Source organism: Mercenaria mercenaria, unplaced genomic scaffold (genome assembly GCF_021730395.1).
Source record: "Mercenaria mercenaria strain notata unplaced genomic scaffold, MADL_Memer_1 contig_2994, whole genome shotgun sequence".
NCBI classification, from domain to species: Eukaryota; Metazoa; Mollusca; class Bivalvia; order Venerida; family Veneridae; genus Mercenaria; species Mercenaria mercenaria.
The window spans coordinates 1-67173 of record NW_026461091.1 but is presented as its reverse complement, the minus strand read 5'-3'; the positions used below and the strand labels follow the sequence as shown (position 1 = coordinate 67173).

Here is a 67173-nt window from a genome sequence, read left to right as displayed (position 1 = left end):
CAATGACAAATGCAATTTTGTATGGCTTGAACAAGGTGATATTTCTACAAACAATTTACTATATAGCCATACAGGAAAAATAAGCCCCGCTCCCTTAGCGACCATGTTTTTATCGAAATGAAACTGCTTAAGCAATTTTGACAAAAGTCACCTACAGATCTGTTCTACACAATATTGTTGAAATCCTGCTTATAGCTTCTCATGGCAACCAAAGTTATGCATGAATTTCAATTCCTCGGGCAAGTTTGAAATGTAACCACCCAATGATCATTCCTTTGAAGTTTGGTGTAAAGCTGTCCAGTGGTTTTGATGATTTTGCTAGCAATTGTTGACAGATACATGACGGACGACGCATAACTCGAGGCGGACGACGGACATTGAGGGGTCTAAAAAGCTCACTATGAGCCTTTGGCTCAGGTGAGCTGAAAATATTGATTGTTTAATCTACATCTTCAGAGATACGAAGCTCTCTCTCAGCATTGTTAAAAATGTGTGTTGAGTGGCTTGCAAGGGAAATGATTCAAAAACGGATTAACGAAGAGTTAAAGTTCTTATACACTGCAATTCTTACCTAAACACCCTATGCAGTGTTCGAAGAATGCTAAGAATAGTTTATGTTTTTCATAGAAACAAAAAGATAAATCAGGAACTTGTTTTGAATGTTACAGTGTATGGTTTTGAGCACCGCAATTCTTATTGCCATCCATAATATTATTATGTATCTTAAGTTTAATTTTATTTTCTTCAAAAGTTTCTGAAATATTAATCGGACAAATATTTTCACATATAAAAAGGAAAATAATTCAAGAACAGGTTATATCAGTGTTACAGATCTTCTTCGCTGCACTTTTTCTCTCTATTTTTTTCAGTTTTATTAAGATCTCTCAATGCTGTTCAAGTCGTTTCCCAGACAAGCTTTGATCGGTCAGACGGACAGTGGTTACAGACATATGCTCTGCCGTTGTGGAGCATTGATTATATGTTTTGAAATATTTTAAGTTAAAGAGATGAAATGGAAAGCAAAAGGCCATGATGGCCCTATATCGCTCACCTTAGTACAACAGCTATAAGTACTGGTTTTGGACAAGGATATTTTCAAAGGTTTTCCCTATATAGGTCTTTTAAAACAAAAGGTGGGTTCAAACCTGGCCCTAGGGGGACAATTTAAACAATTTTCGTAGAGACCAATAGGTAATGCTACATTCCAAAAATCAAAGCCCTAGGCCCTGTGGGTTTAGACAAGAAGATTTTTTCCCCTATGTAAGTGTACATAAATCATATGACACCGAGGGCAGGTCTATATCTGACCCTAGAGAATAATTTGAACAATCTTGGTCGAGATCCACTAGATGATGTTATAAACCAAGTATCAAAGCCCTAGATCCTGTGGTTTTGGACAAAAATATTTTCAAGGTATATAAACCATGTGAGTCCCAGGGAGGGACCATTTTTTACCCAAGATTTATCATATTTGAACAATCTTTGTAGAGAACCACTAGATGCTGCATACCAATGGACAAGACGGTTTTCAAAAGTATCCGCTTAGTCTTTATAAAAATGTGATTCACAGGGCGGGACCTTTTTGACCCTAGGGGAATGATTTGAACACCCCTGTTAGAGTCCCACTAGATGATGCTACATACCAAACATCAACTCCCTAGAACCTGTGGTTTTGGACAGGAAGCGTTCCTTATATAAGTCTATGTTAACCATAATTGACCTAAGGGGGTTATTTGGTTGGCCATTTTTGACTCTAAGGGGATTATTTGAACTATCTTAGTAGATGATCCCTATATAATTCTACATACCAAATATAAAAACCCAGGGACATGTGGTTTTGGGATAAGAAGATTTTTAAAGTTTTTCTTTTGGTTGCCATTGCAACAAGTTTTCTTCATGATATTCAAATCATTGAACATTTTTTTTAAAGACGACCATCCAAGGGACATCCCTATTAACTTTTATCAACATTGGCTTGCTTGTTTATGAGATGTTATTTAAAGGAAAGTGTGGGCGGACGCCGGACTGACGAATCCCGGACGGTAAGCGATCACAATAGCTCTACCCTATGCATGCTCAGGGGAGGCAAAAACACAAAACAATGCGTACTCTTTAGTTTTCTTTATATGCATGAAAAGTCACAGCAATTTATCTGCAAGATGATTTAAGATATTTTTTTTTTATTTTCATGTAGCATTATTTCCTATATTAATGAACGTAACAACTCTAATTCAAAGGAAATTATCTATGCATAATTTAAAATGAACATACAAACAAGTTTGATATTGAGGAAATTATCAATGTTGCACAAGTCTACACTTTACTTTATTATGAAAGCATATTTTTAAACCATTGTACTAATAATTCTCCTAAAACATGACGGTATTCATCAAAACTTTCTGAATGTTTCCCTTTTTGGGTTCTTGTGATCTGTAACCATCAAGAGGCTAATTTTGAAACAAGATAGTCCTATATCACTGTCCTTTATATACGTATACTCTATTTTTGAGCTGTAACTTCAATATAAACAATAAATAAATGGCAATTATGGCCCTAAATTGTTACCCTAATTACAACAGCTATCAGTTCTATTTTCTTTAATCTATCAAGAGTTCCAAACCATCACAAAATGTGCCAGTCAGAAGTCTGTGAAGTTATTAAAATAAAGGAAAGTAACACAAATATTAGAAAAAAAGAAAACACAAATTTTACTTGTGAACGACAGCTTACTGCCTGTTACCTACATTTTAATTCTGAGGCCAATCAATTCAATAATGTTTGAGTTATGCAATGGACGGGCATTAATCAAAGTAAAATAAAGGGAAGTCATTCCAGAAATGGGGCAATCTTGAGTGATTGCTCTTTTCAATGTTCTCAACCTTAGGTACCTGAATGAGATTTAAAATTTGAAGTTGATGCATTTAGTAATTTTCAATTTTGACAGTGGACAAGGTATATTTTCTCTCTTTTTTGACAAATCAAGGAGCAAAAACTGAATGTAATTAGCTGGTTATCAAATAAAGTGCCAACAACATTTCAAGTTTGGTTTGGTAAAGATTGGTTTAGAGCTATTCGACATAGCGACCCAACAAGACAGAATAACAAATATTTTGATGCATCAAGGGGCATTACTCCTGATCCCTTAAAACGTTTTGGCTGGATATAAAAAATAATCCATATACAGTAAACCTCACTTATAAGGAACTCGGATATAAGGAACACTCAATTATAAGGAACAGTTTTCAATTCCCCGATCTCATTCCTTCTTTATTCAATGTAAAATTCCCCGGTTATAGATAACTCGGTTATAAGGAACACTCGGTTATAAGGAACACTTTTTCCAGTCCCAAAGTACGAAATTCAATGGAAAACCCCTCTGTTATAGCGAACAGACATAAAGAAAAGAATTATTGAAATCCAGAAATAAACAGGAGAATCGCTGATGATGTCAGAGTAACATCGGCACTTTCACGCGCTTTCATTCATATGAATAAACACAACTTATTTCATTTCTATGATATTCACGGATACGATAAAAAGAAAATATATAATATCATTAACATTTCCCAAATACAAGACGATAGTAGACTTATATATTTACTCAAGGTTACGATCGGCAGTTGTCCTAAATAAATGTGCTAATTACGCGTCATTAACAATGGCAAACAGTCAGTTTATCAAATTTCAAATAGCAAAAATTAAAGCAGGTTCTAAAATGGACTATTGCAAAACTATAGGTATAATTTACACTTTAATCCGTATGTATGGCGATATTGTCTAGTCGTAATGCAGTGTATGTCATGAACACCATACTTTCAAATTTTAATGGTTAGTCTAATTTAACATTTTTGTAATAACAATTTGAACACTTTTTTTGCATTAGTATTGATGCCTATTCACAAAACATGCAGTCGAGAAAGGTAAAAGGAGTAACTGCAACATATCTCATAGTCATAATGTAGCGCTCTCTAAAAAAGAAGATAGAAAAAACCTACATAAATAAACATAAATTACGCTCATTCTTACCGACGTACATTTTGGCTTAGTTTAGGTTTAACGTCGTGTTTCAACGCTATTTCAGTCATAAACATGTAGACAGTTTACCTTATCATCTCTCCAGGAAAGGACCAGTACTAGACTGGCTACATTGTCACATAAATATTCATATCGGCCCGGAGTGTGAACACATAGCCGTTTTTAAACGTCGGTCAAATAGTGTTCGTTATACAAATTGTGTTCGTTGTACAAACCTCGGTTACAAGGAACTAGTTCGCTATACGGATATAAGGAACTTCGGTTATAAAGAACAACTTTTAGAGGTCCCAAGCTGTTCCTTATAAGCGATGTTTACTGTATTATGGTAATAAACACATTCAACAAGTTTGATGAAAATCAAATAAACTACACATACACCATTTTTGATAATTCTAGAGCCATAACTCTGGCATCCTTGGCAATTTTTTCTGATTATTAACTTGTCCAAGATACTATGGTCATAAACACTTTCACTATATTCGGTGAAAATTGGATTAAATCTGTTTGCATTAGAATAGAAAATTACACGTTTCTATTAAAGTTCCTCCATTTAGGGCAGTAACTCTAAAAGCACATGTCCCACCTGACCCAAAACTGAACTTAGCTGAGTTTCAATGTCTTGACGCTTTCATCATAATTTGTGATAGCCTAAGATGAAGGCACAAATCAAATTTCATAGCCATTTATACTCTCTGGGCCGTGCAAACGAGACTTTTCTTTGTCTGATGCTTTTGGGTAAATTTTCACTATTCCCTCTCCAGACTCTGTAGGTTTCCAATCAAGGAAGATATTATCAAACCAATTTGTACCTTTAGCCACCTAGTATCCATAGTCCATAGTCCAGGGGGTTAAACCATCTAAATTTTCTCCTTGTATGTCTTGATTTCTGAACGATTCTCAGCAAGAACATAACTTTTCCCTGTAAAAAAGTTGTTGATTCTATGTTCTCAATACAGTATGTAATGTAAATTTGTTCACCCCAAGACTATTTGCATAGATTGGTCATTTTATTGAATTTTCGGTAAATAGATCTTTTGATTCAAATGGATTAACAACAAGATATAGTTGGCATCTGGAAATAAAAAAAGTTTTTGCCTATAAGGTATACAAAATGTGTGCACGATTCTTCCGGTTTGTTAAAAAAAAACATTTGTCATCTCTCCATTTATTTCAAGACTGTCTTTCCGCAATTTTCTTTCCGAGAGTCTTCTCTTTGATCCTTTTCTATTTTGTACTTTACAAGCCTTTCCTATTTTCATATCTTTCTCTTCATCAATCTAAAAATGAAACATTTACATAAAAAGTCCGCAAATGTCAAAGAAAACAAGCATACAGTCAGGACATCACACCGACTCCTCTTTCATTGATGGCTATAAACGAATTTGAAGTTTTAGCAGTTATTTCATTCAATTTTACCAAACTAAAACTGTTTCTTTATCCACGAAAAAGTGGGATGTATATGATCATTCTTCAAGTAAAAAATGTACTTTTGACCCCGACAATGTGCAATATCTGGATAAAATCATCAGGGATTAACTAAGCTTTTTTGTCATAATTTTATCTGAAAACAAACAAACACATTATAAAAGAAACAAATCGTGTCACGCTTCTAATAATATATAAATATACGCAAAAACAAAACACATTAATCACTTTAACATAGTTTTTCAACTTTAAGGCTAAAAGTACATGTATGTTTTAGCGGTCAGCTAATAGTTTTATCGGTCGCAAGAGGAAGAGGAGAAGTACAGTCGTTTATAGGGGTTGCCGTGGACCAATCCTAAATCTTTATCGTCAACTAAGCACTACATTTCCTTGGATCGCTTAAATAATTTGAATACCTGTTCGAGCAAACATGTGTGCACTGCGTTGCCAATGTGCCAATGTGTCAGATGTAGAATGAAACGTTACTGATGTTCCATATATATTTCCAAAAACTCCTAAAAACCTAATATTCCAGCCAAAAATATTTAGTGCACATGTGGGTCAGTCTTTCAAAGGGAATTAACTTATCGTGAAATGAAGCTTGATAACAATCCGATTCCAAACCATACTTAAACTAGTAATAGGTCATAGTAAGGTAAAAGGTTGATAAAAAGATAAAATATATCATTCAAAAGGAAAAACATCATTCAAAAATACTGTAATATTGGTCAGGTATTTAGAACCGCTGGGTTATTTGTCGATATATTTCAAGTTACATTCCCTGGCTACATAGACCTACGTTTAATCAAAACGTCATGAATAAAATAGAATCTATGACTATTCCATAATTGTTGTTTTCCTGCCAGACCCTGAACCCAATTCAAAATGAATTCTAAAACTTGAAAATCGAACTTACCTGCAGTGTTTTACTTGTATGCACAATGTTTTATGTGTATATGTATGTGTCAGCAGGAATGCCTTATACGCATCGTCGTTCCAGGTGTCAGACACAATTGCGCGCCAAAGCGTGGAGTCATCGTGACGAAACAGAAAAATCCGAAAAATTCACATTTCTCACTTCGAACCTCTTGATTTTGTTATTGAAATCGTGAAATGTCTTTCACAATTCACACTTTTCATTTCTCATTTCACGATTTCGATACCAAAGTTGCAAAGTATGAAGCTAGAATTGAAAAATGTGAAATTCACACTTCTCATTTCTCACATCAAACTTCTTGATTTTGTTCTCAAAATCGTGAAATGAATTTCACATTTCACATTTCTAATTTTACGATTTCGATACACAAGTTGAGAAGCGTTTCACGATTTCGATACAAAAGTTGAAAAGTATGAAATGAGAAGTGTGAATTTCACATTTCACACTTCTCATTTAGTAGTTTCTATATGTGTTATTGTGTAAATTGAGAAATGGGAAATCGGAATACTGAAATATGAAGTCACCAACGGGCTTTCGTACATTTCAATAATATTCCTCAAGACAATGGACATTTCTAGAAAACGAGGAATATAACGTGTTCACCGCCCCCACCCACTCTTGCAACCAATTCCCGCTCCTAAAAATACTCAAAATTTTTAAAATAGAAAAAGTCGAAATTACACTTAAGACATGTTGAAACTGTATAATATTTTCATACAAGCATGGAAACTGTAATAACATAATTATGAAATAAAAATTGATATAATTTAGACGCATTTACATTATACAGAAAATCTTCGTGATATTTATTATTTGATTTCTAATGAATTTATTTAAGTGTATATACGTTTGTAATTTTAACAAATTTTCTCATATTCGTCATTATTCCTTCTGGCAGAGTTTAAACTTAAATGGGCGATGATGTTTCATGAAAACTGTACTGAGTTGAAACATTCTGATACAACCTACAATAATTTTAACTGCAAGGTTGTCATTTAGACACAATAATTTTCAAGATATTTCAATATGTGAACAGATTCCCAAATGAAATGTTGTGAATTCGAAGGCTCGAGATGAGATGTCTAGCACATTACATACTATGTCGTTCGTTCGAGACAAGATGTCATTCTTTGGAGAAAATATGTAGCAAGCTCTATTAAAAATTCATGCGCTCAGAAATATTTGTCTTGCGCTCGAGATAGGATGTCGTGTTCTCTAGATAAGATGCCTTGGGTTAGGGATAAGACGTCGTGCACTCTATATACAATATTGTATATTTGTCATTTCATTTTGTAAATTATGTTTATATAAAAAGTATGTTTACATGGATATAATGAATTAGTTTATACTTAATTAAAGATTGAAGACTGGGAAAGGCACATATCTAATGCTTACAGGTTAAAACTACGGACTAAAACAAGGTAGTGAAAAACAATTAATTTCTTCAGATGCGCACTAGCTTTTGGGTCAAAATAAATCATTACCTATGATCTGAATCCTTACATGTCGAGCAGCAAAATATGTCATGGTCAGAACAATACCACGTGCATTGCCTACCTTGATGATTATTACACGTGAAGGTTCTGGATGGACCACAACCAACTGTAAAATAAGTGTAAATATATCAATATTCTTTGCTACTGACAACATTTAATGAAGTGAAAATGAAAGGTAAAATAGTTTCAAAAGAACTTTTTTCATAAACCTTAACACACAGCAACAGCAATATGATCGTTATTCGTTTCTCATAAATATGTAAAATCTATCGACATGATTTTGACACCCGTTTCCTTTTCAGCATGACATTCTCTTAACTGTCAAACCTCATTTACGATATGCTTATTTTGTCATCAGTTTTATCACAACAAAAATCAAGCTGTTTGTTTTGGACTCAAGAAATCATTGATTGTACCGCTGAGCTCACCAGGCATGTTAACATTTTAGCCATCTGTATTTTGATAATGTACATAAAGTATAGTACGACACTAGAACCTAGTGCTTTAACTTTTAGATCTCGATGAAAACTTATTGAATAGTGGGCGAACAATTAAATCCAATAACATTAAAACTTATGTTTAAAATTGCAATAACAATCAGGACATGACAAATCAATTTCTGTTTGATTCACTATTTACGTATACAGATAATTTGCCCCCGACTTTTCTCGAAGACAAAAGGGAATAGAATTGAGCTGCGTCCTTCTGTTCGTCTGAGCGTACATTTTATGCTTGGGTGGCAAGGGGAAATAGGTAACTGCATTTTTTCTTTGGTGTCATTCATTCAGTAAGCTTTTATTTGGCTCATTTCTTTTAAGTGGCTAAAAGAAAAATAGAGAGAACAAAAGTGTAGCCACATAAATACCCATATGTAGAAACTTCTGTCCTTCCGTCCGTCACACGTCTTGTCCGGTCTATAACTGTGCCATCCATGAAGGGAATTTAAAATAATTTGGCATAACTGTTTCTCATATTAATCAGATAACGTGCGCAAGACCAAGACCCCTAGCTCCAAGTTCAAGGTCACACTAAGAGGTTAAATGTTAACAGGGTCTATTTTGTTTCCGGTCCATAATTCTGCCATTCATGAAGGGACATTGAAATTACTTTCTACAAATGTTCCCCATAATAAGACGACGTGTCATGCACAAGACGCAGACCCCTAGTTCCAAGGTGAAGTTCACACTTAGAAGTCAAAAGTTATGATGATCTGTTTATTGCCCGGCACATAACTCTGCCATTCATTATGAGATTTTAAACTGATTTGATACAAATGTTCCTCATAATGAGTTGACGTATCATGTGCAAGACTCAGACCCCTGGCTCCAAGGTCTAGGTCACCTTTGGAGATATAACAATTTGGTATTTTTGTCTGCTCTGTAACATTATTATGCATTGGTGTATATTCAAATAACTTGGCATACATATTCACAATTACAGGACATTGTATCATGTGCAAAAGTCAAGGTCAGAGCCACCCAGGTTAATTTTTTTTTGTACTTGAAGCTTCCTCCCTTTTATGTGATGAAGTACAAATCGTGTATTTATATCAGGTTTCCCATTAATTTAAATTTTGAATTATGGTTTAAGAAAGATGATTGGTACTGATAGATACCCTACGCAGGTGGCCGAGGGACGAATATTTCTATCCGATTTGTAAACACATGGCTGATATTTTTTCTTGCAGATCGTTAAACATATAAGCTTTTTACTCTGACAGATTATTTATCTTGCATTCCATATTTTACAAATAATATAATAAGTTAAGCAAATAGAAACACTTCCTTTTAAGCACTTTTTCTTATAGTAGAGTATGTATACAAAGCGCAGGAAATTTACGTCCGAAAGCAAAAGGGATGTCATGACGTTCCATTTTTAAATTATTTTTATTATTTGTACCGTAACGGCACGTTCTTGTCGTAAAATAACGTATTTTGAATCATATATATACTATTAGGAACGCAGAGAAACTAACAAGGTACCTGATGTTTTGCGAATCTTACATAAACAATATATAATCAATGAATGAATCGCTAATTGTCATTAACAGCACGAGAGTTATCTGGCATGAGGGTGCCAGATGGGTTTTGCCGGCATGGATAAATCACCGGAAATGCCAGTCCGGTGTGCATAAATTGATTTGGCTAGCACAACAGAAATATTTCCTTAATTAATTTCATAGCGTATATACGATAGCGTTCATAAGCATGTCCTATAAATAAATATATATATATATATATATATATATATATATATATATATATATATATATATATATATATATATTTTTTTTTTTTTTTTTTTTTTTTTTTTTTATATCTATGATCAGGAAATGATAGAAATATGCCACAGAATTATTTAAGGAAACCATTGTAAGTATGTCTTTCAACTACATGTAATTTGTATATCAATGACGCGTGTATATAACTACTGTGTGAACAAGATACTGCTTTAACACAACGTCATTTTTCTCTTGCTACTTGATTACTTATAATAGATCTACATATACATCGTACTTACATAGACGCTGTCTGGTATTTTCTATGCTTTCCAATGAACAGCTCACTATTACAGCATGTACTTTTATATGTTCATCTCTCTCTAAACATTTTCGTAGAACAACTATTTCTTCCTGAAACTCGTTTCCATTGATTAACTTGAGGATCTCTTCAATTGCTTTACAAGTATAACAATGAATTTTGATGTAGGCAGATTTCTTTTGTTTGAAAGCATCAATAATATAACAGTTTTCGGGTTTACTGATGTAACCAAGCAGGCGGTGAACCGATTCATTAATAGAATTAATTGGCGCTTCTATTCTCTCTACGTACTTTTTCATGGTTTGATAAATACGTCTTTTTCCCTTTTTGCTTCTTACACCTGTTGGTCCGTTAACTTGTATATGTAGCTCTAGTTCGAAAGGATCTGAAAGAAGATAAAACGTAAGTAACGACCTCTGAAACAAAATAAATTTTATCTTTTAGTTATGATGTCTAATTTCTGCCATTTTGAGTCTGCGTATTTCCGGGGCAAAGACAGAAAGAAAAGATTTTTTTCAAGATTCAAGATTTTTATTGGATCAAACATTTTACATTGTCTATCCCCATACTACAACCGATGGCGGTTATATATACAAAATATGAGAAAAGTATGTTACTGCAAATATGTGAGAGACATATTTAAAATGACATATAGTAATTTTTAATTACAATCACACTGAGACTAAGAAACATATATTTTAACAGAAAAACAAACAAACGACTTACTATAATCACTTACAATGTTATTCACAACATTTTATAAATAGTATTTATGCTAATTTATTAATGATTCGCGTTTGATAGTCGCTAAGTATTAAGTAATAAGACAAAGAGTACAGGAAAATGTTAGCAACTATCTTTTTATTTTCTGCTGCGAGGTCGAAAGGGAATATGAGAATGCTATTCATTTCATGTTTCTGACTGTGAAGTTGGTATCATGATAACCTTTTATTTTAATATAATAAATCGGATGTAAGGCCTATCGCTGCACGATGTATTCAAGGAATTATAGGCATTTCAATTCTAAAGTAAATGTGAATTTTTCTTGCAAATAGGTAGTATGATGACAGGAAAGCGATGATAGGATAAACAGAATGACATATCCCAAAATCGCTACGCTACTTTCCTAATAATATCACTATCATACATGTACCAATTAAATAATGTCATCCTACCTTCCTACCAAACGTGATATATATATATATATATATATAAGTTCAATTTCCAAGGAAAAACAGCAGTAGACCTCTGAGTTTTTTTCAATACTTTTTTTTACTTCAGTAAAATTATTGAAAAAAACTATATATATACATGTAGTATACTTTCGCCCTATATTTTTCCAATAAAAATTATGGCGTTCATTTTGAATTAACAGCAAAATGGGAGAAGCTAAGGTTACGGCAATGCTGCTTAGTGATAATTGGCCGCTGTTTTGACGACGTTCGCTTATAATCAGGGAAAACGTTTCTTAGATGACGTCACAGTTGTTTCACCCAGTGAACAGAATGTCATGGAAGCTCACTTTTTTTAAATGCAACAAAATGTTTGCATTTCAAATTATACCATTGTTTACAAATTGAAAGGAAATATAATGTAAATATTAGAAATGAATTATCATTTTTCGGAGTTCATAGGAAACGAACGGCAGAATAGGTTGTGACTTATTTCGGGGTTTGATTACAAACATTTAACACAACAATGCCTTTTAAATTTTCAAAAGTTAAATCCATCTGAACCTTTATAGAAGGCAGTGCAACAAAAGTAACACTGTTAAGAACCCGAAACAGGACAGAAGACACATATGAAAACAGGTCAGTGCTAGTGTGCTATAAGAACCACATATCGTAGAGTCCAGTATCTGTTCTATCAGATAAAATCAAAGAAAAACGCATCATCCAATAAGTGAATAGCTCATCACCAGAATAGCAGTGTGACTCAAAATATTTGAAGTTTATAACCTCTTATATGATTTTTCTGGAAACAATAAGAACAGTTTCATGACCCAGTATTTCATGAATTTTGTAGATATCTAAAACGTATAGTAATATACCTTGTCAAAGCACTGGTTTTAGATAACTATTAACTTGAAATCGGAATTACGATAGTTAATGTTGATTAAATGTTTACGCAGTTTATGATTAAAATGAGGAAACTGGATTATGGAAACAGAAGACAGAATACTGCAAATATATATTATTGGAATAATTTGTGAAATACCATTGAACACGGGATATGAATGTCAAAATAAAATTATTCCAAATAGGCACTGACTTCTTCTTTTTAAAAAAGAAGCATCGAAAGTGTGCACTTCTGTTATAAGTTTATAGAAAAGTATTATAGAAATATCAAATTAATATTATATTCTACTTATTGACGGGGCATTGGACATGGTAATAATAAAACGGGATATCACACAGGTTCGAAGCTACTGCATAACCGTAACAATCTGTATTAACAATATAGATCAGCCAATCACGTAATGAATTCAGAACGCCTGGAATCTTCTTCTTTACAACATATTTTCATCTTTGAATTTATTGATACTATAAGCTTATTACTTGCTTTGGTCACTACTCACCTTGAAATTCACGTCTGTGTAGATATTATGAGGAAAATCTAACGACTCATACTCTAACGACTTATATATATATATATATATATATATATATATATATATATATATATATATATATATATATATATATATATATATATATATATCAACCGGTTTCTCCTTTAATATGGATATTCAAGAGAATGTTAATTACGTCGTGATTCCCTGAAGATCCATATTAATGGTGAAACCGTTGAGATTTTTTACTTGTAATTTTACTGAATTAAACTATGATATATCAAAAAAGGCATTTACTTCAATCTTTTTTCATACATAAATATTATATGACCTGAAGGTTCAAATCTGACCTTGATCTTATGGACAAAGGGTTTAAATATTTCCGACACATTCAAGCCGATGCCTATACTGATTACCTATTTTCTTCAACATATATTTTGCATAATATTTGTAGTATATTTTAGTTTCCGTACATCAAAGACCTTATAAATGATTTCAAGGGACATATTTCTGAACCTTCTATAGCTATTTTACCATAAAGATTGTGGGTAAAGTTTAGTTTTATATCAAATGTATTATTTCTGATAATAGTAATGTATGAGATGGAAAACCAAACTTTTTTAAACCAGTGCACGATTCATATATTCAAGTTTGTTTTGGTCAGATAACTCCACCTAATGCTGGTCATATAATAGATAAAATGTTTCATGGTAAAAAATAGTCTATTTTAAGACACGCCCTTCGGCATAAAAACGTCTAAAACTCCAAACGAGAATCAAATGAAAGATGAAGCTTATTTATAAAATTAAAAAATAAAAAAGCAATTACATTCGGAATAAACACGCATTTACTTCGTTTCATTAAATTCATTTGTTAAAAAATCTCAATTGCGCAATAGTCTGCGATTCCTGTTTTTAAGTCATAAAATTTCAAGGTCTGATATAATCGTTTAATTGTTCTCAATTTTTTGTATTTCTTAGTGTCTTTGCTAATTAGTTCATAACAAGCTTTCTTGATGTTTTAACACTTTAATATTTAGATACATAGCAACATTATTTCTGTAAAAATAGTTGAACTCAAGCGCACAAAAAAGTATCAATAAATACAATTAAATCTAGATAACGACACAATATCGGCCAATTGAATCATCAACTAAAATGCTTGGAATATACTGCTTTAATAATTATCGCTCATGATGTCTAACTGAAATAAATGTCTATTTATAGTTTCGCAGTTTTCATTTAAATAATTAGGCTTCTTTGAAAAAAACATCATTATAAGACTGCTAAAACATTAAGCTGGAACTACGTTACCATGATTGCTGGATGCGACGTGTCTGTGTGTTGTGTGTGTCATTTTCGCTTATAGCTGACACCGCTGGCCAGCCTGGCTTGCAAGGTGGAGAAAGTAGCCAGTACACAGCATCTTGAGCAGTAAAGACTTTATGCAGTACCTCAGAGCGGCGACGCACGGGAACTTGGCATATAACAGCACTAGGCCAAACAACAAGGAACAAGAGGATGTCTTTCCCTAGACATGTGGCATGCAAGGCCCACCGGTGAACAGATCTCCAGCTTCGGGTGCCTTATAGATGAATTAGGGTATTTACGGATTATGGGAGTAAACCCTGACAGAAAATCCGGAGTGGCGACTCAAATGCGGCTGTTTGTGAAACCCTTGCAGACTTCCGACAGCTCTTGAATTTAATAAAATCCAAGACGTATTGGTTTCCCCTTTCTCCTGGATTCTGCCATTGAGACCGCGAGGGGGAATTAGGCTTTATAGCAACCAAATCTCTTCACACGACTTGCCCAGGCTTTTTCCTACAGAAGAAACCCCAGCTATGTTTTAGCGTAGAATCAAAAAGGGAACTAAGCCTTAACTGAATAGCCTCAAGCCAGGCGTCAGGGATCATTCCCGACGGTGGGAGAATTACTCTCACTTCTTAAGACAGCTACCGCCGCCATAAACTGAGCAGCTTTCAGTCAGTTAGGTGTTGTTCTGCCACGAGCCACTTTCCTCTCTGGGTGTTTGGGTCTTAGGATAAAGTCAAACAAGTAGTTAGTAACTGTTTCACAAAAATATATGAAAACCAGAAAGAAAGCAGCACTCAGGATCGGGTGCTGGAAGGTAAATACCATGACAATTGACTATTCGTTTGATGCCGTGACCATCTCTGAACTTAGAAAGAAAGCAGTCATCAACAATGAGCTACTGTATCTGAATGTCGACATAGCTGCGTCGCAAGAGGATGACTTGAAAGTACCAAATGATAGTTTCCTGTGGCAGGGTAAAGAGAAGGAGGAAACTCGTGAACACGGAACTGGCTTTGCCGTCAGGAACACACTGAGAACCTTCAATTATACTCAGATACCAATAAGTCTACAAGTTAACATCACCAGTTAACCAATTAATCTACGTTGTGTGTACGCCTTAACTCTTTTGACATCTAACTTGCCCCTCACCAATATAGGTTCAAGCCTCACTCGGGGCGTTGAATACTTCATGCAAGGAAGTCAGCTTGCTTAGAGAAGGTCAGTGCTTCTACCTAAATTCCCGCTCGTGATTAAATAATGCACGGATGGGCACCTAGGATTTTTATCCACCATCAAAGCTGGAAAGTCGCAATATATTTGTGTCGGTGCAACGTTCAACCTAACAGCAAAAATTCCCCAACAACGTTATGGCTCCGGTCAACACCAATGATGAGTCTTACAGCAAGCTGGACAGCGTCACACAATAAAAAGAGCTTTTTTTGGTGGGTTTAACGTCGCACCGACACAATTGTAAGTCATATGGCGACTTCCAGCTTTAATGGTGGATGAAGACCCCTGGTGCCCCTCCGTGCATTATTTCATCACGAGCGGACACCTGGGTAGAACCACCGACCTTCCGTAAGCCAGCTGGATGGCTTCCTCATATGTTGAATTCAACTCCCCGAGTGAGGCTCGAACCCACATCGATGAGGGGCAAGTGATTTGAAGTCAGCGACCTTAAACACTCGGCCACTGAGGCCCCCCAAAAGAGCTTATCGTACTGGTCGAGTTAAAAACTCGTGCAGAAATTGACAATAAGTAAGGACGTGCAACATTCCTTGGAGTTGTGTTTACATCACGAGCCTGCGTGACAAACACCTAATTTCAGCACCGCGTCATACAATGTCCAATTACTATCACCAGATTGGCTAAGGCATATGAGGACATTTCTCATTACCAGACGCTTTCACAGCGCCGATTGTGACTCAGACCACATCCTTGTGTGCTCTAGCGTCAAGATAAAACCGAATAGTTTCCATAGTACAAAGCATGCAGGAAAGCCTAGAATCAGTGTTTGTAAGACAAAGTTGTCACACCTATCCTCTGAAATTGTATCCTCCCATGTTAGAGACTATGACCAAGCCTCAACCTGCCTATACAAAACTTGCGGAATGCAGTAAAGACGCAGTTATTACCATTTTGGTCATGAAAACTGGATGAAAAATAATGAAAGGTTCGATCTAAACATCGCAAAACTCACCTCGCGCATTGTTGCCACACGCTCTGCTTTACAAGCGGACAAGGACAAGCCATAAAAGGCGACACTCAACTCTCTAAAAACAAGGAAGAATATTCATCACGGAAAGCCATGTTCCAAAAACGCAGCCTCCCCAAAGGCACACAAGAACAACACTCGCACACTACACACACAAGGACAAAACAAACAAATACAGGAACACTGTGGGGCACCACCTTGAAACGTTCAGTGGCAAAGCCTCCACTGGGGGGTTTCAACCGGTTTATGGTGCACCTAACCTCACTCTTACCCCCACCATCTTCCAAAGTCACAAGACAGTGTAAATAAAAGTGTTTCCCGCCAGGTGAAACCCTAACATACGTAAAGGCAACAGAAGGCATGTAATGTGAAACACAAAAATGCTCTTGTATATATATGCAAGCCTTAAGAACCTAAAACGTATGTACTCAATGCTTTTGCAGAAAACAGAGCGACAAGGGAAACACCCTTAAGGGCCCGACGAAACAGGCCAGAAGACGGACATCATAATAGCTCAGTCCAGGTGGGATTTAAGAACTACTAATCATAGAGTCCTCCACCTGTTCCGTCAGACACAATCAAAGAGGACAGCGTAGCGTCCAACTGTAAAAGGACTGAACACCAAACATGCGGTGTGTCTGAAAACAGTCGGGTCATAACCTCTTTGTACATTTGGAAAATTGCCATGGCCCAAAATTTTGTAAACCACATCTCCATAAAAAGCGGGTTTTGATACACCTTCTCGCAGAAGTGTCTTTAAATTGCTAATGTATTTCAAAATAAATCTGAATTACGATAGTAAACTTTGGAAAAGTATTTACGTAATTTATGATAACGGTAGCCTTGTTGAAAAAGCTTATTTGTAATATATAAGTTACGTTCATTGAAATCCTCAACATGACTACACGCTATAACCGAAATAGTGTTAAATCTTGAAATCTTGTACATCGCCTTCATTCAATTAACAAAGGCGATCGACCATGTGCGTAGAGATGGACTCTTTAAATTGCTCCAAACCTCCAATGCTATACAGCATAACGGAATAATGAACACTGTATAAGTTTGATATAGACATATTAGCCGAATTTAGGGTAAAGAATAAAGCCATACAAGGCTAACTGCAGATCTGAGGGTCGTTTATTCAGTCTTTTAAAATCCAAAGCCAAGACAAAGATCAGAAAGGTCCTCATCCGAGATATACTCTTTACAGACTAAACTGCAGTTGCTTCCCAACGACACGAAGGGCTACAGAGGATAACGAACAGGTAAATCGTTTTGGACCCACAATCAAAAAAGCGCAAACCTAAATCTTGAGCCAAGGCACAACAGAAATTTCCAGAGTCACCATCAACCAAGTTGAATGGGAAGTAGCCCAACAATTCCAGTATCTAGACTCTAACATCTACAACACACTTTCACTTGATGTAAAAATCAACATAAGATTTGGTAGGGAATACACAATCTTTTCAGAGCTCACCAAAAGAGTCTAGAAAAAACACACCTGATAACAGCGATGAAAATGATGGTTTACAAAGGTTACGTCATAAGTTCCCTACTCTATGGCAATGAATCCCGGATAACATATGCAGCCAAGAAAGTAAACTCCAGGTTTTCCAGCGTTGTAGTCTGCGCAGAGTACTAGGCTTAATTTGTGAAAGACACGATGACCAATAATGACGTCCACACGAGCAGGACTTCTTTTGATGTAAACCCTCCTTCGACAACGCCGCCTACGCTCGCTTGGTTATGTCAAGGATTTCTGCAAAAGTTACCACAGGAGTTTGACATAAACACAGAGTTCTGGGAGTCATTAACTGGTGATTGATATCTCTCGAAACAGGTGACTAAGAGATTTAAGGCAGGAGTGGAAGCAATTGGAGTCGCAAATGATAAAAAGAGGTCACACGCAGAAACTGATCCACTTTGACCTAGGGCACAATACCATACCAAATTCGACATATACTGAAGGATGACAACAAGACATCTTACTAGAGAATTCTGAAATGTTATATATTCATATTATATCCCTCTTGTGTGGAAATAGGTCAGTTGATATACAAAAACATCCTGTGTAAAATCTAATAATTTTCAGTCCGAACTAAACATTTGCTCAAAGGACTTTGTTATAACAAATAATTTGAATTATTATCAAATATAATCTTCCAAGGGAAAGTAATTCTGCATCAGATCAGTCGTCTGAAGACTAGAAAAAGTCAACTGCACTTTCTTAGTTTTACAGTGGATTCTGAACAACGATTCTGAAACTGATCGATTTTGGAATATTTCATTCACTATGCTTAAAACATATATTCAAATTTCTTGTTTATAATAATATTTTACAGCTTTTTTGTTTCCTTACGCCTGTAACTCTGTTCTCAATCAATTTTCAGGGATATGTTTAAACCATAAGGGCTTCGAAAAAGTTAATCAGAATAAAATAAATGAGTGGAAAACCACAGCTCGCCCAACACAACATAAATGAAAATGTTGCAGGCTTGGTTTGATTATGCCAGTTCATGGACGGTAGCGGCAATGCACTTAAGTGTCGACGCCTTCTAGCACCGGGTTGTGCATAACTCAACATTTACACATGTCTTAAGTACCAGGATATGATTTTGAGACATCCGCAGAGGTATTCATACGGCGGTGCACATGGAAGTCTTTAATGTATTGAAGACGTTTTTTAAGTATTGTAAGTCGCCATATGATCTAAATTGTGTCGGTGACTCTATCCCCGTGCATCCCCCACCCTCTACTCCCTAAGCTGACCCATAAAAATATTTAAAACGATGTACTCTTCAAGTAGAAAAATTGCTCATTGTAAGTGTATGCAAAAACGTGTTAATATAATTTTGTGTTTATACATGAAAAGTGTTGGCACCTTAGTAAGAAATTAAAGAATTTTTTTATTTACAATATACCTTTATGTTTACGTTTTGCCTGTAATAACCTGAGATCACGCATCAGCTGAAGGTTTTTCTCTGTCACTGAAACATATATCATTCATTCTGCTCCATACAACACTGTAAAGTTAATTTTACTGAAATAAGCCGATATTAATGTAGTAAACATATATATATATATATATTTTAAAGTTTTTGTATTTAATAAAGTTGGCTAAACATTTGAAAATTATTCGAAACAATGTTTAGTAGATACATTTCAAATAGATACGTTGTAGTTTGGAAGTATATTTGCAAAATTGATTTGAAAAGAATATATCTGATTATCAATAATGCATACTTTTCAATTGTTCCTCTAACTGTTGGACTTTCATATAATTCTGCAAAATAAAATAACTTGATAATTTTACAGAACGTATTTATTACTAAATACAAAGCTAGTTCAATCTAGAACTGCAGACTGCAATGAACTATTTGGCTACACGTATACAGAGATATCTAATCAGTCATTTAAGCATTTAAGAAAATTATTTACCAATCTTTTATAAGATTGAAACAGTATTCAGAAAAAGATTGTAATAAACAATAAAAGTAAATTAATTAGATTATTGTAATAGCAGATAAAATGAAAAGTTTATAATTAATAATTATATAAATTTGACAATTTATCTTAAACATGTTTTCTACTACATATACCCATCTTTCAAAGTAGGAAATATTTTGTTTCTGTAGCATACCTGCTTCTCGGCTTCCTTCATCTTCTCCGCTAATTCTCCCCTTGAATGTTCTTTTATATCTTGTATTTGCCTTTGAAAATCTTGAGATATACGTATATCGATCTGCTTGTTTTGCAACTATATTCAAACAGACAATTTAAAAATGTGTTACTACATGTAGTAATGTTCAGTTCATATTTTACAGACTAATTGTTTTCAATCAGAAAATCGTCCAATAACATGTAATTATACATGATAATAGGTTGTTAGTGTGTTTGAATAAATGTTATTGATAACTATATAAAACAAAAATGCTTTCACAATATCTTCTCTGCATCAGGAATTTCAGTATTTACTTCACTGGAATATTCATTTAGAACACACAAACAAAGTGGCTAATTTTATTTATAACGATTCCCTATATTTTCTTGTTACAATGGCATTCAAAAGAAACAAAGCTATGAATTAGTCTAACATGCAGCGAACGCAATAATTGAGATTTGACTATTTGTTCGCATGTCTTTAATGAGAATTCACATGTACATATCGTAAAACTTGTTCGCCAAGCTCAATAGAATCAGCGTCGATCTATGGATCATATGGTCGTACGGTTGATCCCCGGGGGAAGCATTTGTTCTCAGTGACGTTGTGATATTAGGCATCGTGTCAAAAACAATTAGTTCATCTATACAACGAGTCCTGGATGCGAGGTAAACCGTAATTTAAATTTGAAGATTTCGCAATCTAATAATTATACATTTAACTTATTTAATAATACTATTTTGAGTTTCTGAGTATCAGCATTGAATATTATATACATGTATGCCATGAAAATGTATATTTTCCATTCATTTTCAAATTCTCATTTTCAACGTTTTATAGTGTTTCCCTATGATCTAACAATGGTACATCATCTGAAACTAAAATTTTTATATAAAAACCAATAATATACGATCAACTACCTCATTCAGATAACCAATGGCGTCTTTAGCACCTGGTTGTCCGGAAAGTGGTGCTTCACTTTTGGCATCTTTTATCTCCAATACGGCTTTGAACAAATCAATATAGCATTGCAGTTGACCCTCTGCTAACTCATAGTTTGCATTGTGAAGTATATCATTGCGTGCGTCCCTCGCCTGTAACAATATCCATACAGATTGAGTAAATACCATTCGTTAGATACCGAATTTCAACAAAACTATTATCATTCGGATACTGTTTAAGAAATTTTGTTTGCGTCCATTTGAAATGAAAGGCAGAATAAAGTCAGTAAATCCATGAATCGCGTCAGCGTTTCATGTTTAATTTGCCTATCCTATTCTTTCGTTCATTTCTAATGAACTCCGAAAAAAATATAATTCATTTATTATATTAACATGATATTTCCTTTCGTTTTGTAACCAATGTTATATCATAAATTGGACACATTTTGATACATTAAAAATTATTCTTTATCAGACGGAACATATGCGATGTCATCTAAGGATAATTCTCCCAACAAAACAGCGGCCCGTTAATCAGCACTGTTGTAATTTTGGCGCCTTTCCTTTTGCTGTTCATATAAAATGAATGTAATAATTTTCATAGGAAAAGAATATGGCAAAAGTAAATATACATGACGAGTTATACTTGCGTTGAACAGTCGGTACCGAAGTTAAAGATAGGCTTGAACAATGTACAAATGGTTAAAAATGGAACACATATGGTACTTTTAAACTCTGTACGTGCGTGCGTGCGTGCAAGCGTGCGTGCGCGTGTGTGTCTGTGTTTGTGTGTCTGTGCGTGCGTCAGTGTGAGAGAGAGATTTAAGAGAACTAGTACCTTTGGATAAACCCTTTAATATCTACCTGTTGAAAAAGATCTGTTTCTCCATTTATTTCGACGTCACCCAGACTTCTATGAATAAAATTGTTGTTTATCAACAGACTCAGTAGTCCCGAACAGTCAACTTCTTTCGCTGACGGCTTGCCTCTGTAACCAGTAGTACTGATATAGCATGTAGCAACACTCCAAGGATTGGTGCCCCACGACTGTATATCTGTATTCGTAAGCGATAAATCGAAGAATCGGTGATCAAAAAATATCTTATCATAAAACTTACTACAAAATCCTTGGCTTTGACAAACTCTCCTCTTTTTTGGCTGTTTAGAACACAGACACTTTGATTTCCTTGGGCATAGTTCCTGTGTGTGTGACGGGAGAAGAACATCTTCTGTACAGTTTGTACATACATTTCCAGCTGATCCAAGCTGTTTCATAATTTCAAAGTGATGAGATTGTACGGCATTTTCAACAAACTCCTGTATGCCCAGTTTCAAATACTTTATACCAAGAGCACCTCTGACCCAGTTTTTGTACAGATCTTCTGTCAGTTGTTTTTTGAGTAACAGATTAACGTTTCCTGAAATTTAAATTACACGTTCGCAGGCTATGCCAGAGATAGTTTGGTTTTAATGTAAATTTGTTTTTTGCAAAAGAGCAGTATTGGTGCAAAACCTTTTATACAGTAACAGTGTCTCTTTCATTGTCATATAGGCCTACTGAATATTTTCTTTTGAATTCGGACTTTAACTCCCGTTATTTCTTATAATTCCAACAGCAAAATTAACCGACACATTAAAACATATTCGTAATCTTACAAATTATTCTGACTGATGTAAAACATGAATAAAAGCAACACGTTAAAAGTCTTGAATTGATAACAGTATCTAAATCTTAAGAAAAAAGAAGATTGAACATGTGTCAATTAACATACAGAACATCAACATGTTGGTCATTAATATTAACATGACGACTATATCACATTTAGACATTAACTATTCGTAGACGTACAGTAGAAATTACCTTTTATTTTAATGTTTGTACTTGACTTTTTCTCACCAAAGGCCACTGTGTAATCACCATCATCCTCAAACTTTGCATTTCTAACTGTAAGCGTATGTTCTAACCCTTGCACTGCGATCAGGTATCTAAAACCTTGTGTAATTTTTGTGCCATCATGTTGCCATATCACTTCATTTGTATATAGGTTGACCGCACACTTTAGAACAAGATCCATATTCTCTCTGACATCTGCGTCTACTGTAGCTACATGCAATTCCTCGGTTATCATTAAAGGTCTTTCTGTTTGTAATAGTTTATAATATATTAATGATAATGATAATAGTTACGTAATGATTGACATATGCAATTTCTTATTTTCAAGCTTCCAACTTAAATCGCATTTGCTACGTCCAATGAACGGATGTTACTTAAGGTAATTTTTTAAAACAATGGCATATGCCAAGAGAGCACGCAGCTAAAGTCAAGTATTACTACTGTCTTTATGCTACAAAGACATTTTTATTTCATATTTGATATCTCAGTACGAGTTGTATTAAGTAAAAGTCATATGATAAGTATTGTTACGTTAGGAGTTCTTATACCTGAGACTTTGAGGGAAGCTGTTGTTGATTCTATGCCACATACGCATGAATAATATCCTGCATCTGTCAACTTCGTATTCGAAATCGCTAACCAGTGCATACGGTTATCTGCAACAAGTTTTAAATTGTCGGTTTCTTCTACCAGCTGGTAATTATGTCGCCATGTTACTGGTCTTCCAGAATCATTGAGTTTGCATGTGATAATTGCTGGTTCGCCGACATACACAAACATGTCGTGAAGTCTATTCGTGAATACCGGATTTTCTGTAGCATAAATTATATTTCAAACTCAACAGAGTTGCCAATCATTAACGATCATGGTAGTATATTTCTTGATTTATGCCATTCCTTAAATAAATGATTGACCTGGGTATAAGGTACCCAATAAAAGATGCTTTTTTAGCAGTGACCAAGGTTCGAACATATTTTGAAGCGCATCTGATCATTCTAGTTTTGTGATGATCATGGTTGTGATGATCGCAGCATATAGACTATGTTTACATATTTGTTCATGTAAAAATACATATCTAAAATGGAACATAGCTTACCTGTGCATTTAAAAAATACCAAAAGATTTTACGTCATTTTATGTACATTCAACTCCCATAACCCGTTACCGTTTTCTTTCAAGAGATTAGTTCTGTTTACCGATTTGACTTAAATGAAAACTCCATTTGCCCTTTCTTGATAAGGTTTTCAATGAGAGAAAACAGCAGTTACTAATCATGCTTGCGGGTTATATGACAATCATTTCAGTGATGATAAATTAATTTCAAAGAAGAAAATTGCTAAATATTAAACTTGTAGTAAACATAGGAACAGATTTCTTTGAGTCTTATCGTTATTCTCATTTAGGATTTTACAAATGCCATTGTGTGATTTTGATGCAGAAGATTAACGTCGATCGGGGTATTGTCGGACATAGGGGTATTATTGGACAAACTAATGAATATCGGTTATTTTAAAAGATATAATCATAAAAATACATTATTACACCGATCACGTGTTCTTTTAACTTTTTGCCGCCTGATTTCAAACGACTACTGAAGCAACTTCGATAAAAGGTAACAAAAATGCAAACAAAAATATTCACATATGCAGAATAAATCCACTTCCGGTTACAAATACCAACATTCCGATGTAACATTTGTTGGAATAATTCTTTGAAAACGTAAACAATGATGTGCAGTGGTTGCTATATTTTAGCGGATCAGAGCTCCATGAATTGAGTCTTTAGAATGACGATATCTTAGTAAACATATTGTTTCTGTGTTTATTGCATTATATTGGTAACATAAGAGATAAATATATTACACACGAGAGAAGTTAGAAGTCAATGACAGCCTTCGTTTAACATTACTCAATTGCTGATATATTGATGTGTTTGTAATGTCAATATCGAAATGAAGACTATTGCCGTTCACGTACAATGAAGTTAATTTTTATTTGAGCTAAGTACAAAATGTATGTGATTAAATTTCACCTTTAATTATCAGAGTTGTGCTTGATGTCGCCTCGCCAAAGTCAACTGTGTAATCACCCTCATCTTCTAACGTTGCATCACGGATCGTCAGTCTATGTTCATGTTCCTGAACTGTCACAAGAAGTCTATCAGATGGTTTAATTTCTGTGTTGTTATGTAGCCAAACAGGATTATCTGTATGCTGGTCGACCGTACAAAGCATAACAATATCCTCATGCAATCTTACGTCAGATTCAATTGTAGTCACGTGTAAGGTCTCAATTATCTTCAACGGTTGCCCTGTTAGTATATTATAGTTATTATAACAATAATAGTTTAGAGAACAAAAACTGGAATTAATGATTTATGGGATATGTCGGACTGACAACGCAGTTTTCTACTTGGTAATGTATGCAAATAGAAACGTGATCGTTTCAGAGAAAATGGACACAATAGAAAAATATAGACGAAAATAAGTCTGATGTTAAGTATGATTAAACTAAAAGTTTTCGATATTCAAGATGTTTGTTTATATTTGAGATGAAGAAACATTATAATGTAAAAGAGGAGTACTAGTGCGAGTGTTATTTTTCTACTTTTGGGTCAGTTGTGTAGTGCAGATGTAATAAATGCAATATGGAGTGACATACAAAGAAGAAAGTCAAAGAAAACTGAAGGGATTGAATGTGGAAGTTATCCCTAGAAATTTTGACTTTTGGGGTCCTAATATATCTTACCTTCTCTCCACTAGTAGATGATAGATAGGTAGGTAGGTAGGTAGACAGACAGCCAGGCTAAAGGTTAAATACATAGTTGCGTTGTTTGCTGTATATTCGCGGGATAGATCTCTGTTCAAGTATTGCAATTTATACTTCATACAATAATTAACATGCCAATAAAATACTAATGATATTGATATCGGATGGATAGCTCAGTTGATACCAGAAAATGTATGCCAGTAGAAATGTGAAAGCAATAGAAATGTTGGTGATAAACATTTGTGTCCTGTGTATGGAGAGTACTATGATGGAAACTAAAAGTAATCTATCAAATATGTTTTGTGTTACTAAGATGAAGCCAAAATAAAAACTGAAGATAAGACAGAGAACATTTTCTAACTTTGGATCTTTTGTTACTGGGGAAGAGGGTTTCAAATATGTTTACATATAGTATTTACGAAAGTAGTGACATACAGAAACTGATAAGAGAAAGAATTACCAACAAAATTAAGGGATTTAAATCAGAAATTATCCCCACTGCAGTTGACATCTGAAGACTCTAAACGAAAACGTTTGGTCATTTTCGAATTAAATCAAGATTGGAAATTTCAATTTTTAAATCATTAAAAAAAAATGAAACAAGTAATAATAATTGAAATATTTAGAAGAATTGGAAATATCTGAAGTTATGTCGGATAAAATAAAATAAAGTTTCATTTAAAATTCCTCTCCAGCTGGTCAAGTTCAAGCAATAAAAATTAGGTTAGAAACTTGAAACTCGATTTGTTTTCAAAATGCCGAAAATGGACCATAGACATTGTAAATAAACATAGAATAACAACTAAAGTGTATTCACAGTACCCATTTACATAACACAAAAGTGTCAGCATTAAGTGTGCTATAGTTCTTTCACGATAAATGTATTTAAATTACCTTTAATTTTTAATTTTATACTTGATTTGACATCACCAAAGTAAACAGTGTAATCACCCTCATCCTCAAACTTTGCATTCCTGATTGTCAGTCTATGTTCAAGTTCTTCTATGGAGACAACACGTCTGGTGTGTAGTTTAATTAATTGGCCGTTATGTCGCCACACAGCTTTATTCGTATGTTGGTTGACCTCGCAAGTTAAAATAATATCCATATTCTCTGTAACTTCTGCTTCTGTTGTAGCTACATGCAGCCACTTGGTTATTACCAATGGCTTTTCTGTGTAACATTTTATAGCTCATACTTACATACATCAAATAAAACGAAATAATAATGATAACATAACTTTGTTATATAGCAGAAACTCCGAAAACCGGACCCTTTCAGGACAAGTTGAAAGGTTTTCAGAGGATTCCGGATTTCAGAGGATTCTGCATAAATTTCTTATCTCGGATTTATATATGATGTATAGTTTTATTCATTTCATCTGACTATATCATGTTCAATGTTTTTTAGGTTTTTTTTCTTTTCCTAAATCTGCATTGTATCTCTCTGTTATATATTAAAACTGAAATATTTCTAACAGAAAAGGCACCACTTAAAAGATACTTCATCATGAAAACTGTTTCCTTTATCGTGGCGACATAAATAGTCTAGCTCCAATTAATCATGGAATATGCACCATGCGACTATCAATATTAAATTATTGATACCAATACCAATAATAATTAATAAGAAGAATATTTTTCATACCAAAAAAAATATAATTTTATGAAAAATCACTTGTACACCAAAAGATCAATTAAATTCTGTGATTAGATTAAAATGTTTTGCACTTTATAAGCTTATCTTTTATAGCTAATATACAAAATACAAACATACAGATAAATGTTTTTCACACCTACTTAGGTTACATTTGTGATTGTTAGTTGGTAAACAAACAAAAATTGTCACCTGCTTGAGATTGTTTTTAAAATCAATGCAAAGGCATAATACACATGAATTTTGACACTTACCGTCGGGTTTTCAGAGGATTTTTTATGTACAATATTCCTTTGTGGCCAAAACAAAACGCCCGGTTTTCAGAATTCCGGTATTCAGAGTACTTTTTAAATTGAATTTTTAAGAGAAAATCTTGGGACTTTGAAAATCGTCCGATTTTCAGAGGATTCCGGTTTTTGGAGGGTCCGGTTTTCAGAGTTTCTACTGTATTAAGTGGCATCTTCATGTTTTATTGCTACATCTTTTACGTCATCATGTTTGGTGTAACATCAAACAATTCTAAATATGACTGAGTGTTTCTTTAGTTTGGTTCATTTGCAAATTAGATACCTGCTGCATTTAATTCCTCAGTATCGGCACTACAAGATGTCATGACGGCAATAATTTTATAAAAATATTTAATTTACTAGAAGTAGTATAAAAAGCAATCTGATTAAAGTACATCGACAATTAAAGCTAAGCTTTGGATCTAAAGACCTGCTATTGATAGCCTCGTGCTGACTACCCTTTCGCTAGCCAATCAGAGCCTTGCTTTTAACATTTCGAATATGAAAGTAGAAGTTTTAAAAATCTACATTTAGCCTGAGGCTTTCATGTTTACAATTCTTATGACGACCACATCAGGACTGTGTTTTGCGAGGAATCATATGTCACGGTACGGACTTGGTCACGTAAGGTGTCTGGCAGCCGGTTACCTCAGTCGACAGAGCACTCACCCTGTAAGTGAGGGGTCCCGAGTTCGAGCCCCGGACTGACTGCACATTTTTCTCACCATTTGACATTCGACGCTATTTGGATGGTTCAGCCAAATGCTTGTTGAAGCCAGTCGTCTGATTGGTTCAATAAAAACAGCTTTGCGAAAATAGCAATATCGGAAATCCAAATATACAGAAAGATGAATGTGAATGGGTCATCCTCAGAACTTTGTTTAGAAGATCAAGTACTTTAGTCAGATTGTATAAAAAAAAACGCTTGATACAGATGTTTTATTTCAAGATTTTTGTGATGATTAGTGTAATCTTTTTAGAAATACAAGCCAGGTTTAAATAGTACTTGTCTATTCTTAATGTCTTTTTGTAGTTTTGTTTGAAAGAATATGTAACATATGAGAAGTAGATATACAATAGCAGTTAAACGTAATATCGTATGCCTGACATTCGAACGAATAAAGATCTCCGACTGCTGCAGTACTTTTGCATTATTAGTTAGAGCATAATACTAGTACTAAACTTATACGGAATAAAGGAACATCTATCTCTATCTTCTATTTGTAATTAACAAGACATATATGCATACAGTCCAAAACTTTTACCTAAAACTTTCAGGAAAGTGGCTGTTGATGAGTTGCCACATGCACAAGAATAAAACCCTGCATCTTCCAACTTTGCATGAGAAATTGCTAGCCAGTGGGCGCATTCTTTCTTAACTGCAATTATGGTTTCTGTTTCTTGTACTGGTTTGTAATCATGTTGCCATGTGACTGTTTTCTCAGGAACATTGAGTCTGCACGTTAGAATTGCTGGATCACCGAGAAAAACGCACGTTTCCTGAAGCCTTTCTGTAAATACTGGATTGTCTGTAATATAAATATTACCTTAATTTGTACAGTAACCGCATTCAAAGTCTATAAACTCCGGGAACAAATTAATAAAAGTTCTTGATTCAGTTTTGTTATATTTTCTGGTCCTTTGGGATCATGGAGTACACTAAATTTATACTGAAATAGAATTCCGTTTCAGCCGGTGCTGAGGCGCATTAGGAGTGTTGCATATTTCATAACCACTCATGAACAGACTCAGTTAAACCGAGACTGCTATTATTCTGCTTGGTTGCTTTCTTAACATCCTAGGGATCTTCTAACATATTTTATTAAAAATAGGGAACTGTTTCTTTCGTACAATTATTAACATTGCGTATTTTAACAATAGTGGAAAATCAAAATCACGGTTTCGTTTTCGTAAACACTAAATGAGGCAGTTCTTAAACAATAATACAAAGAAATCAAGTTTCGTTGACTGATTTCTAATGGATTGATATTTACTTATAGTCAATATGCTTAATAGATTATATTTACTTAAGTCACTTTGTACCGATAAAACAATATCCAAAATTTGGTGGTATATTTACCTTTTAATGCCAATGTTATACTTGATGCGACATCTCCGAAGTCAACTGTGTATTCACCGTTGTCTTCTATCTTGACATTCTTGATGGTCAGCTTGTGTTCTAGTTCCCGCACCGATACAATGTGTCTACTGCTTTGTTTAATATCTCTGTTGTTATGTCGCCAGACAACTTTATTCATGGGTAGGTTGGTGGTACAAACAAGATTAATATCTAAATTATCTCTGACATGTGTCTCTTCTGTAGCTACATGTAAAGCCTTGTCTATCTTAAGAGGTTTCCCTGTTTTCAATATACAACTTGTTATAATACTTTATTCAAAATACATGTAATGATTAAAAGATAACTGTTATTAAACAACAAGAGAAATGACATACGGATCAAGTGTTTATGATGTGTACGTCTTCGCAATAAAGTCATATTCTATTAGGTAAATATCAATACTTATTTGCTCTTGCACCCTTGATAGCCCAAATCATAGAAGATTACTTGATAATTTAATTACGGATTTGTTTTATATTTGAAGAAAAAAAAATATTTGCAGACTGTTTCTAAAACATTTTGTTTCTTTATACATAATTTATGCCGGTGGTATAATTTTGTGACAACTTGTATTTGTATCAGTTGTATTCGTTAGTCAAGGTGCACGTATGTATATTTACACGTAACACTAATTCAACGTGTGATGCTGTAAAGGTGATTGTCTGTTAAAGTATATTTCTCGGTTCAAAAATAAATTCATTTTGTGGAAAAATCATAACATTACGTTCCTTACGATAAAATTAAACCGATACTTTGTTTTGCGTTACTGAAACGTCATTATGTCATTTCCGTTTACAGATGTTAACTTTTCGTGCTTTGTTTAAATACACTGCTGTAAGAAAGACTGCCACGAATAAAGTACTTTGTTTGGCTTTTCGTATTGTAAAATGTGATAAAACACGGAATGTAATAAATATAATCTACCCCTAGATGTAGATGCAGAATATCCGCATTTCGGGTAATTGTTTTTGCGGTAGCCTCATTACCACTAAAACAGTTATCTTCGAACCGCATATTCCCATCTGCATCTTCAACTAGTGTTATATTATTTTAACCATAATTTGTAGGTTTTGGTACTTGCGAATAAATGTTTTTGTTTTCTAATTTTACAGATTCTAGAAACTATATTTGCTTTAGAGGTTGCTGAAATAACAATAGAGACATGGCTATAAGTTCAATAAATAGGAATTAAAGCACAAACGAGTGTCGTCTTCATCGTCTTTGTCGCACGTTTTGTCCGTGTCGCCGTATATCTTTGGAGCGGAATTGTCTTGTATGACCATCTGAATGTGCAATTTGACATCGTTTGTCTGTTTTATTCTTTTGATAAGATGTAAATTAATTCTTGTATCTTCTGACTTAAACGAATGAATCATTCGTGTGCATTCGAATCTTTTCTCATCATGAATACTTTCGAGGAGATCCAGCAATGCCGAATGTAACGGAGCCCATTTTTCCTTAAACGTTTTATAATTGATAGAAGCAAAATGGGAATAACAATTCAAGTCGTTCCTTTGGTCTTTAATGACTGTTATTGCTTCACGCTCAACAGTAGCTAAGCGTGAATCAAACAGAACCAGTATTACAACACAAAGAGTGAGTGTGTCCCACGAATCAATGTCTGTATTGACCTCTTCATCTTTAAACACTTGACGAAATTCTGCATCGTGATAAGATTTTAATGTGTCTCTGTGCTCAATTAATAGATCGGCTAGGCTTTTACCGCGTTTACTGACTTCTCTTTCTATAATTGCTACTAAGAATACAGGTGCAGCTTGTCCCAATAACAAAAGATGTCTCAAATAAAGTTCATGACCTCTTGTTATATCTTCTTCACTCTGTAAGAAAATTGTAGAAAATAATATTTTTTAAAACAATATTTATAGGCTCCATATTGAGGTATATACTGAGACATTGCTTTATCCCGCCAAAGTAAATTGTTTGCGAAAAGGGCGCCTAAACGAAAGCAATTGATTTATAATAGTGAATAATACGCATATAGGTTTGATGAGCTGGTCAGTTTTATGACCTTCTCTTCCACAGTTTTCAAGACATGCTCCAAAGAAGGGGAAATAAGAAAAAAAAGAAATTCGCGTAAGGGATTTGGTTTCTGTAATCTACAGTCTGTCGGAAAGACGCATGTATGAAACCGTTTTTTTTTAAAGCTTTAAAACTTAATAACTGACAAACTTTATGTTACGGAAACACATGAGCATTTGCTGTTTTTACTACTTTTTGCGGTAAAAATCGAAAAGCGTTTGTCACTTTGGAACTTTTAAAATATGTTAGAAAGAAAAATTCATATTCTAATGCTCATAACATGACCAAAGTTGAATTTGAAGAAAGATTATTTTTTAGCCAAATCTGGAGGCATGCTGCTTTAAAAGTTTTATTGTTTCGGACTGAAAACAAATTCATGAGAGTTGTCAAGAAAAAAAGACCACCACCAAATAAAATGCACCACTATGAAAGCTCCTTGTAAAGATCACTGTAAGTGATTAACATTTCATTAAAATTGTAAGATTTTTACCTTTTCATCGCCGTATAAATAACCAAATAATAATTTATAATTCAGTCGTTTTTAAAGAATAATTTATTATTGCTTTTGAAGAAATTTCGTAATGAAAATTATTTGTAGTTTAAGCGCTATTATCAAAATATTATATAGGGCCTCCGTGGCCGAGTGGTTAAGGTCGTTGACTTCAAATCACTTGCCCCTCATCGATGTGGGTTCGAGCCTCACTCGGGACGTTGAATTCTTCATGTGAGGAAGCCATCCAGCTGGCTTACGGAAGGTCGGTGGTTCTACCCGGGTGCCCGCTCGTGATGAAATAATGCACGGAGGGGCACCTGGGGTCTTCCTCCACCATTAAAGCTGGAAAGTCGCCATATGACCTATCATGTGTCGGTGCGACGTTAAACCAAAAAAAAAAATCAAAGTACAGTATTTTCCTTGGTTATATTTTCTATTTTTATGCTTTTCATTTTCTATTTTTTGGAAAGTGTTTTCCTGACATCATTTAACTAGAACGGGATAACAAAGGTACTATGCATAAATTACTTTACCGTTGTCATCATTTTCCTCTGTAGACTACTTAGACTCGCTGTTATTGAGCTGCATCATACATTTCAGTGGCCTGCCAAATACATTAATATATAATAGAATATTGATATCCTATATAGATATTATTCTATCTATGTTAAAACAATGATGTTATACACATTCCGGTTAAATATGCATACTAATCAGATAAAGCTGCATTTTTACTAATATATAGATATTCAAGGTTTTCTGTTTTCTGCGAAATGGTTTTATTCATCAAATAGATTGAAAATATAGGTGAAATATATTTTTAATCATAACACACATCGCGAACTCTATCAAACGCTACTGGAGTAAATGAAATATACAAAACAGAACACATTAATAGTAAGTCTGAAAACGAAACTTTTAAGAAATTTTCCATAGGGTCAGATATAAATATTTAATATATTAATTATTTTGCATTGATAAGTCTCCCCGTACTTGGATTCAGTGTTGTTAAATTTTCTGGCCCTTTGGGATCATGGAGTCCATTCAACTTATATGTAATAGAGTTCCGCTTAAGGCGGTACTAGGGGGCGTGAAAGGTGTTGCACTTTTCATTACCTCTCATGAACAGACTCAATCAAACCGAGTCTGCTATTATTCTTCTTGGTTGCATTATTTGCTTCCAAAGGATCTTTTTACAGATTTTATTACTCTTACTCATACTTGGGTATAAGAATACATAAAACTAGAGGTTTAAAGGCAATCATTTAGCAATATATCTGCTAAAAGGAAACAGATACCCTGAAACAGTAACTTATTTAAAGCCAGCAGACGCCGAAAACGGTACGAAGCGTGTGTCATTAAGTTTTGTGGCAGCGTCAAGCACGCACAAGTGTCTCCAAATAAAGAATTTTATTTCCCATCATTTAATGCACCTGGCGTTTTAATTGCCCTCGATATAGTACAGAATTCGCGCATACTGACTAAGCAATTTCCCTTAAGTTAAACGCTGGTCAAGTTTGAAGAGCTCAGAATAAATGTTCGAACTGTTATTCTCTAGGTAGGACTCGATATATTGTTAAGGTCGCTTATGCATGGTTTTAAATAACACGGCATTCCCTTGTATATTCGTCCTTGTTCAACTTTCCCCTTCGGATTCCTATATTGTATACAGTTTTATAAAAAGGGGCATCGTGGCGGAATGGCTAAAGGCACTGCCCTCCCACCCTCCCCCAAGAACGTTCGACAATAAAAATCTCGAAATTAATGCTATATTTCTTAAGAATGCTTTGAAACTTTTTTTGACATACTTTATATTATGGAAATAGTTGTTTTACTGCTTTTAACGGTAAAAGTCGAAATGCGTTTGTAAGGCTTTACACGAGGTAAACTGCCACGATTATAAATATCTAGAATCAACGAGCGTTAAATACTTAATCTACTATAGCGATATTGATAACGACAGGGAAATCCTTTTTTATCACCGCGGCGGTCCGGGTTCGATTCCAGGTGCGGACATCTCTTTTTCTTGACTTAGCATTTTTAGAATAGGTTAGAAATAAAAACTCTAGTGCAAGGCGGGGCACCTGGGAATTTACGCCACCATTAAAGCTATAAAGTCGCCATATGACCCACAATTGTGTCGGTGTGACGTTTAACCTAACAAAACAAAAAACAAACAAACAAACAGTTTTAAAGATAAAAATTACACGGGTCTAGAAATCGAACTTCTGACAAAAATGTCTAAAACGGAGCGCGTTACCTCTGGGCAAACGAAGAATGAGTGTTTGTTCCGGAACGATTGAAACAGACTTAATCTCATGGTTTATGTTTCAAAACGCCATAATACTGTGTTTCAAAACGTTATAATGTCAATAGTAGGCTGAATGTATGCTAATAAGGATCCTGAACCGATATCTTCACTAACTGGTTGCAAAAAGGTATTGAAGCATAGCGTTGGCCTTGGACTAAATGTTGCTATCAAATGGTACTTTGGGATCTTGAAATACATTCAATATTTACATATATAACAGATTCCCAATTATGTTGTTTTCAGTGGGCGTGAGCGGTGTCTGCTATCATATTCTTGATTTTAGTCTATGCTTCCGAAGGATTTTCGTATAGGTTTTTATACACAAGAGAAAAAATGTGTAGCAACCCGCCCGCGTAGGTTAATAGGGAGAGCACATATCTACGGATATCGGGGTCGCGAGTTCGATCCCCGAGTGACGCGTTTTTTCTCTGTGGCACTCTAATATACTATTAAGACATTGCGTTTGAAATAATTCGTCCTCTACCATTAATTATATGGGAAAGTTGGCAGTTACATGCGGGGAATATATTTGTACTGGTACAGCATTCAGGTACACTAGTTAAATTAACTGCCCGTCATTATATAACCGAGACACGTCTGCGTTAAACCCAAAACAAACAAAAAGCAGATATTTCTAAACGTACTTGATCTACCGTATTTATAGGAACGGTACTCGAAATAGGCCTCTTAATTTTGCTTTTTAGCTCATTATTCCGTGATCGTTTCGGGTTGCATGTAAATTCGATGGTTCTCAAAATATAGACGTCAATAATATTTTTGGTAAAATGACGATTGTTTTCATGTAGGTAAACAAAACATATTAATTCAAGATCAAACATGCATAAAATATGTACGAGACGTTTGTTTTAGCGAGTAACGCTTCAATTGTCCGATAACAAATTGTTTTTGATTGCAAAAATATGAATGTTTGAGCAGTTTATTTTTAGAATATATTTTAATTTTTCAATATGTCTACTTAACTAAATAGCAGTAAGGCTTTTTGATACCCTTTGGTAGAAAGGTTAATACTTGAATATTGTAGATACTGCACTGTTAATACTGTTGCAATACTGGATGTTTTGAATCATAAGTGTCAGCGGTATGAACAGATGAATTTTCAAATGCCACTTTCTCGTTTTTTATCAAAAATGCAGTTGGTATTTATATGTTCTACTTCATCATATCTGTAATACAGCTAATAAATATATTAACTCTCCTCTAGTGAAATACCCGAATACCAATGGAAAGTATTCGGTACTAATTTATTTACATTTCATAACAAGTGTTCTTTAACTGTGGCATATTATAAAGTTTTGATACTGCCCTCCTGTTAATACAGTATGAAGATCACTAGTAGAGACTATTTGAGGGGTTTTGCATACCTAAAATGGTAGGGTAGCGGGATTTGGCCATCGTCATTTTTAGAGGCACACGTTAAACTACTGTAAGTCAATACATACATACCCTTTACATTCAACTGAGATAACCACTGTTATATTTCCTATATGGTTTTAGTGAGCATATTTAATGAAATTAACGAAGTATAATAATTGCCAAACTGGCAACCCCCCTTGTACTTTGTGAAATAGGAATTCCGAAAAAAATACGATGTCATACAGTAATCGTACACTAACAGGCAACATCTACAGGTGCAACATGGGACCAAATAACAATAAATGGATGCATTCATATTTAACAATAAATGTTTTAAAAGGATAGCAGTACAGTTTGCAGCAATAACAATTTCCCCGTCAAATATTTACAGAAATTAAACCACCAGTGTCAGCAAAAAGCATGGCAAACTGACCTATGTAGACAGAGATTGGCAAAACAAGTTAAGAAGTTGGTAAACAAAACATAATAGAATCAATATAATCAATTTGACAACAAAAAGACATGGAAAACTAAAAAAGCCACTTTATGTACATATGGCAACATTTTTAATGAAACAAATGGGTAAACAGCTTCTTATGCAAGCCGGTTTGTGATTTTATTCCATTGTTTCCGAATGTGTGTATTCTCTGTAAAAAGGAAGAAGTTGTCTTAGTCTCAACACCGCGTTTCATAAAAAAAAAAGAACTTACACCAGTTTGCAGTGGGCAAGACTTGCACAACAGCAATCTTTATGTGCCGTGTGAGGCTACAAAAGTTTACATGTTGATTATAAATATTGATGGAAAACTAAAAATGAAAAAAAAATTGGGGGTGGGGAGGGGTTGTGACCAAGGTAAGGTGGCGACCAGGTGTAGGTACACAACATCACATGTTTATAATAAATGTTCATGGAAAAGAATGAAAGAAGTTTAATGAAATTCTTCCAATTGGTTGGTTTGTTATGTACAGATCTGTGGAATTTTAAACAATTAAAGGGCAATAACTATATGGAAAATTGACCAATAAAAAAAGAAAATGACGGGCATCATCAAAGTATGTTGGTTCATATTTATTTCAAGTTTGATGAAATTCTACCAGCAAGTAACTGAGAAATGGCTGCGGACGGATATTTTTGTGCATTTTTCATTAAATCAAGGGCAATAACTCTAAGAGAAATTGGCCAATCGAAATAAAACTTGAAGGGCATCATCGCAGTATCTTGGTTCATGTCTATTTCAAGTTTGATGAAATTCTACCTGCTAGTTACTGAGAAATGGCTGCAGACGGACATTTTTCATTAAATCAAGTTCAATAACTCTGAGGGAAATTGACCAATCAAAACAAAAAATCTTGACGGGCATCATCGCAGTATGTTGGTTCATGTTCATTTCAAGTTTCATGAAATTCTACCAAGTAGTTACTGAGAAAAGGCTGCGGACGGACGGACTGACGGACGGACTGACGAACGGACAACGCCATTTCAATACCCCCCTCCCGATTTCATCGGCGGGGGATAAAAAGCATCATGGCTTCATTAGATTCTACATCGTAGAATTTATTGATCGAAGCTTGCAGAGCAACCGTATGGTAACTACACCGGTGTCCAATATCGCCTCTCCCGAGCAAAAAATGTCAAAATAGTCACGTAAGTTTTGATATTTTGTACGATTTAACACATCTGTGTACTAATTACTGTTTTAATTACTGTTTTCAATTTTCATTCTAAGGTACAAGTTATTCGATATAAAACGATCAAATCATGTCAGTTCAAGTTAGTAAGTGATAAAAACGTGCAGATTATGGCAATCAAAAAGCGAAAACGAAACTTTTAAATGATCTTATCAAAACTCTTGTATTGTATCGTCAGAACAGTCAGTTAAGAAGAAAGAAGAAATATTTTCACATATCTTGTCATCGGTCTCTCAACTAAAAGTATAGTATGTCTGCGAAAATGTACCATCCAAAGTCAATCACATGTATCAAGTGTGTAACGGTTTGGATACAAGTAAATGAAAAACTCTTAACGGTTTGGAATTAGTTTATGCACCGGTTTGGACAGCAACCTAATTCACATTCCTGCACGATAGACCGGTATCAATGTTGATATAAAAACATCTTTCTCCTTCTGTTATTTCCGGGATATCAGAGATAACTTTTTGTATGGATTGCATAAAATCTAAAGAAAGAAATAAACTGAAGTTCATAAAACTAAATATCTAAGGTAAAAAGAACACAACTGTGTATATCCCGGAGCATAATAATGTGTTAGGTTTAATAACGAATTTATTTCCGGGAACATTTTCTAAATGAATCTGTATATATCCCGATATGTAGGACAAAACGACTTTGAAAGCCTGTGTTCCATTTACCGTCTCAAGAATAATATGATTTCATCTCTTGATAAATGCTCATTTTTATCATATTTGTCAACTGCTTGTTAATGAGAGGAATAAGCAAATGCTAGAAAAAAAGGCCAATAATAATAATAATAATAAACTTGATGCATTTTATTAGAGGATTCTATGTCCAGATTCCTCTTTTTCAGTCAAAACCTTAAAAATTTACGTGCTTTTTCCCCAATTGTAATGTATTTTCTGCGTATATTTTTAGCAAAGAAAAAATCAACACGCATTTCTTCATACATTCAAACTAACTCTTAAAAAATTATGTGCTTTTTTGTCCCATTTACAACATGATTTCTTCGTAACTTTTTCAGCGAAGTAGGAATCAACACATAAAATGACATGTCATGATACATTTATTTCATTTATTGTATAAATAAAATGCATATATACGTAACAATAAACTTCGTAAATTTACGAACAACCCTTCATTTGCATTTAATAAAAAGTAAAAACACAGCGATAAAAAATTAAACAATGAATTCTTTTAAGTTTTAGCGCTACGATTGTTTGAATTAAGACATGTTCGTAAATTTACATATGCAGCAAGTCGCAAAAATTTCATATAAACTAATACATAAATTGAATTTTGAAAGTGTTCAAAAGAAGTAGTTCGTAAATTTACAAAGTTTGCCAAGGCTTGGCGCGAAATAAGTTAACATTAAAATGAAACAATGAGCTTTGTATATTTAAGAAACCATGAACTTCTTAAATTCACGAATAAAACAAACTTATGATTTAAAATGAAAACACTGAACTTACGAACAAACATTTAATTTCATTTATTAAAAAACAAAAACACATGGTTTTTTAAATGTACTGAGAAATTTTTACACTATGATTTTTAAACTAAAGACATGTTCGTAAATTTACGAATGTGATCAGTCGCAAAATTTCAGTAAATTGGACTAAGGAGTACTTCGTAAATTTACGAAGTTTGCTAATGCGTCGCATGAAATCATCGAGACAATATTTCAAAACTTAGTCTAATGATTTAAAATGAAACAATTTACTTTGTAAATTTACGAATTAAATAAAATTCGTAAATTTACGAACAATACTTTTATTTCATGTATAACAAGAGCACCGCCTTGTGGGTGCAGACGCTCATTTGATTTTTTTTGTCTCTGTATAATAGAAATATTGTCCTACCCATGATTTTATAAGTCCAAAAAAGGGCCATAATTCTTACAAAAAGCAGGATTGAGATACATGTATGTTTCTTGATATACAGAGTCAGCTTAGATAGTAAACAAATGTTGCAAGTTTCAAAGCAATAGCTTTGATAGTTTAGAAGAAATGTTTACCTAAACATAAAACTTAACCTCTTGCTGTATGGGTCCGGCTTGTGATGATGAACAAGAGTTGCAAGTTTTAAAGCAATAGCTTAGAACGTTTAGGAGAACAAATGACCTAAACACAAGTTTTAACCAAAACATCTGATTTTTCTAAGTCCGAAAAGGACCATAATTCTTGCAAAAAGCAGGATGGAGTTGTGTTTCTTGTTGTACAGGTTCAACTTATGAGTGTGAACAAGTGTTACAAGTTTCAAAACAATAGCTTTGATAGTTGAGGAGAAAAATTGACCTAAACATAAAACTTAACCAAAAAATCTGATATTTTCTATGTCCAAAAGGGGCCATAATTCTTTCAGAATCAGATGTCTGAACATTTTTTCAAATGCATACAGTCCCAAGATTTGTTCGTACGTACAGACAATTTTCAACAATAATTAATTATTAACATGTTACACATGTGAATACATATGAATAGCCAAGAAATTATTCAGATATTTGAAAATTTCAATGCAAATAGTTCCCTAGATTTGTTCGGAAGTATAAACACTTTTCCATTGCATTTACAGTTGTCACAGTTGTTTGTACAAATGAACAGACCAAATTGTTTAGACGTCTGGATTTTTTTTCCGTTTCTTCATACTTGTTCATATTTTTGAAAAGCCTTTGCTTTTATAGAAATTGTTTAGACTTCTGAACATTTGTCCAATGTATATAGTCCCCAGATTTGTTTGGACGTCTGAACAATTTTCCAACTTGGATACAATTACAGAAGATTGTTGGTATGTATTAACAGAAAACTGTTCAATAAAAAAAGAAGATTCCAAGCATCAAAGTCAATTCTTTGAAGGATGTCTTTCAAATGGTCCCACAACCTATTCATGCAGATTCCAAGCATTACTTAAGAAATAATAAATATGCTCCTGCAAGATAAATATGATCCTGTACTTTTTTCTTAATTTTTTATCAGTGTAGAACTAACTGCCAGTACCTCATACATCAGAGAAATGGAACACATTCCACTTAATACCATTTTAAAACAAGAGCTCATAGAACACGAAAGGCCCCCTTGATGCATTCAGTATTTGCACAGAGAACAGAAAATATTTGGTCACTGTGTACTGGATATTTGACATGCTGACCCTCAAATCAATAATTATGGGTTATTTATCAATCATAAGTAAACTCTGTATCAAATATGATCTAAGAAATTACTTGGCAAAAAAAAATGATCTACTGTTCTGGGTCAATATGGTCTTGACCTTTGATTTACTGACCTCAAGAACTATAGGGGCCATCCGCTGGTCATAATCAACATCCCTATCAATTTCAATGGTCCTAGGTCCAAGTGTTCTTGAGTTACCAACCAGAAACTTTTTAACTGTTCCTGGTCACTGTGATCTTGACCTTTGACCTTTGACCTACTGACCTCAAAATCAATAGGGTCATCTGCTGGTCATGATCAACATCCCTATTATGTTTCGTGATCCTAGGCCCAAGCGTTCCCAAGTTATTGTCCCGATACTCTTTAACTGTTCTGTGTCACTGTGTCCTTGACCTTTGACATACTGACCTCAAAACAGGTGTTATTTGCTGAGCATGACCATCCCTCCTATTAACTTTCATGTTCGTCCAAGCATTCTTGAGTTATCATCTAGAAACCGTTAAACTGTTCCGGGCACTGCGACCTTGACCTATGAAGTACTGACCTTAAAATTAGTAAGGGTCATCTGATGATCATGGCCAACCTCCCTATCAACTTTAATAACCCTAGGCCCAAGTATTATTGAGTTGAATTGTTTCCGGCCACTGTGACCTTGACCGTTGACCTATTGAGCTTAAATTTGATACGGGTCATCTACTGTTCATGTCCAACCTCCCTGTTAACTTTTATGATTAACTTTTCAAGGGTACTGTAGTTGTTACCAGCATTTTATAGTATAATGCCAATTTAAAAATAATCACACTCGAAATACAAGTGATTCTAAATAGGTGGAGTTGCACTTATGCAGTTGTAAGCACATGCATATTGCATTCAGAAGGTCATGAGTTTAAGTCTTGGTAGTTTGTAATCTAAAGCTCTTTAATCTGTCACATACTGCCTCTATATTTTTAGTATATATTAACATGACGAATAAGCGAGAGCATGATGTTTCCTTTCCAAATTAATGAATACTTTTTTTGCTTCGTTTAGTTTATATTCCTGTTTTGTGAACTTCAGGAAGAAATGGTGTTAACTGTCGAAGCACTGTAGTACAAGTCGATATTTGATTTTAATTAAACTTGCACACAACTTGTATGGGCATGATATCGGTTCCTTTCGAAAACTGGCCAGATCCCATCACGGTTCCAGAGTTATGGGACCCCTTAAGGGACCAAAAATTGCTAGTTTTGGCACGAGAACACAAAATAGACCACATTTTGCAATCAACTTTATTCAACTTTGCACAGAACTTGTATTGGCATAAGATCTTGGTTCCTTTAAACAACTGGCCAGATCACGGGTTCCAGAGGCATGGCCCCTTGCAGCCTAAAAGATACTTCATTTATGGTTTGATTTGACACAAACCTGCAAAATATCTTCAACAACAATAAATCTTAGATTCCATGATAAATCTTTCAGATCCAATCCTAGGTTCCAGAGTTACGGCCCCTGATTGACCCCTTAAAGAGCCAAATTTTGTTAATTTTTACCTTGTGAACATGATAGAAGTGACATTATATATTTGATTTTAACCACACTTACACACAACTTAATTCAAAATAAGATCTCAGTTACTTTTGAAAATCGGCTATATTTCATTATGGGCTCTGGAGTTACTGCCCCTGAAAGGGGCAAAATTTTCTAGTTTGGCCCTTTTAGCCATACAGAACTTTCATTTATAGTTTGATTTGAAACAGACTTGCACAGAATGATTATCTTGATGATTTCTAGGCCTGGATCGAAATTTGGTCATGTCGGGTCAAAAACTAGGTCAGCAGGTAAAATCAAAGTAAAAACTTGTTAAAAACCTATAGGCCACATTTATAACTCTAACTTCATGAAACACTAGGTCAGAATGTTTATCTTGATCATTTCTAGGCCAAATTTTAATCTGGGTCATATAGGGTCAAAAACCAGGTCAACCAGTTTAATCATAGGAAGAACTTGTTAACACTCTTGATGTCAAATTTATGACCCTATTTTCATGAAACTTGGTCAGAATGTTTATCTTGATGATTCTTTTAACACTCTTGTTCATTTGATGTGCATGAAACTTGGCCATGTTTGTGTGCATGAAATATCGTATGAGTTTTTATCTGGGTCATGTTGGGTCAAAAATTAGGTCACCAGGTCAAATGAAAGAATAAGCTTGTTTACACCTTAGGGACATATTTTTGATTTTATCTTCATAAAATTTGGTCAGAATGTTATCATGAAGTCTTGGACGATTTTAAATCAGGGTCACGTGGGGTCAAAAACTAGGTCACCGGGTCAAATCATAGGAAAAACTTGTACACACTCTAGAGGCCACTTTTTTGCTCCAATCTTCCCGAAACTTTGCGAGAATGTTTGTTTTCATGAAATTTTGGACAAGTTCGCATCTGGGTCATGTGGGGTAAAAAGCCAGGTAACTTGGTTTAATCAACGAAAATGCTTCTTTACACTCAAGAGGCCACGTTTTTTGGTCCAATCTTAATGAAAATTGGTCAGATTATTTGTCTCCATGAAATCACTAGGTAATACATGTTTACACTGTTATGGCATGTTACACAGGTGAGCGAACTAAGGCCCTCTTGTATATCAATGTTTTTAGAATAATAAAATTATGTATTTGTTTCTATTTAAATGATTAATTGGGTAAACCAAAGTGTGAGCCACCTTATGGCACCAAAACTGACCGAAAAGCAAACATTATTCAGAGTTAGCCATAACGTTCAGTGGTCAATAACTTACTAGAAAAATGTCTATATAACTTGGCACACATGTATATTAACATGAATGTCTTCCAAAATAGTGGGCATGTAACAATAGTTTCAATGTTTACTCATAATGATAATTAACTCTTACCCTGACATAATCTGCTTCCCTGTCCTGTTAAAATTCTAAACTGGGCTGCTCCATCTTTCAGTTTGGACAGTACAATGTAAAAATTTATAGGGGAGTTCATAGAAAAATTACTAACTTAAAAGCGAACAGTGCAGATTGTGATTAGACTGCGCGGATGTGCAGGCTGATCTTGATCTGCACTGGTTGCAAAGGCAAAAACCTTTGCCGCCAGTAGGCAGAAAGTTAAAAGACATTCAGGGGTTGTTACATTTATTCTTCTTTTGATTATAACATGGTAACAATTGTTTGTCTTCAGGAAGGCGAATCATGAGATAGAAGAGCTCAAGATGGATCACCATACTCACAGATGATGAGAGGAAAAGACATATATGGTTGATAATCATCTTCGAAATTCTGGGACATTTACTCCTGTACATTATCTATGTTTTTATACTGACCAGATGTATTAAAGTACTTTTTATTATGATGGACAGTGTTTGGGAAGCTGTTTTGTTAGCACACATGGGTCAGTGTATGTGTGTTTTTATAGTAAACACATATTTGGAAAACTTTTGTTTTGTGTTTTGTAATGTTCACCAGTCATTTACTGGCAGTTTGTTGGATTTTTAACTTTTCAGGCAGTCAGTTAGTATTGCGCAATAAATAGATGAGCACATTTTAAGCTCACCTGAGCACGAAGTACTCAAAGGTATTATTGTGATCTCCTTTTTGTCCGTCGTCAATCTTTCTGTCCACATTTAGCTTTATGAAGCTTGGTCAGAATGTTCGTCTTGATAAAATCTCGACCAAGTTCGAAAGTGGATCATGTGGGTTCAAAATGTAGGTCACTAGGTCAAATTACAGATAAACCTTATGAACACTCTAGAGGTCACATTTTAAGTGTTAAATCAAGTTGAAAATTGCTCAGAAAATATATCATGAAGGGAATTATAACTTGGCAAAACTGTTCACAATCACAAGACGGAGTGTTGTGTGCAAGAACCAGGACCCTAGGTCTAAGGTCAAGGTCACACTTAGAGGCCAAAGGTCAGGTACAAGAATGACTTTGTCTTGAGCATTTTTTCTTCATGCATGGAGGGATTTTGATGTAACTTGGCACAATTGTACACCATCATGAGACGGAGTGTCATGCGCAGGTCCCTTCTTTAGAAATACTTCCCTTTGTTGTTACAATAAATAGCTTATATTGTAATATTTTCATTACTAGTCGTAAGGAAAAATCGAGACCACTTTTCTGTAGTACAACATGCATGTAACATCCAATTCTGAGGTGTATTTTGACCTATCTCTACTTGGTAAGATTTTTGTGTTGACTTACATTTTTCTAAAGAGTTTTCACTATAAATAACTTACATCGTAATTTTTTTATAATTGACAGTAGGGAAAATCCAAGACCACTTTTCTGTGGTACAATATAGAAGGAACTTTCAAATGTTAGGTGTATTTTAAGGTATCTCTACCTGGTAAGGAGTTTTTTGTTGATTAAGGAAAACAAAAGAATTACAATAATTACTAAAAAAAAAACATTGTAAACAACCACAAAATTAAAATTCCATTTGCAAATACAGGTGCTACTGTAAAGAAATTTGCTGTGACGGGCGTATATTGTGACAATCGGGCACTCTTGTTTAAGTTTATATAGAAAATATTGCAAGTATTGTTAGAATACACATTTTTAGAAGGGCAAACATATAGATGCTTCTTTGTCATGTTAATCATAGAGGCCATTGAGACGAAATGCTGTGTCAAAGAATTGTAACTCTACCTCACCTAGTTTTACGCCCGAAGGGACGTATTATGTTAAAACGCCGATGTCCATCTGATCGTCCGTCTGTGAGCAATTTCGTGTTCGCTCTATAACTCTTGAACCCTTGAAGGATTTCAAAGACACTTGGCACAAATGTTCACCACATTGAGACGATGTGCAGAGCGCATGTTTCGGATGGCTCCCTTCAATGTAAAGGTTACACTTAGGGGTCAAAGGTCATATGACTTTGTTTCGTGTCCGCTCTGTAACTCTTGACCTGCATGAAGGATTGTAAAGAAACTTGGCACAAATGTTCATCACATCGAGACGACGTGCAGAGTTTATGTTTCGGATGGCTCGCTTTAAGGTCAATGTCACATTTAGGTGTCAAAGGTCATATGACTTTGTTTCGTGTGTATATTGCTCTGCATTGCGGTGCTCTTGTTTTTATTTGGCAGATCCCTTTTTTGTTCACTAACAATAATTTTTTACTGAATAACTTCCCTCCTTTGTTACTATAGACAGCTTATTTTGTAACTTTATTATTTACCTTAGGGTAAAACCTAGACCATTTTTCTGTGGTACAACATGAATGGTACATCCAATTTTTAGGTGTATTTTGACATATCTGTACCTGGTAAGGATCTTTTTGTGGACTTAGAATTATTATTTTTTCTGTCGACTTAGAATTTTTTTATTTATTTCTTCCCTTACTTCTTCCTGTCCTTTTGGCTTATACAGTCAAGTTCTTTAAATTTTGTTCCCATCCTCCTCTGATATAACACTTTGGGTGTATATTGCCCTACCTGGCGGAGCTCTTGTCTTTTATTTATCTCCCCTTTTTATACAAATAATGCTTGTCCGGTGCATAATTTGAAAAGTAGAAAGGCATTTGATTGAAATTTCATATAGCGATAGAGGCCATTGACAGGAAATGCTATGCCAAAGAACCAAATTCTACCTTGCCTTATTTTCGAATCATCTCCCTTTATTATACAAAAAATGCTCGTCAGGGGCATAACTTGAAAAGTATTAAAGTAATTTGATTGAAACTTAATATAATGATAGAGGCTATTGGAAGGAAGTGCAGTGTCAAAGATCAATAACGCTACCTTACCTAGTTTTTCAATTATATCCCCTTTTTATAAGAAATAATGCTTTTCAAGAGTACAACTTGAAAAGTATAAAAGGCATTTGACTGAAACATCATATAATGATAGAAATTATTGAGCGGAAGTGCAGTGTGAAATAACCATAACTCTACCTTACCTTATTTTTTATTATCTCCCTTTATTATACAAAATAATGCTAGTCTGGAGTATAACTTGAAATGTATTAAAAGCATTTGATTGAAATTTGATGTAATGATAAATACTGTTAGGGTGAAGTGAAAGGTCAAAGAACGATAACTCTACCTTACCTAAATTTATAGTTATTTCCCTTTATAATACAAAATAATGGTTTTCCTGAGCATACTATGAAAAGATATTAAAGATAATTAATTCAAACTTCACAGAATGATCAAAACAATTGAGTGGAAATGCAATGTCAAGCACATTTGCTTCAGAGTGTATCATTCTGTTTAACTGATTCCTTGTTTGTATTTGAAGTAGAAATATATGTTATATATACATGCATACGAATGTATGTATTGTATTCATTGATTAATTATTCAAAAGATAATTTTAATTCTTAATAGACTGACGTATTGATCTATTCAGCACCTGAGTAACTTCATGTCACATTCTTGATATTTCGTTTCGCATCAAGATTGTGAAACTGATAATTGATGGAGCTTAATTGCTTGGTCAGTACGTACAAGTCTCAATCTTTCAAACGTTTTGCTCTCAAGTTTGATTCAGATTTCACTAACATACAAAAAGATGGTTGTAGTATACCTTCATTGAATTTCTTGTTGTATAACATTACATTTTTGTACCTTTGTAGGGTTGTCAATAATGAATCTCTTTGTCAGTGTAAGAACATGTATAAGTTGATATATTTTATCTACCAATGGGATTGTTTAAAACTTAATTCCTGACATCAGGGTATATGTTCTTATTTTATATCAATTACCTCCCCTGATTTTATTCAAAAATGCTATATAAGTACATATATTACTTATTTGAATAAATCCAGTAAAAATGGTATAACTCATCAGCTAGTAATTGGATTGGTTTGAAAAATCATTTATGTCTTCCAATGTAAAAGTAGTAACTTGACTGATCTTTTATTGATATGGATCATATGGATATTATTCTAGTATATTGTTTGCCTAGCTGTTAGGGACTTTGCATCGCAATACTTCATTCACATGTAACCTACACTTTCTTAAATAGCTGTTGTAATGATCTTTCTTTTTTGTCACACTCTGGTGAGTGATATAAGTCCATCTCGTATTTACAGACATTTATGTATAATTATAAATATTCTTAACAAGATGACATTCGTAAATTTACGAACATTAATTTTAGAAATCTTACAAACAAGAGCGAACAATTATACTATTTGCAAATGCATAGAAAATTTTTACGTCATAAATTTACGAAGTTCATTTGCTGAAGGTAGTCTACACAAATGTATTACTATAGAAGTGTTATTCGTAAATTTACGAATCATTACTTAATTATGTATTTTAATGCAATAAATGAAATAATTTTAATTTATAAATTTAAAAAAATTCATTATATTCGTAAATTTACGAAGTGCATTGTTTCATTTAAAATCACTGTGATTTTATAAATGAAATAAGTGTTGTTCGTAAATTTACAAAGTTCATTATATTCGTAAATTTACGAAGTTCATTGTTTCATTTCAACTCACTGTGTTTTTTCATTGTTTCAGTTTAAATCACTGTTTTTTAGAAATGAAATAAATGTTGTTCGTAAATGTACACAATTCCATTATATTCATAAATTTACCAAGTTCATTGTTATATTTAAAATAACTGTGTTTTTTTTTTAATCGAAGTAAGTGTTGTTAGTAAATTTTCAAAATTCATTATATTCGTAAATTTACGAAGTTCATTGTTTCATTTAAAATCACTATATTTTTATAAATGAAATAAGTGTTGTTCGTAAATTTATAAAGTTCATTATATTTGTAAATTTACGAAGTTCATTGTTTCATTTTAAATCATTAGTTTTTAAAAATATCGTCTCAATGATTTCATTCGACGCATTAGCAAACTACGTAAATATACGAACTACTCCTTAGTCCAGTTTACATATTGTTTTTATCTGAAATTTTGCGACTGATCACATTCGTAAATTTACGAAAATGTCTTCAGTTTAAAAGCCATAGTGTAAAAGTTTCCCAGTATATTTAAGAAACCATGTGTTTTTGTTTTTTAATAAATGAAATTAAAGGTTTGTTCGTAAATTAACGAAGTTCAGTGTTTTCGTTTTAAATCATAAGTTTGTTTCATTCAAGTTTGTTTCATTCGTAAATTTAAGAAGTTCATGGTTTCTTAAATATACAAAGCTCATTGTTTAATTTTAATGTTAACTTATTGCGCGCCAAGCCTTGGCAAACTTCGTAAATTTACGAACTACTTCCTCCGAACACTTTTAAAATCCAATTTATATACTAGTTTATATGAAATTTTTGCGACTTATTGCATTTGTAAATTTACGAACATGTCTTAAGTAGTGAGGTTAGGTGCACCATAAACCGTTCCAAGGCGGTGTCCCACTGTGTTCCTGTTTTTGTTTGTGTTGTCCTTTTGTGTTCATGTTTGTGTATGGTGTGCAAGAGTTGTTCGTGTGTGTCTTTGGGGAGGCTGCATTTTTTTAACGTGGCTTTCCCTGTTGGATATTCTTCCTTGTTTTTTTTTTTTTTTTTTTTTTAATTTAAAAAATCGTGTTTTTATCTTTTATTAAATGCAATTAATGGGTTGTTCGTAAATTAACGAAGTTTATTATTACGTATATATGTATTTTATATATACAATAAATGAAATAAATGTATCATGACATGTGTCAATTTATGTGTTGATTTCTACTTCACAGAAAATGTTACGTAGAAATTACCTTGTAAATGGGAAAAAAAGCACGTACATTTTTAAGGGTTTGGTTGAATGTATGAAGAAATGTGTGTTGATTTTTTCTTCGCTAAAACATTTACGAAGAAAATACGTCATTATTGAGAAAATAAGCACGTAAATTTTTTAAGTTTTGGCTGAAAAAGAGGAATTTGGATACAGAATCCTGTTTTAACATACATCAAGTTAATAGTAATAATGATAATAGTGTGTTTGCCTTTTCCTCTACCAACATAAAAGCAACCAATTAAAACATTAGTTTTGTTTCACCATTCCAAACGATAATTTATCTCGACTACTTAAAGAATACGAAAGGCTATTGCTTACATCCGTTCGTCAGCTTCCGCATGATCTTTGTTAATCATTTCTAAGATATTATATCAGTAATGACAAATGGGAATTTATTGAAACTAAATTGTTCAATGTGATGATCTGATGTGCAATATATATGCTTCGTTATTCTAGTTTGCCTTGTACAAAGGTATGCCCCCCTTTTCCTGATTTACAAAATTGAATTTTGTCACTTTTTTGTACGTTGGCAGGTACCGGTATCTCAATAATCAATTGTTACAGTGAATCAAAACTTCACAAACATGTTTACCGTGATGATCTAACATGCAGAGTAAGGTTCTGCTATCTGACTTTAAATTCATTATAGAACTATGCCGCTAAGAAATACTGGTTTAGCTTTGGTACTCAAGTACTCTTTGGTATGTAAGAACTTCATTTATCACTTTAAAGAAAGAAATGAAACTTCAAACACTTGTTTACTCTAATGATCCGACATGCAGTGCACAGGCTCCAAGAATCTGCTTATTTAATGAAATAAAATTGTGCCGCTATATTGACGTAGAACTTATGGTTAAGTTCACGTACGCAAGCAGGTATCTTATTAAGCATCAGGAGATGGGAAATTTCTATAACTGAATCTTACGTTTTACCAAAAATGTTGGTCCTTCTGTACTTGTTTGTCATTTTTTCAATCAGTTAGCATTCATTAGTGGCATAGCATTAAATAGCTGGTTGCCCCTATAAAACTTGATATTTGCCTTTTTTCATCGAGATGCATATAAACAGTCGTGAAATTAGAACAGATTTCAGTATATTAGTAAACAAACCAGTGAATCATTTCTTTTTAAAACCTCTGGTTTGAAATGTAAGATCAGGAGACAGGAAACAAAGCTTTTAATGGGGCCTAACTATTTAACTAACTATCTTGCTTAATTAACAATATTATGTATTCATGCACTTGCAGCCTTTCTTATGTAGACATGTGCATTTGAATTTCCAACGAAGATTGGTGTTGACCACTGCTTTTCGTGGCCATTCCTCTCCCTTTGGTGTTTTAGACCAAAAGATCAAAACGTCTTCAAACTGAACCCTACAGCAGTGTATGTATGAATGTGTACATTATTTAAAATATCCTCAAAATATAAAGACATACTATAATGTATTAGTTTTGTAAAGTAGAAGAAAGAAACAAACAAACATTTGGTCGTCGCCTAGGAACTGCCATTGACAAAACAAATCACAACTAGGGTATAAACTTGTAAGTACATACAGAAAGGTGATAAAGTGTACAAGTCGTGTGTTTATTAAACACTATATAATAAACCTGTCACTTAACGTATTTCCGGCAAATTATGGAGCATGGCTTCCACGAGGTTGTTCATTTGGGCAAGTGCTAACGCATATATTACTTGTGTGGTGTGCGTCAATGTGTACCGAACTGAAGCAGTCTTCAGCATGCATTGATCATTTACTCAGTTTTAACACATTTTTTTCATGGTCATCTGCAAGGATATGTGTACACTCATTTCAAAAATTTGTGATTTCAAAATTGTTAACAGTAACAGTACTGATACTGATCAACATATGAGAATATTTCTTTAAAGTATATATCCCTATTTTTATAAGAATATATATTTAAAATAATCTAAAATAAATGCTTGATGACCATGCTTGGTATTCTGGAAGATATATTTGAACATGTACCATTGTAAAATATGAAAACATTGCTTAGAAACAAACAGTATTTCAAAATTAGCAGTTAAAAGTGTTAATCCAAACCGCAAACATGGATGAGATTAAGTCATCCAAACCGGTATATACTTGTTATCCAAACCGTTACATTCATGTTTTACTACACAATATGTTTTGTGTCCTTTCGAACCTTAGGTATGTTGTACATATCACAGTTTATGCACACTAGAGATTATCATAAAGTATATTTACATCCATTTAGTCCAAATATTTCAATTTATAATAATAAAAATGAATTTTTTGAAACATCTGACCGAAAACTGGACAATGTCCATGAATTAATAAGATATATCTATGATTTCGATCGCCATATCAGTCCGGCGATTACTTCTTTAGACATTGCCGCGATAACTAAACACAGTTTGATAACGAAATATAGCTAGGCATAGTAAATATCTTCAAGAATTTACATGAAGTTCCATTGTTCTTTTATTCGAGCGGCCATATTTAACAAATCCAAACACACGTCTACAGTTGTAGTTGCCATACAGTGCATAAAATACAGAATTGCGACTGGTCCAAGTTCATAATGTTTCGTAAAATTAATGCACTCAAAGAAAAAATGTAAAATCAGATGCCGTAATGACTCCAAGTAATTCTCATTCGCCAGTCTTTACAAAAGTAGTTAAGGTTGATATTGTAACATTTACTATTCTTTCAATAAAAGAACGTGCCTGTCAAAAACAAATACGAAGGCGTAGATTGAAAAAATATGTTTATCACTATTGCCTTTATTCAGGACGCAATAAAATTTCCAACTCGTTGTTCATAAAAGAGATACTAGTACATGAGATTCGGCATATTTATAGCATATAGTTTCGTTTGGTACTTGACGCATTGCGAAACAATTATTTTCGACCCCTTGTGTTTGATATACACTAGATCATAGTTTTACCTGCATACAGGCAACACCAAAACATTAACAAAATTGAAAAAGTTAGCTTTGTTTCATACTAAAATAGCTGTTGGCAAATAACGTCGAATACCGTTATTGTAATCATTCAGTTGAAATGATTAGGCTTACAACGCTCATTATAATTTTGTTTTTCATAGCTGTTGAAACGACAAACAATACACTGTTTCATTAAAATTTAGAAATAAACATTGAATCTAGATTATTCTGTACTACAAATTTTCATAAACATTGAACTTAACTTGCTGACTATATTTATGACAATGGCTTGTCCCACATGCATTCGTAAATAACCCTGATATTGTTACGACAGCAAAAATATATAGGCATCATGATTTCTAAAGTAAAATTTCAAATGTAATCATGATTATAGGTAACTAGCTGTATTATTTTCAACGTATAATAATTTCAAACTGCATAAACATTTATCGATGCATAATCATGCTAAACTTTTGGCTTATGTACAAGAATTTCGATAAAATTTATGCAGTTAAAAAATTATAATGCATTGAGGTTTATATAAAGTGGTCTTGGAGTCTGAAAGAATGACGTTTAATAGACTTACCTTGTAAACTCCGGTTAATTATGTTAGTTATTTGCAGCAAATGTAGGCTCGTCTGCTTTTCACTGCTGAGACTTACTGGAAAGGAACGCGTAACAAAACTATTTACTTGACGGAGTAACATCGTAATTATAAAATTTACATAACAAAACACGTTTCCTATATTCTAACCTATCACTGATTCGAAAGAAAATAATTAACTTTTACAACTGCAAAATTTGAAAAAGAAAGAAGTCACAAAAATAAAAAAAAGAATATTTGCCTACTGAAATGTGTCATCTTGAAACCATAAATACCAACGTTGTCAGCTAAATGTCTTTCTTATCTAAAGGCTCAAAATACCATATTGATTTGCGCATGTCTGTCAATCCTAAATGATTTATAATTTATCGGAGATAATACGAAAACATTTATTTCGTTTAAGTTTACTGCTGTTTACATGGAGATAACATGCAAATATTGACGACTGTAAACATAAACACACACTTACATGATATTCATCGTTTTCAAAGAAAGTATTTAATACAAATAACTTTCATAATAAGAAGATAATCTTGAGATCTCCGCCAACTCATCAAACACTTTTATATATTTAAGTATCATGCAGACACTGTTTATCCGTTGCAAATGGAAAGTCCCAAGTGAAAAAGGAAACATAGCCTTCTCCTAACAAGTTAAAAGAACAATATTATATATCTTGCCAAGCCTTTTTCTCCGAAGGTATTAATTAAATGAACACAATCATCCGACTGAAGTCAAGTTCTGCACCAAGAACAAATACTCGTCCAAAATACAGTTACTCAAAAAACGGCTTAATTAGTTCACCGAATAAAAAATAGGTCATAAAACTGAAATCACATTCCAAATAAAACAAACTTTTGACAAGTCAGTCACTTTCAAATCAAGAAACACTTTAAGATACAAGACGATTCCAACCATGACAATGAATATGAAGAATTACTTGAAACTATTAGCGAAATGGAGGAATGCAACACTTAATTGTATTAATTTGGTGCAAGTGAAGACTATGTCATTTATTAGGCAGATTAAGTCGATCGATTACTTTCTTTTGAATAAAGCGAAAACCATTTCAGAAGTATTAATAGTCTAGACATTTTTAAAAAAGAAAATGTATAAACTAAGTTTCTGTCATTTCAGAGTAGCGGCCAGGAAAATTCCACATGCGGATGTTAATGTATGTCGTTTCTAATGTAATAAAATGATTTAATGCAGATGGAGTTCAGCTGATTAGATATGTATAACGATGCATTGGCCATAGGAAATAGTATGTGGTGGACATTTCGGAATGCTTATCTATGAACGTTCTCGTTGACTACACACTCATAAAACTGCTTGCTTAATGTGATTAGTTCAAACGCGCATGTCTGTGTTTTCCTTAACCGTATAACTTTGCGAAAGTTAAATACAACATTAAGTTCAACAGTTTTATGTTTAGGAGCAGGAGGACAACTAAAAAATAAACTGTTATTATTATGATGAAATTGAAACGTTTTAAAAAGATATTCTTTTGCCCACTGTATATAATCATTGTGCTTTATTTTTGAAAGATTATGCGATCAATAGAAATAAGATACCCGTGTATAAATAAGTGATACTAAAACAAAACAGTATCACAAAATAGCAAATTTGCTACTTGGTCCACACTTTAAAAAATATACAAAATAAATCTAGTGTCTACATCAAGTATAAAGCTGTCGTCCTATATTTGCTCTTGTTACCAAAATTACGCCACGTATTTGACCACTTTAAATCCTTAGGGTCAAAATCTCAGAAAGGCGTTATTTGATGTGAGATCTTTTTAGTGTGTAAAATTAAGTAGCAACAGACAAAAATACCTAAAATATTAAAGGCACATAACCACTTTGTATAACATGTTGCTGCCACATTTTCCGTTATGAACATAAGATACATTAACTTCTTGTTAAGTCTTATTTCCGATAAATACTTCTTTAACATTTGTCGCAGGTTTGAATATTGCTGAATACACAAGAATGTTTTATTGATTCTATTGTTTTATTACCTCCCTTTATGGCTCTAACTGTAACAGTCCATGTGCAATATTAAAAGTAGTACTTTTCTAGTCATTAATTTTAATTACGCATAACGTCTATTTAGAAAGCTGTTTAGTCTGATTTTAAGATAAAAAAATAAAGAATTATGGACCTTTATATAATGGAACAACATCGATGTTTACTATACAGCGTGATTCTTGTATAATATCATTCCACTGACAACGTTTCTCTCGCATGACTGCAAATATAATGCATATTTAATTGCATGGAGAATTTCAATAATTAAGAAACATGAAAAAGGAAATATAATACATTAAAACTAAACAAGCATTTTTGCAGACATGGTGTTCGTTTATAAATATTTCTATTCTTAGCTGTTAATTAGAGCATTTCATTATCACCTAATTCATTTTACTCGCACATCTAACTGTTTTCCCGGTTAGTCGTAGGATAGGTAGACAACTGAAGCGTGCAAGTTAAATGTATGTTTATATTTTTATGTAAGTTAGGCGATATCTTCAAGGACGTGTTTGCAGTAATTTGAAATGACCGTGTCTTAAATTGGCACAAATCAAATCAACCGCCAGAATAAAACCTTGCCATGAAATGCAAACCGCTAAAATAAAATAATTAAAAAAAACTACTCTGATATAAATGAACACTTTTCATGATTTTTTAATTGTGGTTAATATCTGAGGAAAGGTGCATTTATTAGGAAAGGGGTATTTATACTTGGTGGGGGTTAGAGTGAGGTTAGGTGCACTATAAAGCGGTTTAAGTTCCCCAGTTGTAGTTTTGCAGGCGGTGCCCTACTGTATTACTTTATTTGTTCGTTTTGTTCTTTTGTGTTTACTTTGTGTGTGTGTTGGTCGTGTGCGCGTCCGCTTGCTGGGTTTACTTTTGGAGAGGCTGCGTTTTCATTCCCTGTTGGATATCCATCCTTTCTTCATGTTTTTTTTTTTTTTTTTTTTTTTTTTTTGGTGGGCTGGGGATGCAGTAGTACATGTATGTATTCATTATAAGAGAAAAAAGAATAATACTATTTTTGTCAAACAGGGGATTGGGTGTCTTTATTATAGCGAGCGGGAGTTTACACTGGGGTATACGGTAGTACATGTATATATTGACAATATGACTTATACGCTAGTGTATGTATATATTGACAATATGAAGACATGTCTTTTTATCTTGGTTTTGGAAAACAGTTGGTTTGGATTTGTTACGAGCTGGGGTAGCATATATACTGGAGAATAATGGTAATAAATATACATGTGTAGTCATACAGTATACACTGGGGTATACGTGAATCATTACAGTTCTTATATGGCTTCGAAACACAAATTACTAAACGCATTACAGTGAAAAATTCATTTGAAAGCACAGAACAGAAGCAAGCAATATAATAGCAGTCTTAAATTAATTGCGTCTGTTCATGAGCATTAATGAACTATGCAAACACACCTCAAGCCCTCAGAACCTGCTTCCTAGTAAAACGAATGCACTGCATGAGATCCCAATGAAAATACAACAACACCTAATTCAAGTAAGGAGAAACTTTCTTCAGTCGCCACACGACACCGTAAGACAGCGGTTGTGATGTTGTGATAGTTATAGTAATTTGCTGATGTAGCAAATGGGATGCTTTACAAATTGAACGAAGAAGCGGAATAACATTTGAGTTTCCAAGATGTGAGATGGAAAAGGGTTTCAAGGTCAAGTTGTAGAATTTATATATCTTATTTAAATAGAATTTAACCAACATGCTTGCGTTAAGGTACATTCTATAGCCAAAATATCGACATTTTAGTGCTTGTCTTTACAACCATTTTGCGAATTTTCACTGAAGAATTACATAATTTGATGAATGAAATGCCTATTGAAAATGATTTAGCTCTCCTTTGAAGTATATATCTTGAAAAACAAATGCCAACTTGTACCCGAAAATCCGGACAGAAGACAGAAAAAAATATTTTTAGGTGGTCATATTTTTTCAAAATCGACAGCTGCTACATTCAAGCATTATTCTGCCTAAAATTGTGACCAAAACGTACATAGATAATATATATCTACTTCCTGCGAGCAATCAATTTTTAAATAAATTTGATGAAAGTGCCTTTTAGAGTTGATAATTTCAGATAATTTTCATTTTCTCTTTTTTCATGCAGACATCATCATTTCACAACTAATTTGAGATAAACATGCGTATCTATGACAAAAATCCATAATATCATTACAAGGGCGATACACATAAAAGTCAGATGTGTCAATTTTATTTTTAGAAACGGTTGCAGTCACAAAGTAATTGACAGAATAAAATGTAAATTTCAGCATATTTTTTCACACAAAAATGTGTTAGTGCGTAGAAATGTGATCAGGCTGAGCATATGGTCTTATGGATTTCATAATTTTCGGCGCTTAACGTGAAAACAGTTAAAGCACAGGATTCACAAACATTAAATTTATGCTTAAATCTATATGCGATACATTATGCATATAATTATAATTCACGATAATATCGCATCTGGAAGTAACAGGAATAAATTTGGACTATTTCCTTCGGAAGTTTACATGATTGTCCTGTCAAAAGGCCTCCCTAGTGTTTACATATTTTGACAGGTCGAGTTGTTCTGGGACTAGGAACAATGGTAAGTGCAAAGTTATATAGATTTATATAAATTAATTATTTTTGCAACGAGTTCAAAGTAAGGTTGATAATCAGTCGACTCTATTTCAAGATCTGTGAATAATTTGTCTATTTTTGGGCGGAGAACATAGCATATGCATGCTTGTATCACTGCCACCATAGATTATCATTAGATCCACTGGTAGATCTACAACAAATCATTCTCAGATGTTGAAATAGAGTCGATGCAGAATTAACGCATTGTTTCATAGATAGTGAATCGATCAGAATAGACAGAATAGATCATTGTCAAAGAGAAAAACGTTGATGTACTTTTTGCATTCGAATTGACATAATTTGAACATAGACTCTGCATTTATGCCATAAAACATGTCTGATTGGACGTGCTGAATCATCCGGCAAAAACCATCAATATTTCTAAAGTAACATTAGTTAGAATCAAGGTCTGCTGTGCATTTAAATAATCCGTCATGTGTTTATTTCAGATGAACGAATACCTGCATCATGGAAACAATGTCATTTGCAAACTTTTTGAACCTGTGCTGGGCGTTCACATTGACATTTCTTGTTCAACAGGAATACATGATGTCGACCAACAGTACAGCTAGGTAAATGTCAATATTCTATATATATATTCTACAATAATTTCGTAAAAAAAAAGAACAATGTCTGTAAAAAAGCCAAAGAAAAGACGACACCTCTGCATAGCTGACAAGGTCAAGGGTCTGAATTAAGCATGATCATGCGCCAAAATATCAACAAATGTATACATTTATACAATGGAATGAAATAACATACAGTAGGCCTATATTACAGCAAGATGTGATTAATAAATAGAATCATAATTATTTATTTTACGTGGCATGCATGAATTGTTCAACTTCATAAATCAACTGTGCTGTAGACCTACAGAATCAGCATAAAGAAATGAAGCTACATGAGTAGTTTTAAATCCACACTTGTCAAGATTCCGTATATAATGCTGATTTCCTTATATGGGTGGTTTTCAAAATAATGAAGCTTTTTCTTCTTTTTCACCTTACTTTAATTCAGTTCAGTTTAAGAATGTATTTTGGGGCAAATCATTCCAAATCAATGTATTCAAGAAATGTGTGCAATTTCAGATGAATGGCTCAAGCATTTTTAAAGTTATGTTAAAATATATAGCTAATTTTGTCCTCTCTGCACCAAAAGTGACATTTTGCATGAAGGTTAGTTTTCAACAGTGTTTTACTTTTTCAAACCAAACTTTATTGTCACAGCTTTGGCTTTTCTTATATAATCTAAACTCTGCACATTTAAAACAAAATACTTCTTTGCATTAACTACATCTTAATTTTACCAATAGTTCATGTCTTGTGATGGAAGCCCCTTCATAAAAAATAATGATAAATTTAAAAGTTGAACACTACAATTTCATAACCCCATTACTTTTCTAAAGTCCTAATGTTTTTCTAAGATCTTTATCCTTACAGCTTTGAAGACACCTTATGATTTTTTTGTTTTATAAATTAACTTTCTCAGAATCTTCATATATGTCTATACACCCCAAAATGTCCCTTGTAAGTATTCTTTAAATAAAATGGGTTTTTACTTTATTTCCCTCTAAATGGAAGATACAGTGGATACAAAAGCAGCTTTCAGCTTCACCTATTAAGCCAAAGTGATGTCCCCTGTGCACACTTTTTTGACATTCATCAATTATCATAGCATTTATACTGTAATATGTTGTGGCAGTTTTATATTCTTAGCAGTGTGCAAGTTAAATGCAGGCATTACTTGAAAATTAAGCATTAAATAAGAATCCCAGGACAATTTAAATTTTATTTTTTGCATTTTTCTCAAGTTGGCAATTTTCAGGTTTAAAAGGGGAAGCATCAATTTTAATTAAAGTTTACCTACATAATTATGTAAATATTCAGTAGCGAGTATTGTGTAGTTGAAAGAATTTTACTTACTATGAACATATTCCATGAATATATATTTTGCTGCCATTTGTCCCCTGTGCATCTTCTTAAAATAAGTAGCATTATAAAGTATGTATGAATTTTACCATTCCATTTTACCATGCATGGCATTTTGTCATTTTTCTACTCTGAATAAGCAGTGCATGTAAACTAAATGATTTCAATGTGTTAATTGTGTTTAAAGTCATTTATTTTTCATTTAAAGCATTACATGCTGCTGAATTTTCATGTTTGTGTTGTGAAAATTTTCAGTTTTGTAGTTATTTTGTGGAATAAACTAATTGTTCAATAGACTTTTGTCTTAATAAGATGATCACCATTAATCTTGTTTTGAACAGAAAAACTAATATTTAATTAATATTACACTGATTTTTAGTATGTGTCCCCTGTGCATCTCTTAAATAATTCAATTTTGAGTTGACAATCACCAGACATTCTTGAAATTTGGAATGTGGTTTATAAACCTGCAAAATGTGAGAAAAAAAATAGGTTTTATAATAATATGTTAATTATTTTTCATTCAGCAACAACTTTTCTAGGTAAAATTTTATTTTTATGTCAGATTTGTGCAGAAAGGGTGATTTTAAAAACCAAAGTCCACAAACATTTATTAAATAAGTCTCAAACTATACACAAACACCTATTCATATATGTTGAAAAAATTTATTGTTATACATATTTCCTTGTCATAAAACACTGCAATATTTATCACCCATCTTACTGGAAATTCTCTGAACTTATGGACTGAAGGCTGTTCAAAATATTATCTGATTGGTATTTCTCAACACTTTCCCAAAGTTGTTTATTTCCTTGAAATTTGAATTATTTGCTATCATAAAAAATAGGTGACCACCAAAAGAAATAGGTTTGAATTTCCAACCCCTATGTCACACTTTACTTCATTATTTTGAAAACCACCAGTATGTTTCCTCATAGTTTTTTTTATACTATACTATACTTATTTCAGATGAAGATATAAATTTATTCAAAGAAATAATGGGACAATGAATGCTAAAATTGCCAAGAAGAAGACTGCCAATTTACATACCATTTTATACAGGTAGGTGTTTAAAAGTGTTTTGAAAATAGATATGGGAATCAGCAGTTATTTTACAAACTATAGTAATTGATTTTAGAATTATGTACATTGTACTTTTAAATTGTTTTTAATGTGAAGTGTCAGCAATGGAAATTTATAGAGAAATCACAGTTTATTGTTGAAGAAAAAATTATGTATATATAAATGTACATGTTGGGCTTTTTTTTTAGTTACAGTATGATATGGTGAACAAAAAGCCCTCAATGCAGCCAGTTCTGGAGCTTTGGCTAGACTATGAACAGTAGACTTCAAAAGGTACAGGATAGTTTAGAGCTGCATTTATTAAATTCTTTTATGTAATTACTATTTATCAGTTCAAATGAAACTTGGTACATCAGCATGAAGTGAACAGGCACATATTGTCAGGACTGTCAAATTTGATTATTTGTTTCTTCAGTTATTATGTCATTTTCTTTTTCAAATTGTCATATCATAACTTCCTTATATCCTTTTGCATTAAAACTCTCTTTCTGCAGATTCCTTCATATTCATATGGATCATGGTATACTTCATGGCCAAGCAGCAGAATTATACACATACTATAGTGGTTTTTACATCTAATGACAGTTTTCTAAAGTTATGGTCCTTTTAGAATCTTGAATTAAATGAAACAGTTACAGTTTCTTTTCTTTTGTTCTTTATGTACTCAGCTCCTCCCCCCACTTTCTATCCAATACCCTTGAAACTTGTAATACACTTTTACCTTAACTGTAAAGGCTTTTATCTATTTTAGCCTAAAATCTAAATTTGGAGTGTTATGCCCCTTTTTATATTATAAGAATTATATTTCATCTCCTCCTACAGTTTTCATACATACTGTGTCACAGAGCAAAAGTAAGTTGATATGAAGTTATCAACATGAAGTAGGCATGCACATAGTGCAAGACTTCATTTCAGGTTACTTTTTGTTGAGTGATGTCCTTTAAAATATCACAAATACACTTGTACATTGTGTATGCCTACTCACAGTTTCAAACAATTCATAAGAAATTTAGTCTACATTATGGACATGAAGTGATCATGTGCCTATATATAGTGTTATTTGAAAATGGAGATGCATGAAGACATACAGACAAATATATAGCATCTGTTAGAATTCAAAGCTATATTTCTTAGTCTTTATTACTTGTGTAAGGTACTGTTTTTTTTTTTTCACTTCTTAGTGACATTTTCTTGATAATGTCTGTCAGACTGATAATATTATAATTGTAAGATTTTACATTTTAAAATTTTGTGTTTTTATAAACATATAAAACATGTAAAGTTTATACTAGTGTAAAAATGGCTAAATTTTTCCATTTCAGATGATCATCTGAAGGGCCACAATTGTTTAAAGCACTGGTCAACAAAAACTGAACTATTTGATGGATCATACATGTGCAGAATGTACTACCATATTTCCAGAATCAGAGAAATAGAAATATCAAGTATTAGAGAGAAAGAAAAGTATGCATCATGTATGAAGAACTGCCTAAGAATAATTTGCAAAATACATCGAAATCTAACAATTGCATAATGCATATGGAAGTTAAGAAAGGTGTACTCTTTTGGAAAATATGTGTCCAGTACAACATTTCTTTTTCAATTTTGTGAGCATAATTCTACATAAAAAGTGTAACATGGCTACAGGGATAATACAAAAGGTTTAATCTTATTTCCAAATACATTGGGGGAGTCAGAGAAGAAATATCAAGAATTAGGGAAAAAGAAATAATTGTCATGAATGAAGAACTTGCTTTTTATTAATTTACAAAATATTTTTTAGCCTCACAACTGTTAATGATATTATGAATATGGAAGTTAAATGTGTGGACTTTGATTAATCTTCAACTTCTCTGAGCATAGTTCTACATAAAAATTGTAACTTTATAAAATAGTCTTGTAGAAAAAGTGTAAGACTTTCATACTTGTTTTATAGAAAATGTTTCTGGATGTTTCAATGTAAGTTTGTTAGACCCAGGCCACTAGCTCCTAAGACAAGGTTAGACTTAGATGTCAAAGGTTAAAAGGGTCTGTTTCTGTCTGGTCAATAATTGCCATACATAAAGGGATTTTGAATTACTGGGCATAAATGTTCACCATAAAGAGACAACGTCTTATGCGCAAGACCCAAACCCTTGTTCAAAGGTCAAGGTCACACTTAGAGGTCAATGTTAATAGAGTCTTTTTGGTGTCTGGTCAATAACTCTGCCATCCATGAAAGGACTTTTAGATAACTTGGCATAAATGTTCACCATAATGAAACGAGGTGAGATGCCCAAGACCAAGACCCCTAGCTCGAAGGTCACACTTAGAGGCCAAAGGTCAGATACAGAAATGACTTTGTCCGGAGCATTTCTTGTTCATGCATGGAGGGATTTTGATGTACAATGGCAAAAATGTTCATCATCATGAGATGGTGTGTCATGAGTAAGAACCAGGCCCCTAATCCTTTGCTGTTACTATAAATAGCTATTACTGTAAAGTTCTATTCTATTAACCCTTATCATGCTGAACATGATTTATTCTGTCTGCAACCAGTGTAGATCATGATCAGCCTGCATATCCATGCAGTCTGATGATGATCAGCACTGTTCGCCATTCGATCAGTATATTTTTGGTTAGCATCCCTTTTAACAGTTAATGGTACTGTCCAAATTGAAAAATGGACAAGTTCATTATAGAAATTCAGCAGGGTAAGGGTTAATATTAATATTAGCCCTAGGAGAAAATTGGGACAACTTTTCTGTAGTACAACACGCATGTTACATCCAATTTTTGATGTATTTTGACCTAAGGCTACCTGATAAGTACTTTTGTGTGGAATTTTTCAGATTAACTTCTCTTTGTTGTCACTATAAACTATGTGTATATATATGATAACTTTTTATAATTTACCGTAGGGAAAAATCAAGACCATTTTTCTGTGTTACTTTCAAATTTTAGGTGTGTTTTAAGGTACCTCTTCCTGGTAAGGAGCTTTTTGTGGACTTAAAAAATCAAAACTTACTTCCCTTTGTTGCTTCTATATAAAACGATTATTCTTGAAACTTTTTATCCTGGTTGTTAGAATTGAATATGTCATTGTTTTGGCTTTCTGTCTACCAAACTTATAGTTTTGTACAGAACATGTTTTATCATATCATCTACCTGACGAGCATATATTTAACATCCTGGCACTCTTGTTTTATTTTGTTCATGCCAAGATGCTGTCTTGGCATACAGTATGTATGATGAAAATGTCCTTAGACAGGGGACGTTGCTAACTCTGTTACAAATTCTTGTTGTTGTTTTTTTCTGGAGTTGTTGCCCTATTTGATCTTGAACTAATTCATCACATCGTGAACTCGTGAACTTAAGTCGAACAGATCCATCCAACTGAATTGAAACTAGGTATACACCAGAAGCATACAATGAATATGTACATGTTGCCCTGACTTTTATGATCGATTATATTTTCTGGAGTTGTGGCCCTTCTTTAACGACGAATGACAACTACATTGTAGTTTCCTTCTCTTCATTTCAAATAAAACTTGTTAAGCATCATAAACATTATGTAGACATACGCATTTGTTTTGTGTTCAGTTGTTTAACTTCTATATATTTTCCTTTATAACATTATTGACCCGTCGTTATTATAAATTATTGAATGAAACATTTTTGTCGACATCATTCTAGTTCGCTTTGCAACCTCCGTGAAGGGATATTGTCAAACTATACCGATAAAAGGAAGAGTTTGCTTCCTTTTGTAGCACAGCTTTCTATGCATAATTGTGTCTTGCTCATATACGTAACACTTTTATTTGTGTGAACATGCATGAATTTGTTATACTGCAAAATAAAACAGTCATCATTGATTACTTTACTTGTCGTCCCTTTCATCCTTTTTATCGTAAATAGCACAGTCATACACATAAGCTGCTGTATACTAAACATATTTTCTCAAAATCCAGACCAAAAAATCTATCAGATGCCGCCATTACATAACTATATTTCAAACTTTTGCAGGGGGAGAACACCCTGACTCCTACTCACGCTGGGAGCTATGTGTCTCGCTCATATACATAACACTTTTATTTGTGTGAACATGCATGAATTTGTTATACTGCAAAATAAAACAGTCGTCATTGATTACTTTACATTAAAGATCCAACTTAAATTGTGCTAATTAATGTTAATTGGCATTTATCCGAGTTTCTGATATTGTCAATTTGCAGGTAGAAAATGGTTAGAAATTTTCAGACTGGATTCCCAGGCTAGATCCGGACCTGCCCTTAAGTATGATAAAGGTCTTTAAGGTCGATGTCGAAAGAGGTATCTAGCAACGTTTTACAACATTTAAGCTTATCAACGACGTCGGCAGAGATTATGAAGTTGTTCTGTTGTCAGGCTTAAGATGCAGCCATACTTAAACTCCAAAACGACGGCCGTTTTTGTACAATAAAACTCCATCAGGTTTGAATAAATAGTTCAAATGGTTATGAATTTTGTACAGTAATCAATTCTGCGTACAGACTGAAGTATTACCATTAGTGGATTCATAGCGGAGGTCGATGGGGGGGGGGGGGGGGGGCGCACCGGGGCGTTCCCGCCCCTAAAATCGCCGGAGCATAGGTACATTTGTCTTATGTTCTGGGTAAAATAATTGCAAAATATACATGTTTCTCGCTCGCCACGCTTGGGTACATAATTTGTCTTTTATTCTGACTGAAGAATATGAAATATGCATTTTACTCGCTCGCTACGCTCGCACTTATAATTAATCTTTTGTTCCGGCTGAAAAATACGCACATTTTTTCTCGCTTGCTACACTCGAAAACTTAATTTGTCTTCTGTTCTGGGTTAAACATAAAAATGCATTTTTATTTCTATCACACAGGTAATTTGTCTTACTTGTTTATTTTTTATTTATTTATTTTTTTTATTTATTATTTTTTTTTTTTTTTTTTGGAAAAAAATGCATTTTTTTCTCGCTCGCTATGCTGGCACATTTAAAATCTGACAGTTTGCATGAGCTCCGAAAAATACTTTTTATTTTAGTCCTAGGTAAACCCTACCCATGAAAATCTTCAAAAAAACGGGCTAAGAAATTCCGAGATACTCGCGCAAGAATAAGTCTGACAATTCATAAGACGTGGCTATAATTAGTATGTTATTTATGTTGATTTTGTAACAAAACCTGTCCTTTGTCAATAACAAATAAAGTACCCCAGAACGCCCAGAATGCTCCAAACGGATCCATTATTTTCATTGTTTTCCGGGTAATCATGCCCCCGGACCCCCCTATTTGCTCTAGTCTTCAGATATTTTACGCCCCCTCTTACACCAAATACTGTATCCGCCCCTGAGGTAGTCAAATTATTTAAAAAACGTAATGGATGTAAGAATTTTTTTACAAAGTTTGGAACGATAACGCTTTTATCATATTAAGTAGACCGTTAAAAAAAAATGTTGGATAGTTCAATGAATCAGATAATCTAGATTTCATTTTAGGTTGTAGAATATTTTGAAAAAAAAAATTGACTATTCTTCGAATACTTTTTGACTGTACTATTAGAATAGTGTTACTGGATCTATAAAATCTGCCGAGAATGATAATCGGGATAAAGAACTCTCCCTTCTGGTAAACGGCGTGAGGAACTATCCTTTATTATATTTGGCGGGAATCGGGCACGTTTTCACCGTGCAATATTAGTATTTATAGTAACAAAAAAGTAGTCCGTCTTGTCAACAAAACAATGAAAACAATCGTCTGAAGCATTTTAAAGTATATTTTCAATCGTAAATTGTCAGCCTTTTAGAAAAAGTTTGGGTAATTTAAAGGGTGGCAGGAACTAGACATGTCTTGTCTGTCTATTAATACATTTTAAATGGACTCCGCATGTATTTTGAAGCAACCCTTGATTTTGGAAAAACATGACCAATTTTGTTATCAAATTCGTCGTCGTACGACTTATGAAAGAGTCGAAGTCGTAGTCTGATTATCTAGTCGTATACTTCGTTCCAAGACGAATCTATTGGTGTATACTTTTTATGACTTTTGTCCAGTAACAAACCCGCCAATCTAAATTATTTAGACCCACTATTTTCCCGATAGAATGAACCTTAACATACGATTTGCAGATTAGTTTTGCAAGTCTGTCCAGTAGTGAACTTGACACGAACTACACCGTCTCGCTTTTGTTAGATGTTTTCACATTTTCTGCAATCATATCAGAGTTCGCAGACTGGGATAGATCCAGTTTCACTTTCTTCACCGCTGGTATCCTTGTTGGGTCCATGCAGGTTAGTGACGCTATGTTCTGAGGATTAGATC

At 33.6% G+C, this 67173-nt stretch overlaps 1 long non-coding RNA gene across 1 annotated transcript; it reads left to right on the top strand.

The window, feature by feature from the left end:
• Nucleotides 1–58297: 58297 nt before the first annotated feature.
• LOC128552649 (uncharacterized) lies at nucleotides 58298–62559 on the top strand. Its single transcript, XR_008369136.1, has 4 exons — nucleotides 58298–58420; nucleotides 60747–60839; nucleotides 61049–61133; nucleotides 62183–62559. It is a non-coding gene; the product is annotated as an uncharacterized LOC128552649 (long non-coding RNA).
• Nucleotides 62560–67173: the final 4614 nt, after the last annotated feature.